General features: G+C 41.2%; 1 protein-coding gene across 7 annotated transcripts; it reads left to right on the forward strand.

The window, feature by feature from the left end:
• Nucleotides 1–3,144: 3,144 nt before the first annotated feature.
• SNX10 (sorting nexin 10) lies at nucleotides 3,145–38,631 on the forward strand. Of its 7 annotated transcripts, none has more exons than XM_053969710.1 (10): nucleotides 3,145–3,229; nucleotides 9,299–9,330; nucleotides 15,092–15,217; nucleotides 16,012–16,158; nucleotides 19,123–19,177; nucleotides 24,382–24,468; nucleotides 27,082–27,182; nucleotides 27,759–27,857; nucleotides 35,763–35,978; nucleotides 36,419–38,631. In XM_053969710.1, the coding sequence occupies exons 5-10, from the start codon at nucleotides 19,154–19,156 to the stop codon at nucleotides 36,495–36,497; spliced, it is 606 nt and encodes a 201-aa protein (XP_053825685.1). In that variant the 5' UTR covers nucleotides 3,145–3,229; nucleotides 9,299–9,330; nucleotides 15,092–15,217; nucleotides 16,012–16,158; nucleotides 19,123–19,153; the 3' UTR covers nucleotides 36,498–38,631. The 7 variants fall into 7 exon arrangements, with proteins under 7 accessions (XP_053825685.1, XP_053825712.1, XP_053825675.1 ...); XM_053969700.1 differs by lacking the exon at nucleotides 3,145–3,229 and adding an exon at nucleotides 8,747–8,924; XM_053969743.1 differs by lacking the exons at nucleotides 3,145–3,229; nucleotides 27,082–27,182 and adding an exon at nucleotides 8,747–8,924.
• Nucleotides 38,632–72,089: the final 33,458 nt, after the last annotated feature.

Raw genomic sequence — 72,089 nt, forward strand, 5'->3', positions numbered from 1 at the left:
ATGGTCATACCTGTGGCAGATTTAATCTGAAATAAACCAAACTGATGGAAAGATAGCAGAATAAAATCTTTTTACTGTAGAAATTTTAAGAAAGAGCTGTTGTGGAATAAAGTTCCCTCTTCTTTTTGTTGTTGAAACATGGAAAAAATACTTTACAGAGATTTGATAATTCCCTGAAGCTCAATTAGTTTATCATAGCACTGAGAGACAAGTTCTTGGTGTAGGGAAATAAGGCCCCTGAGACCAGCAGGTCTCAGCCAATGCCAGCAGCAGGCCCCATCACCCATCCCAGCAGTACAACTGCACTCTGAGAAACACTTGGCCATCATGTCAGGACACAATGCCACTGGCAGAAGAAAACTAGACAAAAAAACCATGAGGACTTCACAGAAAATGCACAGGAATTTCCTTTATGCAAATTTTCATCTGTCAACAGAACTAAATTGGCAGCACCAGTTTTCTAAACCTCGCCCTTGCTCTGATTTCTATCCCTTTCCTTGGGCAATCAATCTCCTTTTTCCAGTCCTTTTGTCTTTTTCTCCTTCATCTTTCCTGTTTTTTTTTTTTTTTCCTAGCATGTTATACTTTTTATTTATTGACCAGCTGTAATAATCTTGAAGTTTGCTGTTGAGCTGAAAGCGGTTTCCACTTCAGTAGGTCTGGTGGTAGATGCTCTGAGCAGTAACCAACTGGTCCTTCTGAATCTTTCACCAGACAGTTTTGTATAGATCAAGGCAAACTGAGAGCCTGTTTCCTGGCAAAAACAAGGAGGAAGAGCAGTTGGGAGTATACAGCCCTCATCATACATTAATAAATGGAGAGAAAAACATAAAATAAGAAACATCATGAAAGTCACTTAGATTAGGAAAATTTTGACCATGGTAACAACACCTGCGTACATTGACCAAACTAGGTTATGGAAAGAGAAGCCCACCCTCGTGAGGAAATACATCAAGAACGGCTTGGACAGATCTTCCACTTCAGAACCAGAAAATATGAATATTATGATGACTGGCATCTGGTCCTCCTGATGCAAGCTTTCCTATAAAAATAGGAAGGAAGAAAAATTCTGTAGGGGCATCATTCAGATCTGCTGCTTGTCACAGTCATCTTAGTAACGTCTTTCATTTTCCATTCTTTCCTGGAGCATATCTGCACACCATAGCCTCACAAAAGGTGATTATTCAGTACAGCAATGAAGTGGGACAGAAAAAAAAAATCTGGAAAATGAATGAAGGATTGAAATCCTACAAATAAGCAGTTTGAAAGTTTGAACAGGCTTTCTCCAAAAGAAAAAACTATTCCCTGTCATAATTGTTCTTTATTCCATTAAGAACACTTGCCTGTATAGTCCCTTTTTGCTAAATTTAACTATAGTTAATTATGATTTTTCTTGGGGGGTGGCAAAATTGTGTGGCTGACAGGTAGCACTATTTCACATATATGCACAGATAACCAAGGTTTAAAAATCTCACTGATATTAATTTTTGAATGCTAGAATGTAAGAAAAAAATTTTCCCATAAAAAATTTCTGAAAATAAGTTTATACTGGCAATCACACAAAGAACTATTTAATTATGTTAGTCTTATTCTTTCCTTTAATTTCAGCCTTTTCCTATTCTGGCCATCCTTTGTGAATCCTTTCTTGGACAGGGTGATTGTTCAGAGCAACATCTGACAGCAATGGCAAAAAAGGCGATGTTCAGCCTTCAGGTGCTTTCACCATCCTACCACAAAATTTGCCACTACAGGATAAGTGACACTTGGAGCCCTGTTTACACCCACATGGAGTGGAAAAGATTGATGAAGACACTTCATGTAACATCCCTGTAATTCTCTGTTCCAGTAGTTGTTCATCTTGATCTCTACCTGTCTCTGCAGTGTTTTGCTTAAGAGCTCTCATCGGATAAAAGTTCTGGAGTACTCCAGACAAATTAATAATTATTTTCTTTGAGAATTTTTATCCCAGAACTTGCTTCGTATTTTGAAGTATTATGGGAAAAATTAGTCCACAGTTAACAGAAAAAAAGCTAAGAAAAGAAATTATAGCCTTTTCAGTATTTAGAAATTGAGTAAATATGTGTAATTGTACTAAAATTATTTCTCTTTTTCAAAATAGGAGAGGTTCCTCAGATCCTCTGAGGATTCTTATCAGCACTGAGATAAGTAAAGATCATTCAAGCTATTCAGAAGCAGAAACCCTTACCCCTTTTTTTTGCATTTAATTAACTCTTTTCCTTCCACTCTCATCTGCGGATATTTTCCAAGGTGCTTTCATTTATTACTCTTAAACAAATTTCAGCACAAAAGAAAAGCCTCAACAGCAAGAGACAAGCACTGTCACAGATAAATTATTTCCCCCAGCTTGCAAAGCTCTTTTTCAGAAGACAGATTCCAAAACCCAGGAATCCAAGGTTTCAGAGTTGTGGCATAAACACTATTACGAAGAAAATCTCCAAGTGATGGCACACAACATTAATCACGTATTTCAAATTCCTCTTGGAATTTTAACACCTAGCCAGTGAAGAAACAAAATTACTAGAACATTGATTTCTTGAGAAACCAAGTAAAGCCAAAAATAAACCTTCAGGAGATATTTAATTCATTAAAAAATAGTTCATTTGACTTATCATTCACAGAACAACAGAATCATTTAGGTGGGAAAATACCACCAAGATAATCAAATTCAGCCTTTGACCTATCACCACCTTGTCAACTAGACCATAGCGTTAACCTGTTTGTCCAGTCATTTCTTGTAAAATCCAGAGATAATTTTAATTTCTTTATTTTTTCCCCCTTCTTAATTAAAAGGCTTCTATAAAACTCCCAGTAAACCTGTACTTTTTCAATCTGAGCGAGATGCCTACATAGGGTGCAATCTCACAAAGCACATGGGGTGCGTACAACTGAGGTGTTACAAGTCGTAAACACCAAAGAGCCCAGCTCAATCAAGGTGACTCGATCACGGGACGCAGATCTGATCAGGATGCAGGTCACAGGACACCTCCATGCCCGCTCAGCTCCACAGGCGCGGCCCCAGGGCTCAGCCTCCTCCCCGTCCCAGGTGGCTGGGACAGACAAACCAACACTCCGCTGGGGGAAAGCCCCCCTGCACCCCGGGCTCTCCGGGGCCCGGGCGGGGCGGGGAGCGCGGCTCCGCCCGCTGTCGGTGACGCGCCGGCTGCTCCCGGCTCTGGGCGGCAGCGGGCGGGAGCGGCGGCGGCAGTGGGTGAGCCGTGCGGGACCGGGATCGGGATCGGGATCGGGATCGGGATCGGGATCGGGGGGTGTCAGACCCTCCGGACAACTGGGGGCCACCGGAGCGGCCGCGGCGGGGCGGGTGGCTGGGGCTGTGGTGTGGGGCTGGGAGCGCCGGGGCTCGGGGTGCGGGCCGTGTCCCGGGCTGTGGGTGACGGCGGGCGCTGCCGGGCTCGGTGGCACCGGCCGCGCTTTAGGGGCGGCTCGCCAAGCCCTGGCCCGGCAGCCAGCCCTGTGGCCCGGCTGCCCCGGCGGCGGCGCTCGGCTCCTCCCGGCCCTTTGGAGTGTGTTTCCCCCCCCGATCTCTGATAGAGGGCTCCGCCGCGGCTTACGGCGCGGTAAATGACTGCCCTTGGCAATGATTAACGCCGGGCAGCGAGAAGATTTGGTTTAAGCAACTGTAATCTTGTTTTGGTCCACTCCTCTTTGTTTTGCTTTAGCAAATCCATCGCCTTTGGCAACTGTGATCTAAAGATCACAGAGATGTGCAAAAGCTTTGTGTGTATATATACATATTGTTATTGTTGTGTATATACATTATATAACATGCAATATACGTATACAAATATATATCATAGCATGCTTTTGTATTAAGTGCAGTATATTCGATGTACTATTCTGTTAGTCAGGAGACTGCCTTATGTTATTTTTAAATTCTGTGTTATCTAAGTTAAGCAGCATGAGAAATTTTTAGGTACATATGAGGACAACCTATGAAAACACAGTAAGCAATTAAAACAAACTGATTTTATAAAGCAAAGGAAGTTCCAGTGACTGAGGGTTGCTGGGTTAGCCTTGGGTCATGTTCTGGAGCTGGGCACAAAGGCACGGGGGCAGCTGCCAGTGCTTTTCCTTGAGGCACCTGTGTTTGCTGCTCGTCTCACACTTGGGGTCACACTGCTGGAGACACAGTCGCCATCAGATCAGGACAACTGGCTGGGTGTTCTCACAGCCCCTTCAAGGATGTGGCAGCTCTGAGTATAAATATTGCCTAATTCTGCTAGCAGTGTCCAGGGAATAAAGGCAGGCGGAAATGTGGATCCAAGCTCTTGAGGATCAGAGTCTGGCCCACTCAGGTGTGTTTGAGGCACCCTCCTGGCATGTGCCCATGTCACCCATGACCCAAGGGAAACTGCAGCTGGGGTTTTCATTGCCCACTCTGCTTCTCACATTGATGGAAACAGCTTAAGTGAAGGGAGAGGTTTTCCTGTTTGTGCTAGGGACAACTGAAACTGAAAGTAATGCAAGGCAGGGCTTTCCTGAATGGCACAATACTGGACTTTCTTTAGAAAAGTGGAAATACTAACTTTTTTTTTTTTGTGTGTAGAAGATGCAAATAATAATTATGCCTGACTCAGCCTAGGATATTATTTATGATGCTTGACTTGAAATCCAGAAACCTCTTGTTTATAATATATATTTTGTGTTTAATCTAAGGAGTATTTGCTATGGTTGTATTCATAGAAATACTTGTACCTTTATTATAGATTATGATTATTATTGTTTTAAATTTTATTAGGAAAATAATTATACTTAATTTTTTTTTAAGGAGGGAAATATTTTGAAAATATTACTACTAAGGATTTGTGCTCTTCTACCATTGCAAAACAGCTGTAGTTTTCCACATTTAATCCTGAAGAACAGCTGTTCTGGAGGTTAGCCAGCCCTGGTGTAGCTGCTTGAGCTAATTCTGTGATCTCTGCATGCCCACAGTGATGAGATGCTTTTAGCATAGGTGCAGCGTACAGGTCGCACATGAGCGGTGCTCTGCTGTGCCGAGGCTCCAGGTGTCCTGAGAATTCCCTTCCCAAGCACTAATCCATACTGAGCAAAAACTACTGAGGATTTGGGTCAAACTGAGCAATTCTCAGGCGTAAGAATAAGTGGAGCATTGAATCAAACCATCAGTTGGCAAACATGGGGTGACCTCTTGGTGGATTGTCACCATTGAGCCAGAACTGGTGATGTGACTGATGCAAGGCAGTTGAGTGCTACCACTGAACAGATGAGGAGCAGAACATAATGAGGGTGAAGGCTCTGTTCACAGAAATTTTAGATCCATTGTGCTGCAGCACAGGCCATGGCAGTCATGAGTTTGAACATAGCTAGCTAAGAAACCCTAGAGCACCTTTCCTTGATGCTTCCCTCCTTCCTTCCCCTGGCAGCTTATTGCCTCTGCCACAGAGCAGCGTTACCTTTGGCCTGCTGGGCTGAGCCTGCAGATCAGGCACTTGCTTCAGTGTGGTGTTCCCCTCCACCCACCCTTCTCCTGGGGAATGAGAGATACTGTCAAGGGTACCAATGCAGAAGTTGGGGCCTTTCTGACCATAAAGGGCTGAATCAGTCTTGTGGCCTCATTTTAGTCAATTTTTGCTCAATTTCCTAATTGCCATCATTTCAGGCAACTGCAGCCTTCTCTGCTTTTATCACACAATTTTGTAACTTCTGCCTGTGCAAGAAGGAAGCACTCCTCTGGCAGATTGATTTTAAAAGAAAATGAAAACAAAAAAAATCCAAAAAACCAAAAAACCCCAAAGAACAAAACCCACACTATGATAAATCACAAAGCAAAAAAGTTGCGAACATTTACTCAGGACTGCTGGGGCTGTTTCTTGCTTCCTGGAAGTAGGTAGGTAGCATGAGACAGGTGACAACTTTGGTGTATCAGATCTCTGCAATGTGTCACACGGATCTTGTTTCAATGCATGTGGTGTCTAGTATGCATAAGGTTTTGGCTTTTATAAACAGAGGAGTAAAAGAGATCTCGATAATTTTAGGGTATTGTCATTTATCTTTCTTCTCATTAAACATTTCGCATATTTTTATTGTCTAAAAAAACCAAACCCTCAGCAACTTTTTTGTTCTTCTGATAAAAATACAAAGAGAAAAGCACAGCTATGTGTCCTACAGGAATTTCCAACTTCTTGGCAAGCTAAGTCTTGGAAAAGAGAAGCAAATCATGCTTCATGTCTACAGGGAGCTACATGCACGAGTTTGCTGCTTAGTGTTTGGCTCTAGATCTTCGTATCATTGCTTGCTAAATCTCTACACAGAAATTAAGAGTAGAAACATCTTTCGTAAGCATTCTTTTTCTCCAGCTTGGAGGGGAAAAAAAGAAAGCCAGAAGAATCCTTGATTAATATATTTACAAAACATTAATGTTTTGTATATAGACATTGAAAGACAGGAAGGCAAAAATAAAAAGCTTGTCATGCCACTTCATTGGTGGCTGCAGGTGTGACCTCTCCACCCACAGAAAGTGGACTGCCATCACGATTTCCTGGTTGGCAGAAGCTCCAACTGAATCACTGAGAGCTTGGTCAACAGCTGTCTGTGCTGTTAAGATCAAGCATCTGTGGGAGGGAAGGAAGAAGCAGAGAGACTGCAAAGGCAGCTTGGAGCTGAAACCACTTGCAGCAGTCCTGGCACACACAAGCTCTCATGGTGGGAGATGCTGCAGAAGGAGCAGGGTCTCCTGAGGGATCCACCTACACTGCACATAGCGCCAAAGTGCTGCCTGTGCAGCACCTGGAGGTTTGGGCATGGGTCAATGGCCTGATGTGTGTGACTGGTGCCTTTCAAGGTGACTGTCCAGAGGGATCCAAAACACTTGTTTGAGGCTGGCATATGACTTGCAGTTGGTTAACTCTCTTCTTGAGCAGCAGCTGAAGAGTAAGTAGGACAGCTTATGAGCATTCACAAAGACACAAGCATCACAAAGACAGTTTAGCTGTCTGAATCCTACTTGTCCAGATTTCTGTAGGCCAGGCGGAACAGTGGAAGTTCTAATGGAACATAATCCAGTGATGAAATCACAAATGGTTCTGCAATTCCCACAGTGTTCCTCCAGGGATCCTCTTTCAACTTGGAGAAATTCAAACCAGTATTTTTCTTCTTGAGGCCTAATTAGTGAAATGTCTTCACAGAATCCTTAAATATCCTCAGGGCTCCTGTTTTCAGTTTCCTTTCTGATTTTGTTGGGCCTGTTCTCCACAGAGAAAGGAGCCCACACTGTCTGCTAGCCTTTGTGCTGGCCCTTGACTTGCTCTCTGGTGTGCTTACTCCTTTAGTACTTAGGGGATAGACATAAATAACATACATGCTATGTATGTTTCTTGCTTGTTCTCTTCTGCTTTGCTGAAAGTCTGCAGTTAATCAGGGTATGTCTCTGGATTGATGCTGTGCAGGTGTTGCTCAAAGTGCCCACAGTACACCAGCACTGCACGTTGTCCCATTGGAACCTCAGCGTGACTTACGTCAAACTGTGTCCCAGTATGGCAGGTGAATTCATCAATAGATATGAATCTTGAAAAAATTATTACAAAAAGCATCATGCTGTGGGCCTGGCCCAAAAGGAAGTTCTTGAAGGATTGAAGGGAGTTTCTCTTTGCTCCAGCATTTTTGTGTGCCTGGTGTTACAGACTGTCACAGAGCTGAGGGGCAGGATGCACACCAGCAAGTTCCATTTGTTTGAGAACAAATAAACCAGCAATGATTTCATTATAGATCTTCTCTCTTGTGCATAAAAAGAGGAAGCAATTTACCCTCCATGCCTGCTTTTTTGTGGTGTGAAGGAATTCCTGTTTCCTGATATTGAAAGGCTTAAGAAAATTACTTCTTCCTTTCCCACTCTTCTCTACCAGAGATGTCTAGGAAGATGCACTCACTTACAGCTAAAACTATGTTTCAAAGCCAAATATTCTACTCCTGTAATAAAGCATCTATTTTACTGTAGAATTGACAATGAGTAATTTACTCTGACCTCTGTTTGTGTGCTGCCCACACATCCTTCAAGTTCCTGCTCCTCCTTTCCCTCAGGGAGGCCCTAGCTGCTCACCTACCTTGCTTGTGTACAGCAGCAGTCACCAGGTTATAAGTTTTGCCTTCTATTAGTCTCATTGTTTTAATTGTGTAATGGTGATGTGTGCTTTTAAATTAGTCATAACTTTAGCTTCTGTTTTAATGAGATCTTCAGTTGTCTTCCCAGAGGGGAAGTCTTCGTTTTCTCGAGAGTGCGTCTTTTCCCAGAAGAAATTAATTTCTACTATGACCTATGAAAAGGTGAGGTGGCAGTGGAGGTGTTGGGGAGTGATTATGGGGAGAAGGGACATATCTGCAAGTCTCAGGCACTCAGACTTGAAGAACATCTTGATAATGCCAGAGCCTATGACATGCCAGGCACTCATGTATAAATAGTCACGTTGGCACGTAGTGTCATTGCAATCATGCTTTGAGAACAGCTGAGTCTAACAGCCTTGTCTCTCATGCACAGCCCAAAGACACCCTCACATGTCTTCAGACATGTGAAATAATAAAACTGATGTTTAATGGCTGAGACGCGAGTTGTTGTGCTCCCCAAGGATTTAGGACTACGTGGCATTTGTTAGATCTGTCTGGCCACTGGTTGCAGGTATGACTGTTTGGACTTGTGTTAGATCTGTCTGGCCACTGGTTGCAGGTATGACTGTTTGGACTTGTGTTAGATCTGTCTGGCCACTGGTTGCAGGTATGACTGTTTGGAGTTGGGGAGGCAGGAAGGCAAATGACTCATTCCAGATGAGAGAAAGCCCCTTGTCTCCCCCTCTCTGCGTGGATGAAGGTGAATCACAGAATCTGCCGAGTTGGAAGATCTGTTTGACGTGCTGGCTGGGAAAAAGTTGTCAACAGTATGTATGTAATCCAGTGCTAAACCTAAGAGTAGAAATGCAAGATCCTCTCCCAGCTGAGATCTTTCTTTTTTTTTTTGTGAGTTTTCCACAGCTGAATTGCGGGGGTTTAATGCAAACCGTGGTAGGTTGGTGTTAATAATCCAGGTCAGCTTGCAAAGAAAGCATCTTGATTTTCTCAGGAAAACTATCCATCAGTATTTGCACCAAACCTCGTAACTAATGCAAGATAACCCTAAAGATAATTTGAAGTCCTGTGGGCTGTCTTTAAGAAAACATAAGGTAATCTTTAGGCTTCAGTCAGACTGGGAAAATAATATCCTGTACTATGGCATGTGTGCATAAGCAATTATTTTCTCTTTCATTTTCTCTAGGGTTTCCAGAATCACAGATCCTTTGGACCAAGGTGAGTTGTACATATTAAATATATTTTCTTAGAGTAATAGGTTTGCTTGAAAAAATAAGGCTTTGGGACTTAGAGCATCTGAATAACACTGTGTAAACACTGGTCGACACTCCAGAATTATTTTGACCACCTGAGGATCACTAGAGCTTCTGTCATTCCAACCTTGGGTTGTAACTGAGTTGTCCTAGACCATCTGAAATAGAAGTTTGTTAGCCATATGGAAAAATCATGTGGGTTCATGTGTATGATTGCCCTTTCACTGGATTTCTAGCAAAGCTTAATTCTAAGAAATGCTGCCTTTTCTCCATAGGCTTGGGTAAGCTAGATAACTTTCCAACCTTTAATAGCTTTATTCTCTCTTTAATGTAGATGAAATTCTGGATTTCAGTGGTCAGTTAATAAGGAGCTTTTATAATTACAAAAGTTGTATTGTTTTTAGTCTAGATGACTAAAACCTCTAACCTTTCTCCTTCCTGTTCTCCTGCTAGAACAGTAATACAGACCCTGTCAAGGACAGTACTATCTTTACAGAGTGCTTTCCAAGTATGTAGAACATTTGCTGTGCATAATGTGGTGCAGGATTTGAAACTCACCTATAAAGGGGAAATGCATCCTCAGTAATGGTTGTTTACATCTCCAGTGGCACCGAGTGACCTATTTGTGTCAGTTCTGCAGAAAATTTACAGGCAGTGAGGCATAGGCTGGATACCTGCAGTAGGGCTTTTCTCTATGGGCTTCCAGCTGCAGGGGGTGTGTGGTAGCTGGTACCTTCTGCTCCTGCTTGGTCTGGGCCTTTGGTTTCATTGAGGTGCCGTGACTGTGGTTTTGTTCTGAGATCTGCGCGTAGCCCCAGGCCAGAAAGCCATTGTGCCTGCAACATCACTGTGTTTCTACAAACTAGTAGGACTGGAGAGGATCTCTTGATGGTTATCAGATCCCACCAGCCATGTGATGGACATTTGGTGTGGGTTTAACTGTAGTACCACAAAGTAGTACTTCTAATACGTTCACTCATCGTGTATAGGTTTCAGCTGGTTTAGTTAAAGGTGCCGTTATATGAATTGATACTTGTTTGGCTTTAAGACTGGATTGTGCTTTTTTTGGCCTGAAGTAAATTAAACCTAACAGGTATTTTCCTACCAAAAAGAATGGAACTGGGCCTGTTGCAAAAGAAAAGGACTTCTGGGACATTGTTTATGACTATAAATTATTTCAACTGGTGACTTTGTATGCATTTTCTCATAGTATTTGCCTCTGAAGTGCTTACAAGCAGAAAACAGTCTGGGACTTCCAAAACTTTAGTGTATATATTGTATGTTTAAAGACAGTGACTAATAAATGAACTTGGAATAAGTGTTATTTAACACAAACCAGTTTCCTCTCAATCCACTGTTTTCCCATAGGTTTGCCATACAGATCTGTGCATTCTGCTCATTTCAGCAGCACCTGCTCTATGAGTGTGAAATCTTTCTCCTACTGAAGGCAGAAGTTATTGTTCAGACTACTTAGTGGTATACTTGAATTCATTGTTGGAAAAATATCACATGGGTTTGGGCACTGTGAAAGCAAGCTGTGAGCCTTACTTGTCCTGCAAGCACTGTCTTCTGTGTTTACTTATTTTATCACTTTATCCTGAACAGTGTTTGTTCTAGTCTGACCAGCAACTTCTTTGACTTCGTTGGGATGGCAGAGCAGTCAAACCCAAGTGCTGCTTTTCTTCTCTCCCTCCCACTTTTGTGTATTTGCTATGCCTCCTGCTCTTCTCTCACAACTTCATAAAGAAGTTTGCCACATCACAGGTGAGCCTCTTGTGCCGGGAGCTGGCCAAGAGCTGATACCAATCTTATAAAGTCAGGCTGCAGCGGTGGGGTGAAAGCAACAAAAATCACATCTTAATGTTTAGTAGGCACAAAATAAATGAGAAGGAGAAAATCCAGGTATAAGGATGAATCACTGATTTTTGGCTTGTTTTTCTTACTGGTCAGTCTCAATGAAAAGTTTCTCCTGACAAATGATGTTTTCTCAGAATTGCCCCCTTAAGTAATAAGTAATACTATTTAGAAGCTCTTTGTTTCCAAAATACTGTTTTCATGCCAGTGGCACAGTCTAGCATCTAGAAAGGTAACAAAGCCTGTTGAACAAGTGAACTGCCAGTCAAATTCACTGTTAATACATTCTTTAATGATTAATTCGATGGCTGATAGATTCAGCCCACAAACTAGTGCAATATGTGGATGCAGCTACACAGATCTGTTGTCACAGATGTGACAACAGTAAGGTTTTGTGTCAATGATGGGCTGTCTGATGCTTTCTTCAGGGGAAGGGAGCCTGAAGAGTAAATCGTCATAGTGTGAAAGACTGGATGTGTGATCCAGCTGCGCTGTTGTAATGATCTGTCATGGGCTTGGTCAACTTAAAAGACACAAGAGACACAAGTTTGAAGAGAGTTGATTAGAATGTTTTGTGGGCACACTGTATTGACCGCAGTATTTCCTGTCTTACTCACTGTTTTGAGCTGCAGTTATAGACTACTTAGGATCAGTCTATCTCAGGATGTTACTGCTTAGCTGTTAATTTCATTTTTTGCTATATCTGTGCTGGGTCTTTCCCAGCTATCTCCCCAGACCCATGTCATGAGACTGGGACTTCTAATTCTGTGGTTGTGGCCAAAACTATAACTTTTGCTTTACTTTCCTCTCTGGGCATAAGACCAAACACTAACACTTCCTGGATTGGAGCAGGTAACACATCACGAAAATAGATGCTTTGATAGCATAAGAAAATCCACAGCAGGAAAAAAGCCAAGCTAAAACATGTAGTGCTAAGTAACAGCAATTCAAGCAGCAGACAAAAATTGTACTGTAAATTAAAAGAGTTTGAAATAAGCAAAAAATGAGGACTTTTTGGCACATGAGATTCAAAGGGTTGCAGCGGGTAAGTCAGGAAGGAAAGGGTCAGGTGATGGCAGCCTGTGTATATGAGAGACAGAGAAGGAAATGTAGTGATAAGACTGCATAGTATTTGCTGACTTTTGCTCTGCTTACTCAGCTGCAAAGATACAGCTTCCATCAGCCCTTCTTCTGTGATAAGTAAAAATTAATTATTACACAGACATCTTGAGAAAGATACTATTTTTAAGGCAACTTAATTTGATTTAATGCAATGAAATACTTAATTTATGAGAAAAACATGATTTTCCAAAGAAAGTCATATACATTCTCTGAACCTTCCTTCAGAAGCAGCATTTAATATTGTTCTTAGGAATTTAATCTGTGTTCTGAAATGCTGATACATTAGTCTCTTTACAACCCCCACCTTGTTGATTTCTAAAAGTAACAGCTGTCTGATGTGTTGTTTGTGACTTGAATCATGTAAAAAATCCCTAAGGGTGGCTTATCTGTCTGTGTTGGTGTACCTCATAAGATCTGTGTCTGGTTTATGAGTGCACAATGTGTACGTCCTCACTCATCACTTCTGCAACTGAACAGAACTGTCGCTTGCAAAGTACACAGTGCTATTCAGCAAGTGGTTTAGTCTGGAAATTACTTGTTTCTTTCTCTTCTCAGAGGTAGTTTCAGTGCCAGTGGTATGCCTGTTCTGTGTAAGTATCAGTAAGAAGCCTTGATCCAGTGTTTTCCATGTTGAGTACAGCTGAAAAGATGGTTGAATTTGCCAGCTTGCCAACGTTGCTGTTTCTTCTGAAATTGATTTCTCCTAGCTCAAGGAATCTCAAAAGCTCCCTGGAGCAAGCACACTTCCTGAAACTTTACCTTGAAGGTCACCAATGCTTCCTTCAAAGACTGCCTTATCTCTTTGTCAGCCTTCTGAAAATGTCCTAGCAACAAAACCTGTGATTATGTATGCCACAAAAATAATTTTGCGTTGTTTATTCTACTTCTTATGCACCGTTAGAATTGGAAAGAGTAGCAAAGGCAGGCTCACATGGCAGACCAGCTTGACAAGCTGCCTGGAAAGCACAGGAGTTGGAGCTGCAGGAAAGTTCTGAGTGATCCCCTGGTTGTCTGCAGAAGCAGTGGCAAGCATTAGCCGTGAGGAATAAATAATTACTATGACCAGCCCTGGCATGTACTGTTCTTTCAGTGTCTTGACCTACAATTACTGTTCTGTAGTTGTTATCTAAAATCCCAAGATGCCAGTGTTAACCTTATCAGTAATTTCTATTAAGAGAAAACCAAAGCAATAGTTTCTCTGAGATCAGCAACCCACTGAAATTGCAGAATATCCTTGAAGTCCTTTGGTGGTGTGTATGTCTGCAATTTGAGCCTGAAAAACAAAAAAAACCAAAACAAACAAAACCCCCTTCCCCCCAGAAACCAAACCAACCCAGCAACAAAAACAAAAAGAGGAGAATGGGGAAACATCTGAACAGCTCTCTCCTACTGTGAACAGATTTCTTAGTACTTCTTCTTGTTTGTCTTCAGGCTTTTAGAGGTTTCAGAAAGGCTTGGCATGTAAGTCATGCTGCTGTCCAGTAGTATGGTATTAATTTGAAGCAATTCAAAGCATGGTATAATACCACTGCAATTGGAAATCTGTGACCCACACCTGACACTGTAATCCTTGTGATGTATTTATTTTGGAGGGCAGAAGGAAATTAGTATTTTTCATTAGCTCTTTGATTCTCAAGTTCCTCTGAAACAAATGAAAATTTCTTGTATATTGTCTTTTTTTTTTTTTTTTTCTTTTTTAATGATCCAGATTCATTCTTCTGGTAAAACATGTCTTAATAGCCAGGAAGATTGCAGGCCAAGGGAATGGCTGACTTGGGAGAAATGCTAATGTAATGGTTAAGGAAAAGCTTTCTTATACCTTGTGGCCATAAAAAAATGTTTAGAAACCAAATGGAGTGAAATTCCATAGGAAGGAGTAGTTAACTAAGTATCTTGGCAACAGTGCCTGGGAATTTCAAGTGCAGCCACAAAGGCATGATATTTGGCATTGCCTTTCTACATTACATTGTGGTGGGAAGGAAGGTGTATGAATTGTGTCAGCGGTTTGGAAAGCTCTCGTTCTTTTAAAAGCAGTTTAGACAGTGTGCTTGTTTTTTTCTCAGCAGTGAAGTGATTGTGCTCCTACTGTGATACAACACTGATGAAACTGGTACCTTGATCCTGGGAAGTTAGAATTTGCTCAAGAGTTACTTTGTTTTGTTGCCTTCACTAAGCAGGCTGCAGACCCCTGACTGTTCATGTCTTTCATACTCTTTTCACTTTTGACCAACACGTCCTTACAGTAATTTGCTGAGGGCAAAGCAAATAACCATCAGGATAGATGAAAGGAGGAAACGTGCTCTGTGACCTGCACAGTCTGGAGTTTCAGTCCTCACCATCTGGTTCATGGACAATGAGGAACAGAAGTGAACTCATGAATCTGATCAATGCAGTAGGGTTGACCCCAGGTGTTAAGTGGAACAGGTGAAGTAGAAAGCATTAGCTTATGCTGAGTTTGAGTTATTCTGGATTGACTGAAAGTCCCTGCTTGAGGAACAGCATTTGAATAAGATTTTTCCCATCAACAAGAGCAGTAGTTCTGTGATAGCAATGTACCCGATTGCTGTAAATGCCAAGCTGTGTTAGGATGTGGTCAATTTGGCAACACAGAATGGTGTTTTTTATAGGTTTAGGGGTTTTTTGAGCTCTCCAGAGCTTCTCTTATTTATTCTTCCTGATCCTCCCCCTTCCATCATCACCCCTGCATGTGTATTTGCCTTACAAATCCACACAGATCACTTGCCTTTCAGGAACATAGCGTGGCCACGTGCACGTGAGCATGTTCTTTGACATGAACTTGAACTCCATGTACGGACGCAGCTGAACTTTCTACAGGACGCAAATGAAAATTATTTTGACTTTGTTTGAGCCTTAAGGTGAGCAAAACACAAAATGCAGGAAAGACTTGTAAGCATTTAGAGATTCAATTTTTTTCTCTCTCTCAGTCATATTGAAGCCTTCAGTGAAAGTTTCATTTGATGAAACTGTTGGTGGGAACAACCTTGAAAGCACAGCTGAGGAGGTCTAAAGACCAAGGTCTAAAACTAAATCACACTTCCCCATTCAATCCTGAAGGTGGTCATTTAGTTGTATGATTAGAAATAACCAAAGATGGATGGATGGATGGATGGATGGATGGATGGATGGATGGATGGATGGATGGATGGATGGATGAGCTGACTACCAGCATTTATCCTTGAGAGGAAACACTGACCACGTGGAATGCATAGGCACTCCCAGAGCAGATAATACTGCCCAGTAATGAGTGAAATAATAAAATTTCAGTGCAGCTAAATACAGCTACTGGTGAGGCAGCCAGGAGGGCTTGCATTTGTTCATGCTGTTCTTAGAGCAAGTTGATGTGGTTTTTGTCTACACTACTGCTTGAGTTTTCATCATTCAGTATGAGAACACTGGGGAGAAATTACTTCCTCCTTTAGGAGCAGTCCATCTACATGATAAAAGGATATATCCCTAGTAATGTTAGATTATCTGTTTTAATTTAGATTTTAAAATAGAAACTAATCTCTAAAATATGAAATAAAATCTAATACTTGATAGTATTTATCTATTACCCTTAAGAAGAGCAGTGCAGTTTATCAGTTTTCCCTAAGAAAAGTACTGCAGTACTTGTGTTTTTTCCTCCCTCTTCTTCCTGGTTCTTTTTCAGGCACAGGAAGTATGGCAGTTCATCCTACGTAATCTTTTTCCTTTTGAGTGGTTGTTGTTAGCAGCTGTGGAGCTGTTCCCTGTCAGTTTTGTTGGTTATGCAATTAAGAACCATAAAAAATACGTACTGCAAGAAGCAGTTGATATAGTAAGTATATGAAAATAAATAATAATAAAGGAAAAAAGAAGTCTTCAGACTGATAATGGATCAGAAGCAGAACAAAAACTTACTCAAAGCAATGTCGGGGGGTTTTCCCAGTTTCAACAGAAAGTGTTTAATCAAAACTACAGCCTGACCACTGGCTTTTTTGATTCTGTTTCCCAGCACTTGTTCATTTCCGTGTCAGAGGAAATTTTGTTTAGAGTAAAAAGACCAAAAGCCTTCTGTTTGTCTTCTGATGGCTGCTTTTCTCCATCACTGGTATTTTGGGTAATTTTTTCTCAAGATAAAAAGATAACTTCTTAAGCAGAAGTTTCATTAGCTTCACTGTGCGTTCTGCTTCACTGGCTTCTCTACGTGTTACAGAAGTCCCCAAATACATATCTTGCTACCAGACAGAATACTGCATTCAGTATATTTGCAAGTGGCTGCAGCATGACTGGGCAATCTCACTGAAATCAGTGAAAAAAGGCAGCCTTGGAGGACTTGCATTTCCATTAATTGATTTTTTTTTCTGAATTACTTGATGAAAAACTGATGTATTTTAAATATTTTAGGAAGCTTTTTGGTGTTGAAATATTAATTTTTTTGCCATGAAATATGTAAAATTGTGGTGGCTGTTTGGAGTTTAAGCTGTTCTTGCTAACCTGCACCAACACATAACTCTGTCATTAGAAAGATGACAAAACGAAACATGCTATTTCAGCCTTGTTCGTTAACAGTGTTAGGAATGAGATATTTTGAGCTTGCATAATTTCTCATTTAAATCAGTTTAGAGACAGGAGAGAAACACACTGCAGGATTTGATAGAATAAAGATACATAACTGGAAAAAAATTTTTGAATTGCCATTTTAAAAATAACACAGGACATTCAACCTGATCAGAAAGGGGAGAAAATAACATCAAACTATATAGGTTTACAGCTATACTCAGTGGGGAGAGATAGCAGAACGAGTCTTCTTCAAACTACCCGAGCCCAACATAGTGTTTTTTTGTCTGTATTCAGCACTTGTGAGGCTGCACCTCAAGTCCTGTGTCCAGTTCTGTGTCCCTCCCTTGTGAAGGGCATTGAGGTGCTGGAGCCAGTCCAGAGAAGGGCAGTGGAGCTAGGGAAGGGTCTGGAGATTGAGTCCTATGAGGGGCAGCTCAGGAAGCTGTGGGTGTTCAGCCTGGAGAAAAGGAGGCTCAGGGGAGGCCTTATTGCCCTCTACAACTACCTGAAAGGAGGCTGTAGCTGGCTGGGGATCATCCTGTTCTCCAGGCAGCCAGTGACAGGGGAAGAGGACATGGCCTCAAGCTGCTCCAAGGGAGGTTCAGGTTGGACCTCAGGAAGAATTTCTTCACAGAAAGGCTTGTTAAGAATTGGAATGGACTTCCCAGGGTGGCGGTGGAGTCAGTTGTTCAGGAAACAACTATACATGGGCCATGGTCTAGTGGACAAGGTGCTGGTCAGCCAAAGGTTGGACTTGATGATCATTTACGATTGGCTACGTAAATGATTATGCAATTCCATGAAAGGTCTGTGATGTGTGCTGGTGCCCTCCTGTGAGGTAAAAAGCCAATTATCTCCCTAAAAGGAAAGTTTCTAATACACTTTTGCATTAACAGCAGTTAGCATCAGTGAGCCAAATTTTTACCCCCACCTTGCAGAGATGCTTGACACTGCTGAGCCTGTGCAGCAAGAAGTGTTTGAGTGCTCTTCTCTAACTTCAACTCAGAACATACATGTTAGTTAAGCATATGTAAATGGAGTTTTTAAAAAAAAATTTAGTGTGTTTTTTATATTCCTACTTTATCAGTACCATTCTAGCTATAGAAGTGAAATGATGCCCTTGTCTTTATGCAGATGGGAACCATGCAATGGCACCCTTTAGGATGAAGTCTTATGTATGGTCATTTTTATTTGGAAACAGAGTATCCTATTTTGGTATGACTGACCCTATAGAAATTTAACAACAAAGCATTTGTTCCAGAATAATTTCCAGGTCAAAGAAATGTATGTGTGCTTATCTTTGTGCCTGGTTTTATTAAAATGGGTGGTGTTTGTAATTTGAAAGTGTTCATAAGAGGCATTGGGCAGGGGTGGGGTGTTCAGCACTCCTTGGCTGGGCTTGACAAAAATATGTAGTTGTATAATAACAAGATCAGCTTCAAACTCTGTATCACTAAACAGGAGGTGGTGTCTATATAACCTGGCAAGTAAATAAAGCTGTCCTGCTCTTCCCATGTGGGTACCTGTCCTGAGCAAACTTTCCAGTTTATTGGACTGCAGACACAGTTAAAAATTTATTGGGATTTTCATTGAGAGAGTAGATTTAAAATGTAAGTTAATGACAGGATGTTTTGATTTGGTCTAATTATACCCTTCCCCTATGTGGAGGTTTGAAAACACCAATGCTGTGAAATTTAGCCTGAGTTTTAGCTCTCCTGAAGGATCCAAGCAGTTTGTGTCTCCAGTTCTCTGAGTTGGGAGGAAGATGGTTGAGACGGGCATTTGATTCTTTTGACTCAGATGTTTTAGAGTCTCTGGACCTCAGTTGCAGTCACACAAACCTGTTCTTGGGCACCTGGGAGTGAGGCACAGGCAGCACTGCCTTGGCTGTGTTTTGCTCTGGGAATGCTGGCTGAGCAGAGCTATTGGGAGGTGGGTGCAAGGATGATCCCTGAGATGGCTCTTGGAGCAGAGAAGAAAAGCACTGGCTTCCAGAGTTGAACTGGACTGTCAAGTATGACAAATATATAGAGAAGGGGACAAGCCCAATGCTTCTAAAAAGGCATTTTTTCTAAAATGAATAAATTCTGAGATACAGACATGCAAACATGTTTTCTGCCATATATGGCACTAAGCCTGGCTTTTTCCACTGTCTACTAATAAAGAGCAAAAGTGATAATGACCTTTAAATATCTACTAAATAACAATCTGATGTCTGTTCTGTTTTTTTTTTTTTCAGGTTGATTTTTTTTTACTGCAAACCAGTGAAGATGACGCCAAAACATGAAAAACAGGTAAGTGGTATCTAAGCTGTAATAAAAAAGGATTTAAGTCGTGGATTGAATTTCATTAAGATTCGCATGGATCAGGGAAGATTGGTTGTATTCTTCATACTTCTAGTTGCCAGGATACAGAATATTCTGGAATGATGCAGTGCCAGTTCCTTCTGTTAAAGTCTGATAGAAGAATCAGATATTCATTCAGAGTGACTGTGCATAAAGGGCTCAGACACTGAGAAAGGAGAGAAGGATTGGGATGGAGTCTTCTTTTTATCACTTTTAGATATTTTATAGGACTAATGGTTGGATCTGGGTCTGAACTCTGATTACCAGCTGCATGGACCACAAGAATCCCACTTGTGTGTTCTCTTCTGCTCAGTCCAATGAACATTAAAAGTTTCAACAAATTATTTTGTCTCAGCTCTTAGTCTCTTACCAGCCTTACTACACAGCATGCGTGGAGTGAAGATGCCAATACCCACAGCATGAAAAGTCCCATGTCTTTTGTGGCTGATCCTTTTACTAACAGGCAACCTGATGGGATATGCTATTTTTCTTGGAAGCTTTGTGGAAAATTACTCTTCAGGGGTTATTGACTAATCACATGTGTAATTGGAGCACAAGCTCATCACCTGATACAGTCCTGAGCACAGACATTTGAATTAAAATGCAGCTGAAATGATTAATACAACCAATCAACCAATGTGAGGTTGTTTTTATTCCTCCTTCTTGTGGTAGATTTTTCCCTCATATTAAAAATAGATATTTCCATGTCAGATTTCCTATTTTCCTAGTAGGAAAATGTTAAGAGATTTCTGAGAAAGGCACATTTTTTGTGGTCAAATTCTATATAGGAAGGCTTCTGCCTTATCCTTTTCTCTGAAGAATGCATTGCATTATGCAGAAATATATCCAACAAACGAAAAGAGAAAAGGGGAAGAAAAAAAGAAACAAAAAAATTAAAAGAGAAAGATTTGTTGTGTTTGCTTCAGCTGCCTTTATGGGTTGTTTTTCTTTTTGAGGCAGATCCAAATGGAACATTTTGTTTTTCCATGCTTGTGTCTATGTGACCTCAGTGCTGTCATTGTAGTCTCCTGTCAACACTCATGTTCTTTGCATAGATCTATAACCACGAGGGAGTAGGTGTAATCCAGTTTTGGGTGTCACTTTGGCCATTTTGTCATTTATGTGTGACCCTATGTACTTGGACTGCTCCTGGCCTTGAGAACAGGGTAGCAAAATACCACCAGTGCCATGCTTAAACTGGCTGGTTTAGCCAGGAATTAAAAATCACATCCAGTCAGAGAAACTGTTCTGCAATTTCTGCTTGTTAAGTAGTTATGGCTACTTTTGGGGTAGATTTGATGATTCTGAATATTCACAAGGATGTTTAGGCCAGTGTGGCTGCTGGGGTCCCTATCAAAGCTATAGCTTTAGCAGTTTGAGCAGAAAATGGTTTGCCTCTGATTTTAGCAGTTTCCAGAGAGAAGGAATAAATGGAGATGTCACATCTTCCCGTTCCTTTCTGTTGAGTATATACTGTTTCCAGTGCAAGAGGCCTCCCTGCCCAAGCCTGGACACTTTTAACTATCAGCAGCAAATTTTGGTTTTGAGAGAATTGTTGCTCTAAAGTGTTACAGGACACATATTCTTGAATGCATTGATATATTAATCATGTATTGTGCCACTCAGTTAAAAAAAAAAACAAAACCCAACAACACAACCAAGAAAAAAAAAAAAAACAACAACAAAAAGCCAAAAATGAAAATATGTGTAGTGTGATGTAATAGCTAGATAGATCAGCAGTTCTGGAAAAACCAAGCAGCACTGGGCAGGGAAGACACCTTGTACAGGATTGCAGCTGGCAAAAGTAAAAAGTCCCTGAAACCTTGGCTGTCTTTGTACTGAGTCTCCCACATTGTACAGCTGGACTGCAATACAGTTTTGTGACAGATGATTAAGTTAGTCTTCAAGTGGTCTGTGGGAGGGAGAGGTCAGCGTCACCTCTGCCAGGTGGACAGTGCATTACTTGAGAATAGATCTGTTTACTGAGAGTATGCCCAGTTTTATAGCAAAATGGGAAGGGAGTGGAATACGCAGAGAGAAGAAAGGCAGTTGTTACTCAGTATTGCTGTAATCTCCTGATTGTTTGTGACCAGTGAATGCAGGATGGACTGAGCATATAACAGCAATCTTGCAATGGTGTGAGTATTCTGCCACCTAACTCTGCTTGGACCATAACATAGCTTGTATGTGAATATTGAGCTTTACTCTAGGAATGCAAAAGCATAGGCACCTTTTCTGGCAGTGGATCGTCACTTTTCTTGGGTGGTTAGATCTGCTTTGATTAGAGCAATGCTGTTTTCCCAGTGGGATCTTGTATTCTGGAGAAGACTTAAAGGTCAAGAGAAGGAACAAGTCTACATGTGCAATGCCACTGTTTCAGAGCAGCAAAATCTGTAATGGGAATGAACACTTCCTGGATTCAAGAGATGAATGGGGAAGTAACCCTAAATCTTGAGAAAGGCTGTACATTTTTATTTTTAATTTCTAGTTGCTTACTGTTTATCTTGCTTCATTCTAAACTTGGTATTGTCTTTTTTTTTTTTTTGGTAAATAAGGGGGGGGGGAAAAGGAACACCCAGTCTTCTGTTGAAATCCTAGTGTTTCAAATCAAAGCTGACAGTAGCTGTGTGTAAGGGCTGCATTTTGCTGAGGTGCTTTACTGTTCTGCACATCATTTTTCCTCTTGGCTCAGTTCTTTACTGCTGCCACGGCATATACAGCAGGTCTCATTTCTTTGGTAGGTATAGTCTGAACGGTTTTAACCTCCTCCTTGTTGAAACTCAGTGATTAGTTAATTGCAAGTTAAAAGTATACAGAAGTTTTCCAGTGTAAATCTTGCGGTCTGGAATGATTTGCAAGGTAAGCCATAGCTAACTGATAGCATATCCCAATAGCAACTTTTAGTCACAATACTTTGGTACTATAAAAGTTTGAAAGAAGTATTTTACTTGGAAGACTGTTTTGATTCTCTACAAAGGAGAGGGTTATGAAAGGTTATTTGGAAATGGGGTCATTTGTGGAACTTGGACGAAAGGAAAGTCAACAAGAAGCTGATACCGCAGTAGATGAGAGGAAGGAGACTGAGGTCAGGTTATAAGCAGGCTGCCTGAGGTTGTCACTCCTGTGCTACAGCAGTTGAAGGGAAGATGAGTGCAGTGTCCTGTTTGAAGCTTCTTGGCATAATTTCTCTTCTGCTTGCAGGACTGATGCATTTAGTGCTCAGCAAAGGAAAGTATGTTGAGAAGTGGTTGCTACTTTGAAGACTGGGACACAGGGAAATAGGAATTTGGGGAAGACAAAAACTTGCGACGTAAAAAGATGGTACAGTAGGTCTGAAAGTCTGCTCTATCTATCTACCTACCTGTGTATGGTAAATATTATAGACAGTGAGGCAGGTGGAGAAAAACAACCCAAAAAATGGTGTCCTCTCCTGTGTTCAGCACATTGCTGAATATCTTCTCTGGAGCAGAAATAACTTCCTCATATCACTATTGTTTTTGTAAAAGTAAAGGCATGACCTTCAGTTGGTAGAAATGATTAAAGCTCTGATCACTTGTTCCTCTTGTGTCATGCTGGCATGGGGTTAAAAAGCTGCAGGGGAGAATTGACCCTCTGGTGCTCTTCAGTGATGAAAGAAGTGGCAGAGGTGGCAGGAGCCTTTCAAATGTGCTTTATTTGGCAAGGTGTACATGACACTCACCAGAAGGGTAACCACTAATTATACAGAAAACTCCCCTGGGACCGGGAGCTGGGCTAAGTGACCTAAAACCAAAAGCTGTGTCCAGCCATTGAGCCACAGGCTACCCATCTCTGAAGCAGTAACACCAGGAAATCAGGGAGGAAAATTATTTAATCCAGACCTTGAATGTCTTCCTGCTATGTACAGAGTGCAATGGCTGTCCAGGAAAAAGCGTATCTTCGCCCTTCAAGATTGTTATTGTTCTATCAGTCCACTGAAGGTTTGCAGTGGTGGTACATGCAAGTATATGTTAGGGGAGAATATGTGGCTGAAGAGTAAAGCTTTAATTTCTGATGTCTTTGGTTTGGACATAGGAAGACATGCTTTGAGAGTTTTCTAGTTCAAGATTTCTTGATTTATGCAAATATGTACTAAAAAAAGCATGTTTTTTTTACCAGAGACACTGTCATTCCTCCCACAGTGGATTCCTGTACCTGAAGATCTTGCGCAGTGCCTTCCTCTCAGGGAATGTATTTACAGCTTAAAATGATATACTTTTCTTTAAGTCTTTGCTACGTGGTTGGCTTAGCTTTTGGGGTGAATAGCTTATTTAAGCAATTGGAATATGGCAGCCTCTACATGTGCTCCAGAAGTAGCAGGTATTTAAGCACACTTTTGACCTTTGTATTTTAAAGGAATATTTTCCATCCTAGCATGAATATACAGATTTATCAGGATTTTGGGGTTTGGTTTGGTTTTGTTTTTTCTACAACAAAAATTTTGATCATTAGCTGAGAGTATTGAGAAACATGTAATTCTTCAGTCTCTTCAATTCCCATTAGCGTTACATTACAGTAACATCCACAGGCCCTCTCTCTCTCTCTTTTAGGATCTCTCTAAATTATTATATAAATGTAGAAATCACAAGGAAGTAAGCTAGATATGACAACTTCTACAACAAATACTGCATATGATTGTCCCTTCAAAATGGGGAATTTTGCTCTGCATTGTACCTATGTTGCTTCCTTGGGCAGGTTGATGGAACAGAAATGCCCCGGTGCCACATCTTCAGTTGTGCTCTTTGGTAGTGTTGATTACAAATGTGGGAAAAGCCTGAAATACCTGCCTCCTTTTCCTTTACATGGGTGACTTCAAATGTTAGGTTTTCAGTTTGTCACTACCAAGATCTTGTCTCCCATGCATGAAACATGTATGACTTTTCACAGTGTTACTTAATCTGAAATATTCCTTTTCAGCTAGCAGTTTGGCAGGGACTTTCCCAGACATGTGGTGTAGCTCAGATGATTCATTGCTTTATGCTTCTCCATTTATAGGGTTGCAAAATTCAGTAAAACAGCACTTCAGCTTTTAATCTGACTCAGTATTTTGTGGAACAGCAGAGCAATCAAGAGAGTCTTTAAGGCTGCCTTTGTCTTCTGAAATTAATTGCTTGATTTTTATTATGCATTTACAGGAATTTGTAACTGTCTTGGTGCGAGACCCCAGGATACAGAAAGAAGACTCATGGCATTCTTACATAGACTATGAGATATTTATTCATGTAAGTATAAAAATATGAGAACAGATTCTTAGGGCTCTTATTGCTGTTTCTGTCCAAGCCAGGTTTGTCTTTGGGATATAAAAGGAATTTCTGCTTCTGGGATGCTGGAGGCTATTATTCTCTTTTTAACAACTGGGATGCCGTGGAACAGGTAAAGTGGGTTTGCCAATGGCCATGTAATAGGTCTGGCAGAGCTGGGGTTGAACCTAATGTGTTCACATGTGCATTCCACAATGTCTTGCAACAGAAAATTTTTAGCTTTATTTATTAGCTAGAAGACTGTTACAGTCAATGATATCTTACCATTGTAAAATAATGTTGATGTTCAGGTATTCATGGGAAAACAACTTTATTTTCAAGTAATTATCTGGTTATTTGTACTTTAAATTCTCCTCAGTTCTTTTTGCCAAGTTATTGGTTGCTGCAATGTGGTTGTTTTCAGTGTACCTTGACATTCATATGCTAATTTAGTGGTGCTTGGATGTGTGAAGTACTTGCATTTGCTTTTGTGATTGTAGTCCACCATATGTTAATGAGAGTGCACTTGGCATTATGGTGCTTTTGCGCCATAAATCTATCCTATACATAATTTTGTTTTCTTGATTGTTCTTTGGTGGATGACATATGGAAGGCCTATCCTAATTTGCCAAATCTAGATCCAAGGATTTTAATTGCAGTGTAAAATGAAGGTATTTGAGAGCACCAAGTTACATGGTTAATGCTTGGCACAAGACCAAAAGCATTTCTTTATTGTGTGGAAGAGTTAAGCAGTTAGTGTATGAGAGCAAGCAGTCAAATGATGACTTATTAAATGTCCGTGTGATAAATACGTATCTCCTGTGTGGCAATCAGAGTTGTGAAACTTTTAAATTTGCAATGTGCTTCAAGTACCGCTTCCAAAGCAATTATATTTTTCATTTCTGGTAAATAGAAATTCTGTAGATTTGGCAGGGTGAGTGCTGTATTACTGTTTCACAGACATCAGTGCCTCTGAATAAAAGTGTATTAAGGCTTTCTCAAGGACTGCTGAGTTGGGGAGATGTTGTTTAGACCCAATGTGTCTTCATTCAACTCCAGACAGCAACTAAGCACACACAGTTGCTTGCTCACATCCCCTCTGCCTCACCAGCAAGATGGAGGAAGGAGAATTGGGGGGGTGAAAGAGAGAAAACTCATGGGTTGAGATAAGAACAGTTTAATAATCAAGGTGTAGTAATAACATTAATAATAATATTAAATAATAATAATACTAAATAGTAATAATAACAATACTAATAAAAATTTAAAAAAGAAAAATAGATAAAACTTCAGAAAGACAAGTGATGCAAATGAAAACATATGCTCAGCCCCAAGTAGTCAATGCCCAGCCAGTCTTCCAGTGGCTATCCCCAGCCAACCTCCACCCTAGCATGATGCCATATAGTATGGAATATCCCTTTGGTGAGTTGGGATCAGCTGTCCCAGCTGTGTTTCCTCTCAGTTTCCCATGCGCCCCCAGCCTGCTTGCTGGTGGGCTGCGGTGAGGAGCAGAAAAGGCCTGGCTCTGTGCAAGCAGTGCTCAGCAGTAACTAAAACATCCCTGTGTTACCAGTACTGTTTTCAGCACAGATCCAAAACACAGCCCCAGCTACTATGAAGGAAATTAACTCTCCCCCATCCAAACCCAGCATACAGTGATATATCATCCATCACTTGGCATCTCTGAAGCTATTAAGCATCAACTCAGCTTCCTGCCACCACAATGCCAGGGCTTTTGGAGACCAAATCCCTAGGTCAGTCCTACCATCCAGACTTCTTACTGGACTCCAAGTATTGTGTCTGCCACGCTTTTAGGCCAGCTGAGTTCCCCTTCTACCCAGCTGTTAGGGCATTTATCTTCTTAAACTGTGCGGTATCCTGGGTGTGCTCCTCTGTTCCAGGAGGCTGACATCTTTGTGCTCTCTACAGTCTGCATCTTGGGGCTGGCTGGAGTTACGGCTCCTGGCAGGCAGGGAGGGTGGGCTGGACTGCAGGCAGTTTACTAATGCAGTCCTGTCTAGTATGTGGGATTTCATCTAAATGTATGCTTCATGGGAAAATTTTGGCAAAAGTATTTAATTTCCACAAATTGTTTCTCTTTTGATGAATTGGCGTTTTCTTAATGAACTAGTTGTGTTCTGTGGGAAAACTTCCAAATGCTGCTACTTGCAGAGAGCAGTCGCATTGGTTTCTTTGGTTTGATTTAAGTTGTGACTGTACACTGGAAGAACTCTGTGTACCTGTTTGCAGGATTGTAACTAGAATAGCTAAAGATCTTTTTCCCCTGCAAAGATTGACATTATCTACTGAAACGTTTTTCTGAGGTCTGTTTTTCTTGTTACTGTAAGTTGTCCTGTAATCCAAATCCCTTGCTTTTAAAAATAAAGCAATGAAAAATATTTCCCTGAGAAGCAGTAGAAACTGTCACCAGTCCTGCCTGAGGTAAAGCACAGTCCTTAAGAGAAACTGCATTGATGTCAAGCTTTCCATTGGTGTCTCGGGCATTAGTATAACATCTTGGATGTGTTGTTAATACCATGCCTGCACTTTAGCTTAAGCTGATTTGCAAGGTAAATGTTTTTTATTTCCCAACAGACAAACAGTATATGCTTTACAAGGAAAACATCCTGTGTTAGACGACGCTATCGAGAATTTGTTTGGCTCCGGCAGAGGCTTCAGAGCAATGCAGTGCTTATGTGAGCAACTTTATATATGGCTATTTAATAATCTGTCAGTCATGGAGGGAAGGATTGTTTCATCCTAATTCAGAGAACTACAGAAATCAGATCTGGAAAGTATCCTGTGTTTCTTACTAGCACAAGTTTATTCTGTAGAATGCATTTTATGTGCTTTAAACCCAGAAGAATGTGGTTTGTATTTTTGGTGAGCCCTCCTCTAATTTGTGAGAGACTTGATCTGTATTTTCTTTAGCTATACACAGGTAGCAGAAATAACAATCTATTGTAGGTATTTGTACCTCCTCTGTGTTCTTCTTCAATGTGATTAGGTCTTCCAAGCACGGTAAGAGACCCAGTCAGACATGGATGCAGGCTTAACAACTGGACCAGAAAAATCAGATTCATTTATTTTTCCCCTTTGAGGTGTGTGAGAAGCCCTTCAGTTTCTCAACCTTGTGTTCCCAAATGGATTTCAGGAGCTTCTGGAACATAACCCATGATTTTCACGTGCTTGGGGTTGGCATTTGCTTTCTGCATTTTTCTCTGATGTTTCACATGTGGTTTTACCTGTGTATTTTTTTCCTGTTTATAAAGACAGCTACCTGAACTGCCATCCAGAACTCCCTTTTTCAATATGAACAATCCTAATCATGTGGACCATCGCCGTCAGGGTCTGCAAGAATTCCTGGAAAAGTGAGTAGAGCCTATCCAGAGGTGTTGGAATTTTTATGAGGTCATCAATTTCTGGTTTAAAATAGCTCATCTCTGGTACTTGAGAGCCACCATGTGGTCATCTGTACATGCTACACGTTTAGTTACATTTTTTTACTTGCACTGTCATAATTCATACACGTGACTTCAGCTCTATTGGTTGGTTGTAAGGAGACTTCAGCTGGCGCTTTTCCATTTTGTTTCATTGCACTGATTATAGATAATAGGTTTAAATTTAAATCACTTTGCAATTGCATACTAAGTTTGGGAGATCTTTCACTGTGATGTCTATTTCTAGCTTTCAATAAGGAGCTGGATATTCTTGTACAAAGAAGAAAGCCCACCCCCCTTTATGTTCATGGAGAATCAGTGTCTTTATGGGTTAAACCCCTGTGAGCCTGGGAAAATTCTCTAGTGAAATCTCCTAACACAGAGTTTTCTATAATGCAAATTACTTTGTTTACCAGTCCCGCTAACATAAGCAAGCTCTAGCAGTTGTGACCATTTTCAGTGCAGCTGCAATCTGTATAAAATCATGCATCAGGTTTAGCTAGACCCTGGCCTGCATTACAGGGGAGTAGTGTATGAGTTTCAGTACTGCATCCCTCAGTCCCACTGCTATGACCGCTTCACCTTCTGCAGTGGCTGAGCCCCTGTTGGTATAATTTTCTGCTTTTTCTCTGCCATTCTTGTCGTGCCCTGGCACTGCTGGTGTGAGAGCAGGCTGCTCACGGCTCCTGGGGCAGGAGCTGTGTGTACCTCTGCCGGCTGCCTTTAGCTGCTGCTCGGGGTAAGGGCATGGTGAAACACTGCAAGTAGAGACTATTCATCTTCTTTCCAGTCAGTGTATTATAAGCCTCCCTAACAGACAACAAATCATTGGTCCCAAGGTATATTTGTTAGGCTTAGCAGCTGAAGGCAGGGACAGCTAACTGCTGCAGGAATAATATTCTGCATGCAGTTATATAGGATCTGTGGCCAAAAGGTCACCCAATAAATACTGGCTGAAGGCGTGTGAGACAGGGAAGAGAAAGCAGAAATGGATTAGAGGATATTTTTACACCTCAGGAAAGAAAAGCAGTGAAATGGAAGGGCTGTGCTCCTAGAAGCATGTCAGTGATAATATGAAGAGTGTGGTAGCTCAGGTTCCAGGGTCTGAGCAGTTCTGTCTTAGCTGTGCTGCCCCATGGAGTAGTACATTTCAAAAAACATACTCATTTTGAAAGAGGCCAGTCTAGTAACAAGGTTTATCACCATCAGAAATGTTTACAGCTGCTGTCTGCACTTCAAAAGGCAGAACAGAAAGGTAGATTATCTTAAAAGACATCCTCATGCTCCAATTTTGTGGATGACTGTAGCTTAAATGAGTACTGACAGTAAAAAATGACAGCATGTGGAACACTTCATCATGCTGCTATTAGTCCAGGAGTGGGAAAAGAGGCAACTCAATTCTAAGGTAATGATTTAAATGTTTGAACTTGAGTGCAAGGAGTGTGTCAGCTTTCTCTCAGCCCCGGGGAGCAGTTGGAAGGAATTTTCAGAGGTTGTGTTGAGGTACACTGGCCTGGCGCTGGATGTGCTGTACCATTGCCCTCTGCTGGCTGGCTCCGCTGTGCTGCTGCGGCTCACAGAAGGCATCTTCCTATTGGCTCAGCTGCTGTGATGCTTTCCTCCCACCCCCATTTATGACGCTGAACCAAAGGTTATGATTCTTTTTCTGAAATTGAATTTTGTGGAACTCCCTAACGAGAGTTAGTATAAAATATATATATATACCTGTGTATAATATATGTATGTATGTGAAATACACACATATATTCTGTATATATGTATGTTCTATGTGTACCATATGCATAGATATACAATATACATATGTTACATAGATATTACATATAATATACACACTTGAATGTACTGAAGCTCTGGGTCTGGATGCTGCATGTTCTGTGGGGTGGCAATGCCAGGTGAAGCAGAACCTTTCTGATACATTAGAAAGGGGGGACCCTAACCCAAAACTGCTAAACTGAGAGTTCCATTCACCCCAGCAAGGACAGAAGTCACTGTGCACAAGCTCACAATCCTGCTGGCATTTCTTTGTGGCAGTGGGAAGAAATTAGATTTGAGCCTATGTGGACCTGTCTGGGGAGAGGTTCACAGGTAACATTTTTAAATGCCTGCCTGTGATGCAGGAATCCCATGTGTTACCAGGATCCAAGACATCTCTGAAGAGGGGGTTTAGATGTTTCAAAGTCTCGGTTTGTGCTCTGTGCCTGTATGACCAGGTTTGTGCCCTGTGCTCTATGACCAGATTGCTATAGTGCCTGCCTGTGCAGGAGCTACGTGCCTGCGGAGCCAGGATTGAGCAGCTGGAGGCTCTCTAGTGCTCAGCTTCTGGCCCTGGGAACACTTCCATATTGCCTATATGTGGATGGCTACACATATAGGCTGTTGTCCTTCCTCACTTCCCACTCCAGGGCAAGTTAGCACAGGGCACAGTGTGCACTTAAGAGCCTTTGAGAAGCCTCTCTGTGCTGAGCACAGTAGCATAAGGATTAGGCCAACAGCTGGGAAGTTAAGCACTAGACTTTGGTGAAATCTGGGAACAGGTGTCCCATTTTGATTTGGTTTTACTGCACAAATGCAGGGTAAGATCTACTTGTCGTACAGGTTATTATCTCTTGAGTGATGAAGAGCTGTAAAGCTCACTTCTTGTCTGGGCATAATTTAATATTTCAAGAGGCCATTTGCATTAACGGAAGTCAGCTAGCCCCTTTTCAATTATGAATTACTTTGTAAGAATAAGGAAAATTATGTGTTTTTCCTGCTAAGTATCCTCGTCCTTTGAGGATGCCTGTGAATTCACAGAAAAGTTTATTCTTAAACTAGAGGTCAGAATTAAAACACTATCTTAAATTTTAACTTCTGCAAATCCTCTTTGCTTTCATCCATTTGGAGCTGTGCAGGTCTAACTTGGGGATTTAGATTACTCTCAGAGAAGATCAGTTGGGTTTGCTCATAAGAAAATGAATTAACAAAGCCATTTTGAATGAAGTTGAGTTCAATTGATGACTTTTTTTTATTGAATATAGTCGAATCCCAAAAACTTAAATGATTTAGGGAGAAGGATTACTCTTCAATTACTTTTCAGACATGCAGTTTATGATGGGGTGGAAGACACTGAGAGTTTTGAGAAATGAAATGCATGGATCCACAGGGAACAGAGGGCATCCTGCTGCAGAGGGCTGTACATTGGGCTTGCTGGGTGCCAGAGTGAGGGAGCCACCCAAAATTCATCTGCCTAAGGCAGAGCCATTTTCTAAAGCTGTCTGGTGTCAAAGCACCTCCTTGCCTTTTCTACTGCAGTCCCACAAGCTGCAGCTGGTGCTGGGTCAGGGGTCTTTTCTGGAGGTGTCTCCAATGGGTGCTGTCTCAGGGATGTGGAAAGCGGGAGACTGGCTTCTAAAGGGATGGATGCCAGCTTGCCCTTGCCAGGGGCTCAGGCAGCAGCATTGGCAGTTGTGGGGCAGGTGGAACCACCTTGGGCAAGTTGCCTCTCTCCAGTGGAGCCTTGCTGGTATTTCCTCTCTGGTGAGGGAAAAATGTGTAGCAGGCACATGTGGCTCAATCTTCTCCTAACCGCATGCATTGTCACATACCCAACAGTTGCTTCACAGTTGCTTGATATCAGTAACATTTCCTCCCTTATAAAAAGTGAAGGAGGAAACACAGCTTTTTAAAAGAGGAAACTGGGGCTTTGTTTGGTGTGGGCTGGAGCTGAGGGGCTGGATGCTCAGTAGAGGGCACCACAGCACAGGCTGTCATCCATCTCTCAGCTCCTTGGGTTTTTCCCTTGCTCTTGTGGGCTGATGTAAATGGGCAGAGTAAATTTGTTGAAAACAAAATCGGAGTGTTAACCTTCCACACACATTCAAGTATGCATCTGTCATTGTATTAGGTTACAGTAGATACAGGAAATCTTTAGTTAGGATTAAGTTGTACTGTTCAGCCATATGTTGTTTTTCTCCAGCAGAACAGTGTATAATATACATAATAAAATCATGGTGAAGAAAACCAGATTTTGGACCTTGTCCAAATAAGAAAAAACACATGCTTTTGTTCTTTTGTAAATATTTTTGCCATAACACAGGAAAAGAGAAATATTCCTCATACAGTATCCAGCATTTCCTCAAAAATGACATTATTTCTTCTGCCTATGATGTTTTTCAGTCTTTCTTCTTTAAAGGTCTAGAGATCACGAGCATTTACTGAAAGCTTACAAAGATTCACGTGGCTGTGAATAAAAAATTACTTTATTATCTCTAATTCTAATGTAGAGCCTTATCTTAGCCCCCTTAATCACATAAGTAGTCATTATGCATGTGAGCAATCTGGCCAAGAGGAGTGAAATCTCTGACAAGTAATGACTACTGATGGGATCAAGACTTGCAGGGTTTAGCCTTTTGTTCTTCTTGCAGGCGTGCATAGAAGGTCTGTTGTTCTCCTCAATGTGCTCAGTCAGTTTATAGGAATTATTACCGTGAGCCGTGACTCTTCCAGTAGCGCTGATTTCCATCACTGTAAGCACAGCCCTGCCTGGCCCTGGCTGCAGTGAAAGTGTAGAAGCAGCGCTGGGAGCGCTGCCTGCTGTGTTGAGACTGCGCACGCATCCAGCCTCCGTGAAGACATCCAAGTATTAATGTTGTGACGCTCCTCCCTTCCCCTTGCCTTTTTAATTTGTTAGGTGGTGGTTTGTAATTTTCATTTTTTAAGTCTTTGAAGCCAAGTCTACTTTTTAAATGTCAAGCCCTTCGCACAATGAGGCCCCAGGACAGCAAAAGCCCCCAGAGAGCAACTGCTATACCAGCACTTAATACTACTAGTACCATCTGGTGAAAAATGTTTGGGTATTTCCTTGAAGAAAGAGTGTTTTGAACAGGAAAGCATAACACTTATGGGTAGTGCAGAATTTATTTTACATTTTGATTGCTTGAAGCTTGTAATTAAAAAGTAGTCTAACCTGTTGGTTCAGAGGGGGTGGGAAAAGTAGCAGTTATTTTTTAAGAGAAAAATTCTTCAAGGGTACAGTCAGGAAAAAGGTATTTGTGTATCTGCTTTCAGGATGGTTTTAAATGACTTGCAAAATGCATTGAGTGTTTGGTCTCCATGTGAACACATAGTGAACACATACATATACATACATGAGTGAGGGTGTGATTAGCTTTATGAACATCTTTCCATTTCTGCACCTTGGTTTCTCTTCACTCCCTTCACCTCCAGATGGCACTATGAAGCAGAAAAGAAAATTACTGTGAAATAATGAGTCCAATGTAAAGTAAAATTGGAAATTGAATTATAGCTGCAGAAAAAGGACAGTAGCCTTGAGGTCCTGATCAGTCTGTACTCTTATCACTTTTGTTTGCTGTTCCATGTGTTAGGTTACTGCCGAGTTAATAACAGTGCTTTAGCAGTTCAAGGCTTAGCAGAATTGTACTGGACATGAAATAAAGCTAAAATGAATTTGTGTCCAATATCATTGACATTAGTGCTCATTACTTCTCTGGTGTAATGCCTCAAACCATCTAAAATCAATTTTAAAGATTACCCGTTATTTTATAAAGAAAATAAAATACATTTCAAACAGCAACAGAGCTGTAAGTGTAGTGTAATCTCATGAACAGTTAGTTACTCATGTTTTCACTGGTTGGCAGGAAACTTTTGAAGGTACAGCAAGAGGAAAATCTGTGAAACTAAATGCCATTCACAGAATTTAATGACTTGGCGTTTTACTGTGTTATTTGGCATTAGACACGCAAATGTTAGAATTGCAGAAATGTACATCTCCTCACTGTGCCTGGGAAAAACAGTAACTGTAGTTACGCTACAGGAAACTCAGGCACATTATTTTTCTTTTGTTTTTCTTCTTCTTTTTTTTTTTTTTTTTTTTAAGAGAAGTAGAATATTTACTCTCCCGATTGCATAAACTGTAAAAGTGGATTTATTGTTTGGAATGATACCTCTACTTTTTGTTGCGATATTTGTCTTTGTTTGGAATGTGGGTTTATCAAGAGTCAAGGCTGAAATCCTCTTTTAGTGGCTGCTGAATGATGGCTTTTCAAACTGTAATCATGAAGCTGTTGCTGTCAAGGTGTGTGGACCTGTAAATTCTGTTTTGAATCATTTTTACACAGCCTTTGCTGGATTTTAGACTACAAAGAAGTTTTTCTATGTATTAATACATTACCCACATTGATTTTACAGACGTCTATTTGCTATTAAAATTGTGAGAATTCGGATTGGATTAAAAAGGCTTTTCTCTGTGTGTGAAAAGTGTGCTAATTTTGAACTTCAACAAAATTTGGTCTTTCTGAGACTCAATTTCACCCGCACCTGGTAGATCATTAGGGTTGTTGGAGACATTTCCCCATTGGAAGGTGTCAGAATTGGAGTTGTTTGGTTGAGACTGTGTGTTCATAGAGGCAAGTGAAATGTGCATGCACGCAAGTATCTCGTGGTTTCATGTAGATATCTCTTACTACTTATTTTAATTTGACAGATTTTTATGGGCTTGAATGAAGCCAGAAATCCTTTTGTGTGTTTATTAAATGTTATTGTAATCTTGGCCGCTTTAGAGAACAGTTTTCAGAACGTATTTATGTTTAAAACATTACAGTCCAAACACACCATTAATCTTATTCAAGAGAAGGAACTAATCAGTTACACTTTTCATTTTAGTCAGAGTACCTTTAAAATGCAATATTTCTTTCTGCTCTTACTAGTTCGTACATTAATGTCATCTCTTGTTTCCTGTTGCACAGCAATGACTTTCTTTGGTAAAAAGTGTAGCCTAAATGGGTATAAATAGCTAAGTATTGACTCTGAGTAGCTTTGAGATGTTTAAAAATATTTTAATAATATTCTGTAGAGCATTCTTTGGCGTGGTCATACTCTCTGATGTCTCTATTACATGAATAAAACAATACACACAAACTGAAGAAGTTTCTTGTTAATCATTCTAGGATTTGTATAGTAAAGAATTCCTTCTTTACAGAAATGTTGAAGAAACGTTGCGTATCTTTTCCTTAAAAATATTGATGATGATCCTCAATTCTCAGGCCTTGAAAAGGTCTCTCTACAACTTTCTGTGTTACTGGAATGTATTGTATTTTGTTTCCTTTCATGTGTTCTAAGTAAATACTCTATGCTAAGTTTATTTGGAGGCTTAATTTAAAATATATATCAACCAAATTTTAAAACCGATTTTTGAAAATAATAGCTGGAATGAAATAAAATTTAAGAGTACCTGAAAACTATCTGCAGGTAAATTAAAACCAGAGTAACAGTGTAAATAATTTTGGCTATTGTTGGCTCAGTTGTTGACAGGTATTCCAAAGTCCTGATGTTGCACACGTATGAAGTTCTGTCTACACACTGTCTCTCTACACATTTCTTTACTCCACCAAACAAATCAGTGACTGTAATTTTTATAAAAGCTTGGTTATTAAAAAAAAAGAGAGACACCAAATTTTTGTAAGAGTATATGCCTCCGACTGCCTAAAAATCATTAATTGATCCATGTGGTAATAGCAGATGGTTAAATGGAAGAAATGTCCTTGAAGTTATTCTAATAGCAGATGTGCCTAACTATTAGCTTCATGTTTTTACTCACCTAAAATTCCAAATAATGCAATAAGAAAGTAACACGCACCTAATCATTTTAATATGTTCATTGCCTTCTGTTACTGATTTAGGATCCATTTGAAAACTTTAAAAGCAGAACATCATTTAATATTTGTTCTGGGAAAACACTTTAGAATATGTATGTGTGTGTGTGTGTGTGCGTGTTTGTGCAGGTTATGTATAAACATTTGCCTTTTTTTCCTTTTCCAGGATCCTACAAGATGCATTACTGCTCTCAGATAGTAGGCTTCACCTCTTCCTACAGACTCAGCTAAGCCCAGAAGATATGGAGGCCTGTGTTTCCGGGCAGACCAAATACTCTGTTGCTGATGCGATTCTCAGTTTCGCCTCTCTGAACAGACGTTTTCCTATAGAAGATGAAGAGGAAAAAAAAGGAAAAAACGATGCAGACTCTGATTCAGAGAGGTGATTTCTGTATATCCTTACTTTCTGAGATTATATATCCATACATACACACGCACATGCTTCACTTTTTGTTGATGTAATACTAAGATAATGAAAAAATTAATTGACTGAGATTTTATTGAGCTGTGACAGCTCATCATAGAAGTCTTCACACACACCTCCACACTGAATTAATGAATGCAGTAGAAATTCAATTATCTGCATTCTGATTATGTGAATTTCATTTAGTCAGACTTGAATTATTCGCGTTTAAATTATCTTGCTAAAAAAATATCCAACTGCACTCCAAATGGCTAATTAAAAGTCCAAATTTCCTGTCTCTCTTTGTGACTGGAGATAATTAAAGTTCTCCTCTGTTACTCAGGCTTTGAGTGTGTTGTGAAAACCAATTTCCTCCTTTTATTTTTTTTTTTCCTCCCCCCCTCTACCCTTTTCTGCAGTTCATCCTCCGGGCTCGGACCTAGTGATGACAGCATTTCATGTGGATGTAAAGCAAGCCCAGCTTCTGAAGAATCATGAAAAATCATTCCTGTTTTGCTACCTTAAGGACAGTACAGAGCAGTTTCTGCTTTGTTTACTGGTTATGTGTACCACATAAACAGAGCTGTCTGGTGACATGTACCTAAAAGACCCATTGTTAATGCAACCATATGTCCTTACAAAATACTCAAAACAGACCTTAATACTATCTTTTTGGTGATTTTTTTTTATTGTATCTTGGTGAAGGTCTATTTATTTTTTTGTGACTATTAAAATCTCAGTATTGGGTAAGTCACGTTCTTCTGACGTATGTGGCTGTTAAAATAATTCCTTCAGTGAGTCGTGTCTCAGATTTGAAAAATAAAGATAACTCAATTCCTCATCTTAAATGTTGGTATATCATATCAAACATATTCAAAGCATCTTTTAGTCATTTGCATCAGAGAAGTTTCATCTTTAGAAGTCATTTGACATTGGTGATGAAATTACACACCCCACCAAGGTACTCACTTTTTAAAGTAGCTCAGCAACATCAGCAAAACAACATTCGTACAAACTATATGCTGCTGACAATTTGAGATATAAATACATCTTCCTCTGGTCCTCCTGTAATGTTTATGGAAAGACTGGTTTTATCATGCATAAGTACTGAAGGCAAAAATTCTTGAGCATGGTTGCTTAGAAGTTTAGAAATATAAATAAAAATTACATCATTTCTAGGCTTGCTGGAGATTCTCAGCTCCCAAGGAATTATGGATACTCATTCCCAGTGAAAATCCTGGATGAGGTCCATTGAAACCAATGGCTGAATTTTGCATTGACCTTGCTAGAGCCAGGATTTCACCCACCACATTTAACTTTAGGCATCTATATTTGATGGTGCTGGTAGAGGTGTTTTAGTTCAGCAGATGAAGTGGGGAGTATCTCCCTCTGTGAGATGATGATAATCACATATTTGTAACACCCTGCATGGATGTGGCCCTCTCCACTCTCTGCGAGTAACAGGAGCTGCTGATTTCATTGTGGCTGTAGTTACCACGTTGGAATATTGACTTTTTTCACAAACAAAAGGCAGGCTTGAACACAACTTCTTAACCACCAACACTTATTTTGATTAAACATCAGTTTTGCTCTTTATTGTTCACAGCAGCTGCATAGTGTCTTGTCCCAGATTCTATCAAAGGAATGTTTCACTGTGGTGTTGTATTTATATTTGACATTTAACTGCTATTAAAAAGAGCTAGGGGGTCTGATCACCCTAGCAAAGCTCCCATTAACTTCAGTGCAGTAGTTACCGGCCTAGAAATGGATGTATATACATGCCCTTGTATTTTTTCTCTTTTTCTTTTTTTTCTCTTTAAAGAAATCTGTGGTTACTTTCAAAGAAGGGACATTTTAAACCTGTGAATTACAGAAACAATAGATTATTAAATAGACAGCTAGACAGGGGTAGCATAAACATGTGTGGGCATGTTTGTTTTTTTGTTTTTTTTTTTTTTTTTTTCTTTTAAAGCATCCAGCTGGGAATCTGTGTAATTTTAGAAACAGGTTTTAGTAGCTTGAGAATAACATCTCTTAGGTAACTACTTTAAGCCACTGTATTTTGTTGATGGTAGCACTTTGTAAGATAAATATCCATGTTTCTTTTTGCTCAGTTTTACTGAATTGCACAAATGTATCTATTCACACTCTCAGCTTCTATGTGAGTTAGCAGCAATGCTATTTTTAATGTAAAAGTGGTAGCTTTAATTAAAGCAACAAGTTCCCACTAAAAGTAGCTTAAAAATAGCTGTTACTGCCAGTCAGAGATTTTGATTACTTGACCTTTTAATATATTATTTTTAAGATGGAACATTACAAAAAATTGTTTAGCAAATTTATTTTAAAGGTGGGAAGGATTTAAAAACAAAAACAGTGTTGAGAAGAATATTACCATTTTTATTTAAGACAATGTAAGTTTTTCTTTTGTTTTAAAAGATTGAGCTAAACTCTTGAAGCACTTTACAGTTCTGGCTTACTAACACATCCTCAGTACCTGACAAAAATTACAGAAACACAAGGTTTGGAGAGCCTTTGTGGCTAATTGTATTTTTTAATTCTAGGAGCTTATCAATACGCCAGTGAATGTTTTCCAAATTAAGATGTTTCTGAAATAAATATTTGTTTTCTAATAGCTCTGTTGTTATTCTCTCATTTTGTCGTTCTGTTAAAAAATCTAAGACTACTATAACTTTTTTCTCAGCTTATACAGAAATTTGTTCAAATATTTATCTTTTGAATGTTGTTTGTGTAGGTAGTGTTACAAGAATTTTTCTTTGTAATGGGGAAGGGAAAGTACTCCATGCTGTCTAGTATATCTCCTTTGTGTATCAGCTGTATATAATCACTTATAAAGGCTTTAAGCATTTTATTTCATTGGAACATTAAATGTAACTTTTACCAATGTAAATGTTAAACAAAAATAATTGTAATGTCTTTTATTTTACTTTAATTATTTGTTAATTTTTCAACACTATGACATACAGTTTGATCAGTTGTCACTGGTACTTTGATTCTCATTTTTTAGTTTTGAGCAATGCTAACATTTCCTGCTAGCTTTTTTTTAAAAACAGGATAATACCTAATTTATAAAATAGTAGTAGTAATCAGATTACATTATATCTAATTGCAGTAATTCTGCATTCAAAAGCTTTTTTTCTCTTTTGATTATAGCTTTACATCCTCATTTTTATGATGATTTCTTAAAAGCTTTTAAGTAATTAAATAAAACAAGTTACTACTTTCTAGCTCATGTTTAAACCTGACAGTGAGGTTTCCTTTATTTCAATATCAATATCCTAATCACTTTATGACTTACCATGTGGAATTTACTCTTCAGTTATTTTTGTAATATGTGTATATATACATATATATAGTGTATATATACGTGGATATATATACACACTGTGTATACACACACAATCTGTTGTGTTTGGGTTTCCACTTCTTTACATTTTCTACAAAAAGAACAGCAAAGAAACTCCACAAAGATGGTGTATTTGGAGTGAAAATTGTTGTTTACATCACAATGTATTTCTATAAGCACGGAGGGAAATATATACTCTAAATCCCACACTGCAGAACAGTGCAATCTTCAGTGTCCACGTATTTTTTTGACAGGTGACATACTTATTTTGTTTTCCAGATGAATATTTAAATTTTATATAATTACCATGAATTATTAAAACAAGAAAATGTTTGTGACTTGCTCTGTTATAAACGGTATGGATAAGAAGAAGAATGAATGGTCCTGTGTCATTTCCCTATAATTGCAGGACTAGGCTCAGGGCTAAGGACCGGGAGCTTTACTTTTCTTCCCTAGCTTTTACAAGGTGGCAAAAATGTAAATAATAATTTCCAGTCTCAGGCTGATTCTTTCCACGAAAGGCCTAAACGCTTTAGGAAATTATTACACAATTATTCTCTACTTCGGTGTTAAAATGCACCATAACGGGTTAAGTCGCTTCTTTGCCTTCTGGAACAAAACCTCCTTAGAAATTAATTCAAGTGGCTTTGTAAAACAGAAATCGAACTGTGGCCTTCGGGCTCGCTTTTGGCTAGCGGGGCGCCCGTGGATGCTCCGCAGCCGCGGCTGAGGGTGCGTGTGCGCCCGCCGGAGCGGCCCGGCAGCGCCGGCTGCCCGCGGGGCTCCGCCGCCGCTACGAGCGGCCAGCCGGCGGGAGGACTTGAAAAAGGGGGAAGAGGGGAAAAAAGAACAATCAACGCGGGGAAAAAAGGAAAAGGACGGCAGCATCCCAGATCGCGCTCCCCGCTGCGCCCCGGCCCGGCCCTTCCTCGCGCCCTGCCCTGCCTTGCCCCGGGGCCGCGGAGCGGGGCGAGAGCCTTACCTGGCGCCGCCGCGCTCTCCGCCCCGCTCCGCCCCGCGCCCGCTACTCAGGGAGCGGGGCCGCCCAGCCTTCATCCGGTAACTCGTGGCAACCGCAGCCCATGGCAACGGCGGAGGGGGAGCCGGGGCGGGGGCGGCCGCCCGCGCTGCCGCAGCGCTCCCTGCCTCCCTCCTTCCCTCCCTGCCTCCCTCCTTCCCTCCCTGCCTCCCTCCTTCCTTCCCTCCCTGCTGCCCCCGCGGAAGGAGGGGCCGCGCCCGCGCCGCTCAGCGCCCGCCGCCGGGCGCCAGGGGGCGCTGTGCGCCAGCGGGAGGCGCCGCCGGGCGGGGCCAGGGCGGAGAGGGCGCGGCCCCGCGTCGGGAGTGCGCGCCGCGTGCGCGGCTCTCCGCGGGGGCGGCCGAGCGTTTTGGGGTCATTTCTGGGTTTTCCTGCTCCCCACCGACTCCCCCCATCCCCGAGCTCCTCCCGCAGCCGCGCAGCTCCTCAGCCGGGAGAAACAGGGAGGCGCCCACCGCGCTGGGGATGGGCGCAGCCGGCGTAGCGAGGGCATCACCTGCCGCCCCACGGGAAAGCCCCCGCCACCCTCCAAGCACCGACACCCACAGCTCCGCCGTATTTTGAAAGCACGTGTTACTATTAATTAATTAATTCATTAATTAATATTTTTATACGAAGGCAATTAGGGCCCAGCGCAGTGTCCAGGTATGACATTTGCCGGCCTCGGTGGCAGGCAGACTGCTCTTAAATGGAGGCCTTTCTGCAGAACAGCAAGAGCCGAAAGGCCTTGTGTCACCCAGTTATGTAAGACACAATCTCGCCTGAAAATGCACAATGAATCGGGAAGGATTTATGTAATTAATTGACCAGTCTTAACCTGTTATCGTGATGTAAGGAATTTGGAACTCATTAATTTGGGCCCTGACAGATTTCATATTAGAGCTGGCAAATATGGATTGAGCCTCTTATTCTTGTAGCAGCTGGAATTTCCATGACAGTGAGGATTAGTGAAGAAGACCTATTGCTCAAGTCAAACTGCCTCTTTTGTAATCAGCAGCCCTGCTCTGCATTAAAGGGGTAATGGGAAAGAGAAAAAAAAAATACAGAGAGAAAAAAAGGGAGAAATGTATTCATGGTTGGAGCAGAGCAAGGGAGGGAGAAGAGGGTTGTATCCTGGACAGCACAGGCACCAGAGTGGGCTTTTCCCAGCTCCGTGGCAATGAAAATGCCACAAACACAGCCCTGGGGTGCTGGAAAGTGCCTGGAGGACAGCTCTGTGCTGTCACCACAAGCTTTGCTGCTTCTCGGGCCAACCTTCAGATGGACCCTCCCAGGAGCCACTGAGCACTTGAGGCCGCAGTGTCAGAGGTTCTGGGAACAGGGTCTGGGCTGCCAAGAGCTGGAGGGACTTAGGAAAGAAGGGTTTGGGTCATGATCCTGGGGAAAGCAGGACTGGGCGGTACCTGTAAAGACAGGTACTGACACACCCTCACAGCTGTGGACTGTGACGCTCTCCCTCATGGGGAAAAGGATGCTTACAGTAGGTGAGAGATCCACGGACAAGGACAGGCCTCCATGCAGCCATGGCAAGGGTGACTTATTATATGCCTCAAGTTCCCCAGTACAAAGACAAGAAAAAGGAAAGTCCCTTTGTCTGCTGCTTTGTGACAACCTTTCCATTCAGTTTTTCATGGTGCCTGGTTGGGGAGTGCCCTCATCCCATTATCATTTCTTGGCATTGATATGGTAGTAATAACATTGAGTGCAGTCTGTATGGAAACAGTCTAGGGGCTTATATTTTCCCTCCTGGCAACCAGTTAATGACTGCCCTGGTAGTGAATACAGTTGTTAGCAATGACATTAAAAGGTTTTCATGAGGTCTCATCATATTTCAACATGCTAAGTGTTTACCTACTCTTGTGATAATTGCCATGCAGAAATGGAGGAGTGTTTTTCCTTTTCTCATTTTTTCCTTGCTTTATGCCATTTGGCACTTGAACATTTCCTCTTCACAATTGCTTAGATCCACCGTTTGCTGATGTGAGGAGAAGGGAAAAGTCATAAAATGTGTATGGACAGTAAAAGCACAACTGTTTGCAAAGACTGTAAAGTCAAATGCAGATTCAAAAACCTCCCACAGCTAATGAGGCGTATGGCTCTTATTCTCTGGACATCTTTGACCATATTCATGTTTGCCTTGATGTCCATCATTGTGTAGGGATAATTTAGGAAACCTGGCACTAAAATGCATGCAATCCTAAATTTGGGCCAATAATTTGTGTCATAGCTTTGATCTTCTTGATGTAAAAACAAAACAAAACAAAAAAAAAAATCAGACCGATAGATTGCAATTGGATTGTTCTTCGAAGAATGTATTTTGTCTTACTGTCTTCTGATACAATAAAAAATCTTGACACATGTCAACTATCTCATATTTTCCAAAAGTTAAGGAATAATTTATTATTTATGACAGTACACCCAACTCAACCATTGTCTCCCTCAGTTTATCTTTGCTTTTCTGATGATCAGGAGCAGCAAACCACCCAGGTACTGCTGCAGTTATAGGTTTTGTCCAAATGTTCCTCTTGTTAAAATGTTGATCAGGCTCATCTAATTTCCATGTTAAATGTGCCGGCCTATGTCTAAGTTTAGAATTATTTCAAACAGCAATAAAAAACTTTTACAAGTTTAAATGGATACAGTAATTACAAGTATTTGCATGTCCTCTGATATCTTCCCATGGGTATATTTAAAATATGTGTAAGTGGTAGAACTTTCCTGTGATACCCATGATTTTGAGTGCTTGCAACGTTACTTCTAGTATCTGCTCCTTTTATTTTTTTTTTTTTGCTTTTTTTTTTTTTTTTGCTTGTAGAAAATAAAACAGTCATAAGATGAGATGAATATTTTGTCAGATTCTTGCACTGTTTTTATTCTTTGATGGTTATTCAGAAAGCAAGGAAAAATTTATACAGAAAAAAAGCCCCACAGTTAGGCCTTCTGAACAAACATGAATTTGCTTCAGATATTTTGTTACTTAGAACAATACTAGAGGACTGATTTAGTTTTTGTACAAATACTAAATGCAAATTTCACAGTAAAAGTGGTTAAGACGTATCAAGCACTGATTCCGTTGAAGTCAATGGTAAAAACCTTGTGCTGCTTGTGTGGGGGTTAAAAAATTCTGGTTTCTGAATGATGCTGAGATTAAAAATTCTTGTTGGAACCAATAGGTGGCCTTTTTGAATATGCTATAGTAATTTTTTTCCTGAAAACAGAAAAATGTTTGCTTTGAAATAGAGAACATCTTAAAACAGTAATTTTCAAATAAAGTGATTTTTCGTTTGTTTGTTTCTGAAAGACAATATATAGGCATACTTCTGGATTTATTCCCTATTTTTGCTGTATTATGTTAAGTCATGGGTCTTCATAGGCTCATAGAATGGGTTGGGTTGGGTTGGAAGGGCCATTAAACCAAACCCCCAACAATGGGCAGGGACACCTCCCACTAGACCAGACTGCTTAGAGCCACTTCCAACCTGGCCTTGAAAACTCCCACAGATGGGTTGTCAACAACTTCTCTGGGCAACCTGTTCCAGTGTTTCACCAACCTCACAGTGAAGAATATCTCCCTGATATCTAATTTTAACCCACCTTCTTTTAGTTTAAAGCCATTTCCTTTGTCCTACGGGATCAATAATAGTGATGATAAAGTGGACTACGAAGTCTATTCTTTCCTTTTTCATGTTCATGCTTTCAAAATGCCATATATTTCCAGTTTCTAAGACCTCTCATAAGTTCTTATTTCCTGTTATTTCACAGTTAATGAAAACGGTTTCAAAAGAGCAGTATCTCGTGCTTCAGAAAGAGAGTACTTGTGATTTTTCTGAAGTTGCTCTTCTGAGCCAAGTGTCAGAAATCTTGATTCTGTTTTATTTCCTATATAAGCAATACATTCTTAAAAGGTTTCTGCAAGGAAAAGGCAGTCAGCAGCCATAGGTAGCCAAGACTTTTAAAAGCCTGAGTCAGATGAGGGTGTTAAAAACTTGAAATTGCAGCCCTGAGTTTTTCATAACACTCCCCACTTATGCCTGGATGAGGTATTTTAGCAGCTTTGCATTTCTGGACATGATTATTTTTTGGAGTTGGTTGGTTTTTGATAAATTTTGGGCTTGTGTTTTTATCCCTGTGTGTGGATAGAACAGCCAGTGTAGGGCTGAAAGCTGGGAGGTCTCCTAGGAGAGAGGCAGCACCCTATTTCTGTCTTGCCCCTGCAGTCTACTTTCAGCATTTGCTGGCAGCCCCTATTCAAGAGCAGATTCAGAGTCCCAGGACCTGCTGGTTTGACCCAGTTCTTAGTTTTCTTGAAGGCAATGGCTGTCGTAGGCAATGTAAGGTAGAACTTGGTCTGGACCAGCACTCATCTTATGAAATTGGGCCTTAATTAGGTCCTCAGTGTGGGCCAGGAGTTCACCCACAATGTTCAGCATTACTGTGTTCCCATTTGTGTCTGCACAACACTTTTTACTTTTGATGGTCATTTGAGAGCTTTGTGTGTTGAACTGTGAGACTGAGGTACTAAAAGTGCAGGGACAGCTTTTCTTAGAAGCTAATACTAACCTAGTTGGTTCATAAACAAATTTAGTTCCTCTGGCTCATTCCCTGAAGAAGCCCATCACTCCCCTGATGTGCAAGAGCCTTGGGAGACCTGGTCCTAGGACAGAAAAGTAACCATATGAATGTCCACCTTGGGAATTCTTGTAGCCCCAAGAAATAACTTTGTTGGAAGAGTAACCTCTTTATATAAGATAGCTTCTTAATTTTTGGCAAGAAATGCCCTCTAAGTGCTGTTTATATGTATCTATTTTATTACTATTTCCTGCTCTCGAAAAGGCTCAAGAATGTTGCTGCTTCTAATGATCCAAGGCACTGGGAGATGAGGTGGGATATGAGTGTCTGTCCATAAAAATGCTGCCAATTTGGTCACACAAAAAGAAGTCTGAAAGCAAGTTTGGCTCCTGAATGGTTTGAGTTTTGCTGGGAAATCAACATCTACCTTGGCACCAGAGTCCACACATCATGGGCTGGATATAGGAAGTTAATAATTTGTCTGTGTTTATGATAAAGCTTTCCTGTCCAGAGTCTCAGAGTCTTTTGTGATGAGGAATTAATTCAGCCTTACAATAAACAGGATCTACTTTTTTACAGCTGAGGAAACTGAGGAACAGTAAGGTGACCACGATGATGTACAGGACATCTCTCAGATGAGGGAGGAACAGTGTTCCTCCTGCTGCTGGGCTCCACTGCGTTACCTGCTGGGAGGGATGAAGTGCCACGCTCCTTCTGAAAATCTCACCCCCAGCTGTCAGCACAAAGCACTCTGAAGAGGTAGCAGAGGGGTCCCAGTTTTTGATGTTTGACTTGCGAAACATCAAGACACGTGAAAGGGATTTGCTTTTGCTTCCCAGCACTGTGCACTCTGGCACTCGGAAACCAAACTCCCTCTGGCATCTATTGCATTTGTAAATTTTGGGCTAATTATCTTTTGGGTTGCAGCATTCATAACAGAGATTCATGTCTATTTTGGAAAAAGAGAGTTACTCTTCTCACTAATTAAAAAAACAGGAAGTGAGAAGAGAGAGGTAATTAGGGTACCTTGTTTAGCTTGGTTAAATAAGCAGGACTGACAGGATTTTCTCTGAGGGACACTTGCAGAAGTGCTGCAGTCTTCTTGATGTTAGATGGTGTTATCACTGAAACTGGACTGCAGGAGGCAGATGTGATGTTGACTAAAAAGTATAGGAAAGATTGATTTTGGCCAGATCTTTCAGTCTTTACTCATCCATCCATGACACTAGTTATTAAAACAATTTGGAACTGCTAGTATAAGTAAAGACCATTGGTGTAAGTAAGCACTACAACCTTCCTTTTCCAAAGCTGTGTTGCCTGTTCATCTGATTTCAGCAGACCTCCTCTCCTTGTGAGTTTATTTTGCTGGTGGGATGTATGACCTGGCCTTTCATAAGTAAAAACAATTCTCAAAAATTGACATGACATGCGAGCACTATGGGTAAATATAATTTTCTAGATTACAACAACCCATTTGATTAAATCCAAGCAGAATCTTTTAAGGTTCATATTTTGCTTTCTGACCAGATTTTTTTCTTGGAGTAGTGACAGAGACTTCACCTGAAGGCTCTGCAAGCTTATCCTTAATTTTGTATTGTTTGTAGAAAGTGATGATGACTTTTGAGCAGGAGATGAAGACTGTGCCAAGGACAGGGCATTGTGCTGTTCCTGGAGCTTGACTGGCTCTTCCCTCCCACTTTGTTCCTTACTAATCACAGTGGCTTCCTACAACACATTTATCAGGGCAAGCCACTGCCTGTAAATAAGAGAGGTTTCTGTCCTTTCCAAAAGCCAGAAGTACAATGTTATCTTTCCTCTTTCCCACAGAGGAGAGCCATTAGGAAATTCCTTGGTTTAGTTTGTCCCTCCTTGTTCCTGGATGATGTTGGAGCCATTGTAAAAAGATGAGGCTTATGTTTCCTTCTGAAGATGGCCAACTCATTGATGCTTTGGATTGATGAGCTGAATGTTCCCTGATGCATTGCATCCTGTAAGAAGAGTATTCTGGGCTACTTCAGGGCTTAGAAGTCCAAAAGGAATTGTGCTGGTCTGAGAACTGAGTACTTGGTATTTTTCTGGGTGCAACACAAGGAAGCAGAGATCTGAATGTTAGATTTAGTGAAACATGATTTGGGGAGACAGATGATGGCAGTGGTGGTGATGTGCTTGCACTAATTCCTAACCATCAACCTCAACACCCCCTGAAATTTCTTACAAGACAGGACCCAAATTTCCCTGTGGCAACAGCTCAAGAAGGAAACCTTAAATATTTGCCTTTGTAAAATGAATTGCTGTTCCTACAGAAGGTTCCTCTGGCAGTTCTCAGTTTCTCTGTCTGCCGTAACAGGGAGGATAGGAAGGAGATCCTGGCTAAAGCTCTCCTGACCCAACAAGGGCTGTGGATAGTGTCAGGGATGTCAGCAGCAGGAGAGTCACCTCTCTTGCTCATTCCCTGTTTTTTATGTATTTTTTCCCTGCCTAAATCTTCTCCCCAAAAATGGTGCTTTGGAGCCTGCTGAGAAATGTATGTTGAACTCTGCCACTTGAATGCATGATGGTTTGCAGCTCCCCTGAGAAGTTCAAGCTTCCCTCTCAGTTATGCAGGTATTAATACTGTGCACATGCAGAAACTCTACAGCCAGATAAAAGATGTTACTTCTCACCAGTCACAGATTAAAAACCATACCATCCTCACTTACAGAAGTCATCCCCTGGGGTCAGAAGAACCATTTGTGTTAGCAAGAGAGGTGAGACCTCCCAAGATGTGCCAAAATGATCCTGAGATGAAATTGCTCTGCTCTTCCCAGGAGGGCCCACTGCGTCTCGCAGGGTCAGCTCCATAAATTGTATGTTCTTAAGGGCAAGGACCTTGCCCTCCGATTTGTCTGGGAAGAATGTGTTTGGTGTGCCATACCACAAATAATAAATAACTGCTTTGGCCGCTGGCTGGGCTTGGGATTATGAGTCAATTCTCCCTCCTGATTCATTTCTTCTTCTGAGATACCAGCAAGGCAATTTTACTGGAGTATGTCAGTGCTGGTGTTAGTCCCCTGCTCTTCCCTTGCTCGTGGTAAGGCAACTGTCATCTCCTGTCTGCAGCATACTTCACAGCACTGAGGAAGAATATTAATAAGATTTCCAAAAGGCTTGCTGCCACTTTGGGTGGAAAGGTTTCCTGCAAAGAATGTGCAGCAAAACTCCCAGGAGACAGACAGTGAAAACCCTCCCACTGAGAAGAGCTGGTGTCATCCAATTTCATTGTCTCTGTGTCACTGCAACACCCCTGTGACTCTGACACACTGCGCTGTGCTGCCCTAGCTTGTGCAGCTCAATGTAATTTCCTTGGTTGAACATCTTTATTTTAAAATTGTAACAAGGTATTAACTAGTTTCCCTATGCCTAACTCTTGGCTGTTTACTGTTTAAATAACAGCAAACATTCCTGTCTCTTTCCTGTTCAGATCAGCTAGATTTTTGCTTTTACCATTTGATTTTGCATCACATTAAAAAAAAAAAAAAAAAAAAAAAAAACCAAAAAAAAAAAAAAAAAAAAAAAAAACCCACAAAAAAACCCAAACAAACATTATATGACATATTTCCATGCAGGTTAAGGGTTCAGGATCTCAAGAGTTCATGTGACAAGGAGACCAGAAATACCCCTCATCAGTGAGTAACAAACACATATAGCCCAGCAGTCAAGAGAAGAAGGACATAGACATAGAGAGCCAAATATTAGCTGATGAGGCCTGAGGTTTACTATAAGTCTTTCTTCTGGGGGAGCTGGCAGAAGTTAGTGTTATGATGAAATTTCTATGAGTGCCCTCTGAAAAGCAGTGGTCAGCCCTGTTGTTTCTTAGCTGTGTCTCACTTGCTGCCATTGCACCTAAGCTGGTGCTGGGAGGTCCTGAGTGTGGCTGCCCCTGCCCTGGTCCAGTGGGACACTCTGTGGTCCCACTGCCCTTTGCCAGGGGACACCTTCCTCTCCATGAGCAGCTCCAGCAGGGTGCAGCTCTGCCAGAGGCACCTCCTCAGGGTGTGCCTGCAGTCAGGGGACACGCTGCCTTTCCCAGGTCTGCTCCTGAGAACACCCCTTAAATGCAGCCTAGGTATCTTCAGTAAGTCTGTGGACATAAGCAGGGCTGCTTTCTAAATTAAAGGGTTAAAGTGCAAAGAAAGAAGGCATTTAATGTAGGAAACCCCATAATGTTAGTCTTTGAAGAGCTCCCGTTAGATGCTGGCAACCTCAAGCCAATCCAGCAGCTGCACTTGCAGGTCTTGACCTTTGTTATTTTTATCTTCTATGGATTCAGGGAGACGACTCTTAAATGGAATTAGGAGTCTTAGAGCTGGCTCTGTTCATTGGTTTGACCAACAGATTGCCATACTTTGTATTGCTCATTTATGCATCATGTAGATATAGTTATATAGTTGAAAAAGTGTAATACTTTAAAAAGTTTGACTAAAGTTTGCATCATTCAGACATAAATTTTAACACGGAGCAGTGATATTGCTTTGTGTATTCAAATAATATATCCCTATCTACTGCGTAAGGCACAGTGAGGTTTTGTTTCATTTTGTTTTCAGATTGAAACCAGGAAGCTAATGTACATGAGTTGGCCTATTCTGAATCTTTGTCATCTTAGACAGCCCTTCTTATTGCCAGCTCATTTCACAGAGATCTATTTCAAATCAACTCATAAATTATTAATAGTACATGTGTAGGTCAGAGAGATGCTAACCCTGACAATCACACCCTAATATTCTCTCTTTAGCATCAGAAATAAGAAAGGAGATGTGAATAATCAATATTCAACAACCATGGTACATCTCATACAGATATAGTATATGCACTTAGAAAAAAAAAAACACATCTTTGCAAAACCTGTCAGGCTGGCATTAATCTTGCATGATGAATAATGTGGCAATCTATGAATTTTTAACACCTTTAAAATGATAAAATTGTGGAATGTGATATCCAAAAGTAAATTTGCTCAAATTGGAGAATATTTTTGATCAAATGGAGATATTGAATAATGTGTAGAGAAATATTTAAACATCAATTTAAATTGCACAGCAGGCAAGACAGTTTGTACGGGTTTGTGACTAGGAGCAGCTTTCCGTCACAAATAATTCGCCTGCAGATTTAATTATAACTCAGAGCTTAAGCAGTAACTCTTCTGAGAAGAACCCTAACTCTGGAGGCCCTGAGCAGTTTCTGGGGCTGTCTGACATTGTAGGAAAGGCCACATAGTTCCTTGCCTTGACTGGTTCTGGCTGTGCAATGCCCTCTACAGAAAATTCCACCAAACCTGGAGTGGGATGCTTCTAGAGAAGATGTAACACAGCAGCAGAAAGGGACAGGAGCAGAATTTCACCTTTTATTTGCAGCATGGCTCTTCAGTGAGCAGGATCAGGCCCTTGTTCAGCTGATCGTGCTTGATGGGAGAGGGCAAGCTCAGATTTTCAGTCTGGAAAAAATGAACCACATTTCCTAATATGCAGGAAATAATGGGATGGATGCTGTCCTGCTTGGAGTTCAGTACAAATTTGTTGTTGACATTCATGGGAACAGGATCAGACTTTACATTTGAAGTCACCTCCCTCTGACAAACTGCCTGACAAACACTAAACCAAAATGCTTCATTTAGAAACTGTCAAAAGGGAATTACTAACCTTTTATACTTGTTAAAATTGCTGTATGTGTTCCTGTAAAGGGACTAGAGAGCAGCTGGACATTTTAATTTTCACTCTATGCAAAATAAAAATGACACTCAAGAACTTTACCTATTTTTTTTAATCCTTCTAATGAAATAATTTTATTTTATTCCATTTTTTATTGAACAGAAAATAAAATGTGTTTGTTTCCCCAGATTTGAGGAGAATTAACATGTATCTGATTGTTAATATTTGATCCTTCTTTAATTATTTATGGTATCAAGGAATGAATCTGTCAAGTAAATAATGAAATGCGTACATGCAGCATATGTAATTAGGTTAGGTGCATAAATCCAAAGTGTTCACTTTATAGTTGTCAGTGCAAAATTTATTAATAATGAGAAATGCTAAGTGAAGAAAATTCCTAACAGTCTACTCATTAGTGTAGGTTAGAGCAGTTGCTGAAAAGGAAAGTTCTCATTCCTCTCCTACTGTATTTCATCAGTTCGGAATGTTAGTAAATCGTTATATATTTTCCTCATCTCTGTTTTAAATGTGTAAGAAGAGCAGTCTTTAACTTGTGCTGGGAAGGTGCACTTCATCATCTCTGCAGACAGACAGCTATCAAAGTAGAGAGCAGCAGCTTTGTGTAGTTTAAAGCCAATGTTATACCCCACTTTTGCTTTCCATAGGACAGAGGAGTTCCCAAGTGTTTAAAAGGGATGAACTGCACTGTATTTATCCCCTGGCATTTTAGGACTGAAGGTGATGAATGAATGCTTACACACAAGCACAAATATGACTGAACATTGGTGGGTGAAAATGGTGGTGAAAAATGACTGAAAATGGTGGGTCATGCAGTCTGTGTTTGCTCGTGTTACATGTCATGTCTTGCCTTAGCAGAAGTCACACAGGCACCATCTTCACACAATGCATGTCTGCCTAGGGCATATATGTGTTAGAAAGGCTCAGCTTTTAGTGGTCCAAGTTTATAGCCAGGTGTAACAACCATAAGACACCTATTTTGAGTGGAGAAGTGCATCTGAGTACTTCTTGGGCCACGGGTGAGTTGGTCCACACAAATACAAACCTTAATGTATTGCCAAGGGCGGTGGCCTGAGCGAGGAGTTGTGTGGCTGTGCCTGGACCCGGACCAGGAGTATATGAGCCAGACTAAAAGGCTTTAAAAGTGGGGCTATGTCCCATGTCACTCTTACCACTCCTTTACCTTAGCTTGCTATCAAGTTGTTTCTGCTTTTTGCAAATTAAGGGGAAAATGGTTCTAGTTAATAAAAAACAAAACAAAATTACTCTGTGAGTTTATGCCTTCTGGGGTCTGAGAAGAATGTGTGAGACAGATGAAACACCTGTTTGAGACAGAGAAGTGTTGTTGTGGGACTACAAAAAATCTTTCTCAATCCCAAACGGTATTTTTCAAAGCTCCCTCTCTGAAAGAAGATTTGATTGCTAAAAGCATATTTAAAACAATATTTCAATATAATTTTGAAGCTTATCATTATCACAAGCACTTCATGGGCTAATTCTCTATATCCAAGGATAGGCATTCACCCCAGCTCACTTTTGCTGTGGAAAATTAGATATCTAGTTTGAATTAGTCATTTGGGTTCCATTCACAGTCATTGAGATTCATCCCAGCCTGAAACTGGTGCTCAAGGCTAAGCCTAAGTTACAGGAGGTGAATCACTCTCTGGAGATGCTGGCTCACTTTTTGGGATGCAAGAAGCTGATACTGGAAGCCTAACTTTTAGTCTGCTAAATTAGATGAGCTGAATCCCACACTATACATCTGGATCTGACTTCTGCTGAGGATCTCTAAGGGAAGGTCATCAAAAGATGACCCTACGGCAGCTGAAGCTCTGGGAGACTGAGCACACAACCATAGCAAAGTGCTTATGCTGGCTGTGCCTTATTTTCCCAAAATATTAAAATAAAGAGGACTGGATTTGCTGATCAGCAGAGGCTGACCTAAGCTTGGGCTGTCACCGAGAGCCCCAACCTGAAGCTGCATAGCTATATCCGTATCCCTCACTTCTGCTGGCCTCAGCATCCACACAGCACAGCAGGCAGCTGCTTTGAGAGCTGATTTGGCTGAGCACAAGTCTTTGGGGGGTGTCACAGTATAACTTTTCATTTTTAGAGATCTAGCTGACCATGCAGCCCCACAGTCACTAGTGCTGGCACAAGGGAGAAAGATGGGAAAGCAGTGATTGCCGATGTTGTGAGTGTCAGGGTTGCTGCTGCTGGTGGCGGTGCAAAATTAAACAGATTGTGAAATTGAACCCGGAGCAAAAGGATGCTGACACCCATTCAATAAATTTTGCATCCTGCTGTTAGATTTGAATCACAACATTTTGGATCAGAATGACAAATCCTCTTATTTGCCATAAGAACTTCTTTCAAGCTTAACATTTTTATGCTTCATATAGGATGAAACAATATTCATCTCTGCTAGCCAAGCTTAGAAATGCATTAAACCGTCCAACCAGAAAATCAGGAACAGGCATTTAGTGATGCAAAATGGTCATTCTGCAAGCTAATGCCTAAGGGACAGATCAGTCATCACAGACTCCCACTTCTGCCTGAAAAGACCAATTAGGTGACTCTGTCTATTCAACTATCGATACAGGATTGTTCCCAACAGTATATTCCCCTGTGCTTTACCCACTCTAATTTTAAATTACTCAAGTGCCAAGACTTCTATCACTTCCCTGGGGTGACCATTGCACAGTTGAAAGCCTCACTGTGAGAAAGTGTTTCCTGATACTCTGCCACAATTTTCCTATGCTTAGACTCATGCCTTTTTACATAGTTGCATGTTCTTGAACAGTTCTATCTTCTTTTATAGACACATCATTGCAAAACATAATGACAGTTATCACCCCCCCGTCGCTTTTTTTTGTATAATGATTCCTAGGCAGTAAACACATAAAGGAAAAGTCAATTATTTCAGCCACTGGTTATCATTATTGGTGGTGTGCCAGTGCTGATGTGCCCTGATCATTCTGCATTGAATGAAGTTACTCCAAGGGGAAAAGTTTTCTGTGCACATCCTTTGAGAAAGGATGCTAAAGGCTGACCAAAGAAAGTCTAGGAAAAAATCCCCACCAACTTTTCAGGTGTTATGTTCTATGTGGAAAGAGGAGTTTGCTACTCACACATGAGAGTCTCCTAAAAAGAAATAATTAGGATAAAGCTCCTTACAAGAAGAGCTTAAGGCTTACTCTGTATTTCCAGGTTTTGGTAGGTAGGTAAATACTAGAGCCCAGTAGGTTGTGACTGGTTCAGGCAAGAGGCAGCAGAACTGTGCCACAGCCCAGTGCTCTCAGGCACTCTCAGGTGCCCTTGCTTCAGGAAATATTGCTTGGATGCATCTTATACAGCAGGAAAAGACTTATCTCCAAATATCTTGGGCAAATGAATGGCTCCTCCTAAATAGTCTCTTCACGCTCAATAAAGGGGCGATAATGTTATGTTCCTGCTCCTTCCATCTGAACCAACACCACCCTGAATTTTGGGTCAGGCGCATTTAGAATGAGCTTTCCCAAAGTCATTGCAAGATCTTTCAGCCTGCTTTAGGTAGGATTTCTTTTTGAATTTTTCCCCCACACAGTGAGTGTTGTATAGTCAAACCGTTCATCTGTTTTATCAGACAAGCAGAACTGAGAGTCTGATATCTTTTAAAAAAAGATACAGTTCTCTGATTAACTGAAGAGTAATAGCATGAAATTCTAGTCTCCAATAAGTAACATATTGATGCTTATGTCTAATTTAATCAGCATCAGGGGGGACGGGGGTGCCCATTCCTTCACCATCAGTTATACAGCAGTTCAAGGTGATAAATCCTATCTGCAGAATGATACTCCGTCGACATTTCTATAATATTAATTAGATCACCGTGTCAGGCTGTAGGAAATTTGCTTAACATTCATTAGAAATTTCTTATAGATAGATAGGCATCCCTCCCTCCTTCTCCCCTCGCTTTCTTTCTTCTGTGATTGACAGATGAGGTCAAGCCGGAGACAGCCCCCCTTCTCTCCGTGCCTGAAGAGCCAGGTCACCGGACTCCATAATGCATGGGGAGAGGGAGGGGAGGATTATGCCTTGAAGAGATATCCTATTAAATTGGACAAAAGCTCGTCTGCCTCCAGGCTCCATTGCCAGGTCTTTTCAGCCTGCAGCCAGCATGGAGAGCGCAGGCGAGTGTACAACGCAAAAGCCATTTGCATTACCCTGCAGTCATTTTTATATGTGGAGGTAATGAAGTTGTCAGCGGAGCCTCGAGTGTGGCAGAGCCTGATATTCAAATAGACCTGCCAGCTCTCCCCTCTCCTCACCACCGCCCCTCTGCTCCCCGCTCTCCCCCATCCCCACAGCTGATCTACTGACTTCTTGGATTACTGCTTGGCTGGTTCCCTGGCTCTGACTGTGCTTGCACTCTTGCCCCTGTCAAGTGCTTTTGTTTCCAAGTCAGGGAGCAGGCAGCCCCAGCCCGGCTGCACACCGCTGCCCACCCTCCCACACTGCCCACGCTGCACATGGCATGTCATGGGCTCACTGAAGTGCCTGGACAGTCACGCCATGACCCTGCCTGCAGCAGCAATCCTGACAAGCTTGCAAGGAAAGCTCCCAAGACACCACATTAATCCCAGGCTGAACGTTTGGGGCACTTTGTTGTGGTCAAACAGAAGAGAAAGGTTTCATATTTCTGTCGATTTTCGAAGTGAGGTGGCATGTTCGTGCTTGCTGTGCCCACCGTGCCCTTTTGCTGTGGAGCAGCAGAACGTGGTGCAAATTGTGCATGCAGCTGGGAGAGAGGCAGCAACCAAGTGGTACCAAGCACTCGTGTTCACCAATATCCAGGGGATGCTGGCAAAGGGCATTGCAGAAATACCTTGTCCTCATAAAGGGAACCACAGGATCATAAATAACAAGGCAGTTAGAACTGGCCTTTGGTAAATTTTACATCCATTTTAGGAGGAAAAGAATTTTAAAAATTCCCTGTGGCAAAGCTGCCTGGTAAGCAAAAGGTCTGAATCAACCCCATTAGCCTTGGAAACTAGCTTTTACTAAATATGGGGCTAGGCTGTCAGCTGGTGTTAATTGGTGCAAACCTACTGAAGTCAATGGAATGACAGTGATTTATACCAGGATGAAGACTTGGGGGATGGATACTTAACAGGAAGGCTGTCTTTTCTCTGTTTTCAGTAAGTGGACCCACTTGTGGTCACAAATCATAGCTTCTAGGCTTGATGGGCAGATGTCATTAGGTAGATAGGAATCTGCATGTTGTCAAATGCACATTGCAAAATGGAAAACCATTTAAAAAAATTCATCACCCTGGTAAATATTTAGCTGCCTCAATAGTCTAATTTTTGAATCAGCAACTCATTCATTACTTGCAGAAAAGGATACTTTCGGTGGTCTTATGAAAATGATCAATGATTCTTTAGCACAGAAGGCCCCTGGGATTAATTTGTTTTGTAAGCAGCGTGCTACAAAGACTGGTTCAAGCATTTTTTGAAACTTACAGGAGGGTCAAACCCACAAAGGTTTCAGCAGCAGCATTTTTTGGCCTTTGCTCTTACACTGAGATTTTGAAAGATTCCCTAGAACCCCAGCAAGCTACAAATTTTCATGGCATGATACATCATTGGAATTCATATGCTTCAGGAGCTCCTTTTGGAGAACCCAAGATTTATTTAAGAAAGTGAACTTTATGTTTACAGTACAACAGTTAGCCTACAAGAATTTCAAGTATACAGGGCTACTCTAAATGCACCAACCTGCAGATTAAAGGCTCCCTGAGTATAAATTGGCATGATGCACTGTAAATGATTCACAAATGGAGGAGTCCCAAGGTGTGCATTGACTCGCTACACCATAACGTCTCCTACAGAGATTTTACAGCATCATATGCCAGTGATCCATGGATTAAGGGCTCCCTAAGTGCACATTGACACGATAGACTGGAGCTGTTGTGGTCTATCGTGTCAATGATCCAGTGATAATGACAGTGTCTTGTGCAGATCCACTGAGACCAGAGTTGTTGTGATTCCTAAAGGAAAAGCTAAAATTGTTCCACTTAAGTAATATTGACTATTTTGGGTGCTAGAGGAACATGGACAAAGTTTTCACAATGTTCTCCTCCTTCATATCAGTTGAGGAGTGTCTTCAGTGGTGCAGTTTTGTAGTCTGGGTGGCTTCTGCTTGTGTATGTACATACATATGCAGGTTCATATAAAAGAAGTGAACAAGTGCACTCTTACACATTTTATATGCATAAATCGTTCTTCATAGAGAGGCAGACTGTCCCATTAATGTTTTGTCACTGTCATTGAGGGTACCAAGACTCAAACTGAGGGAGAGTCATTCTAGATACAGACTGACTTCAATGCAAAAGAGCATAGTTCTCCCTACTATACAGCAGGATAGGGAGGGGAAATGAGAGCCCAAACCATAATAATACTTAGTTATTCTGTTTACTTGCATCTCAGAAAATGCCTCTCCAACAGTTGCAAACCTCCCCTTGCACAAATGGGAATATTGGTAAGTAACAAATTTAATGTGGTAAACCTGTGACTACAGTGCAACTATGAGCAAAATACAGCCTTTCCTAATATGCCTCAAAACCAACAGCAGTGGCTTAACACGTTGAAAATAGTATTGTCTAGTCCTTGTACTGTTTCTGTGGAGACAGGAGAGAAGAAGTCAGGAAGACAGAGACATGTAAGGAGAGAGTGTTAGCAAGTGTTTGTCATCCAAAAATTGTCTGGCATTTGCAGCATCCTGGGTCAGCATTTTCACCTTCAGCTACTCAAGCTTTAGAATTGCTATGGTGGAGGAAAAGTTAAAATGTCAAAAAATCAGGTTGCAAATGAAACAGCAGGAGAGGCAGAGTCAAAAACACAAAAACCCCCAATTTTGGAGGATTGAAACAAAAATATAAAATTTTAAACATACAATTAAAACTGGAGTACCATCAACCTCCACAGAGCTATCTCAGAAGAAACTCATAATACTCTGAATGCATTTAATTGAAAAAAGGGAGAAGGTCTTTGGCTGTGAATACAATGTAAACAAATACATTATACATTGACAACTGGATTCTTTGATGAAATGCTGCTTATAGATGCATTATATTGGCTTTTCAGGTCCACTGACATTCATTATAAAAATTTCCATTATAATATACCATCTTCTGAAATGTTTAAATTCCTTGACTCCTGACAGTCAGGAAAAAAGGTACATATTAAGAATTTTAAAAGTGTCTCCATCTTCTGCATTTCTTCACAGAAAGTGAAGTCTGACCTCCATTTTATTTTCAGAGGTAAATTATGTGCTACTGAGAAAACACGGAGAAAAGTCCAGGGATCATTACTGATGTTTGGTAGTTTAAATTCCAAATCACTTTCACTGTTTATATTCCTGAAATTACAAATTTCATTAAGTTTACCATTTAATGGATGATATCACTTTATTTATAGCATACAAACAACTACTTTAATCATGTTTAAGAGGATGAATTGCTTTATTTCATAATGCATGAGGTAAAAATTTCCTTTCCCTTCACATTACTAGCTGATTTTCAGAAGTAAACTACTCCAGTCTCCCCATTCCTAGAAGTTCCCTTTCTATGAAGTCTGACAATTTTTGATGACAAGTGTGGATATTTTGAGAAACAGAAATTATTGCAAACATTCAGCTTGCTAATGGTTCATTTGAAGAAATACAAAACAGAAAAGGTTATAAGCAGTTGTTCAACCAACCTCTCTCTCTGCCACAGAAAGTCAACTGATATATGTTATTTAGTGCTAAGGGACAACTGGGACCCCATCTTGGACAGCAAAGTAAAGCAGTAGGAAATTGGAGTATTGGCTGATCTGTTTTGGGCTGCAGGCTGGCACTCCACACAGTTTGCAGAAGTCAGAAGTAAAGGGGAGACTTCCTGAAGAAGTACTGGGAATACAGAGGAATCATATAGTCTTCAAAAATGGAAATAGATCTTTGGAAATGCTCTTCATAACACCTGTCTTTGACTTCTTCACAATCTACCTCCACACAGAGGCTTAAGAAACCCATCTCAGCTGACAGCTGATGATTATGCTGATGTTCAGAGATCCCAAATACTGGGGTGCTATCTTGTTGCATTTAGGGAGAAACCATGGGACTTGATTCCAGGTTAGACAAACTATGTCTTTCTTTATTACCGGCAAACATCCCTAGCACACTCTGGATGTATATATACTGTGGATTCATCCATTTTGATAATTATAAATACTTTTTCTTCTCAAGAACATTATTTCCATGAATCTTGCTCCATTTTTAGCCAATCTTCCTCTATACTCCTTTGCTTGTAAATATGGGCATTGTGAAACTGCAGTATCAAAAAGAAAAAAAATATACTGCCCACAGTATTTACTACTTAAAAAATAATTGTGTCATTGTTTTGATAAGCTAACCAGAATGAGCCTTTTACATATCTTGCTCTGAGGCACTTTTGCCAGTCCTTGGTGTATGTAGAAATGAACTAAAAGTTTCACCCAAGCTGACTAAACTACAAGGCATCATTATAGTTCAGTGGGGCTGGGGTAAAGCACAACAAAGGTACCTTTTTCTGTTAAGAAAGATGAAGAGTGAAGGCAGAAGGAAGACGTGGGGCATCTCTAGTACCTGCTTGCTTTCCACACTGATCTGCCATGGCCCTAACCTTCTGCCATAGTCCAGAGAGTTTATTCCCAGTAAAAGATCTATGAATAGACACCCGCACAATTTTACAGCAAATTCCTATTTTTCTGAAACTGTTCTGTGCAGAGATGCTTGGTATGCTTTCAGTAGCACCATATAATGTCTGAACAGGGCTGAATCTGTCCTCATCAGTAGCAGCAGGATACCCTGGGGACAGCCACTATGTATCTCCTGCTGAGGTTGCTCCTAGGCATACTGCACACTTCAGCCAATTTCAGAGAGAATACTGCTTTTCTTTGCAATATTAATGGGAAATGATGCAAAAGTGTAAAACCTAACATGGATCTGATGCATCAAAAGGCTGGAATAATAATTATATTATCTCTCTTTCTTGAGAAACCTAACCAATGCCAGTTACTACTGTGCCCAAAATCATGCTGCAAATTAGACCCCCAATTCTCAAGTTGTTAAAGAATAAAAGTATGTGGCCACAGTCCTGATATATGTGGAGGAATGAAAAGTCCAAGTAGGAAATAGATGGAGAAATGGAGGGAAAAGGAAAAGTTCTTGGTTAATTTCAGGTTGGTAATCAGGATGTAAGTGGATCTGAAAGAGTCATGTCAGGGAAGGATCTGAGGCTCATTTTTCCACAGAAGTGAGGAAGAAGAAAGAGAAAAGATTTGGCCCTAAGGAAAGAATGCAAGAAATCCATCTGTGTCTCAGAAGTGTTTTGTTTCGGTTTTTTTTTTTTTTTTTTTTTTTTTTCTCAGATGGTAAGACCCACATTTCAGTGGGTATCTTGAAAGAAGGGCTTCCCGGGGTCTGGGGACACCTCCTGATACCCTCTGGTACAAAGGTGCATGAGATTTGTGTGAAAATGAATGGGGTGAATCTCAGTTATCTGTACATGGTTGCCTCGTCCCATTGGAAATGTCCTTAGCCACTTCAGGAGTCTGTTCAGGCTGGGTGGGGTGACACAGGATCTGTGGGAGACCTGAGCTCATCTATAGTGGCAGCTGAAGTCTATCCCAGCTGTCCAAGGGCATCTCAGGTAACATCAGCCCCCTTGTCTAGGTAACAGATTCAGTCCTATAAAAAATGCAGGTCTTGTTGCAAAACTGGTGCTTTGAACCATTGTTGCAAAACTGGTGCTTTGCAATTTATAGCTGTCCTGAGAACCTTTAAGTCCTGTGCGGATGCCTGAGATAAATATACCCTGAAAAATACTCTTCTTTTTTTTTAAAAAAAAAGCTTACAGATTTTGACATTTGTACCCTTAGCATTTAATTTTGAGATGAAAGGAACCTGGCTTCTTTATACAGATGAAAAGTACACTAAACTTTTCCTTATGAAAGGTCTTTCAAACATTAGCTGAATAATATTTGCCCATTTGACCATCTGAGTAATTACTTTAGAATGTCCTCTCCTGTACTGCTTCGCTAGCAGTCAGGCTTCTGTAATAAAATATTATGTTCAAAATATATTTTAGAAGAAAGGTATATAATCCTATTAATGGATTTCTTTAAATTCTCTATATGTGTTTTGCAATGAAATAAGCATATCTGTAGCAATATCTAAAGTTCTGCTTCAGGATTTATGCACTCTTAATGGATGGAGATTATTTCTTTGGATAATATAAATATCCCAAAGATTTAATGAAGCCATAAAGACATTCATTAGACTTCTGTAATTAGAATTATAGCTACAAAGCCTTCAGAGTGCTAAATATACATGCAATATTTACTTGTTTCAAGCTTTCAGTAAACAGCTTTCAGCCAGGGGAAGAACTCAGAGCTGTGGAGAAGGAATTCACCTCCAAACTGGTGAGAGGGCTCTGAGTGTCAAACAGGGCAAATAACCCACAAAACTACATTTTTGGAGACTAGCTCCGCTAGACTCCCTGCAACCTTCCAGGGTCCTGTCTTTGCTGTGGAGCATGCCTCAACTAAATGTCACCTCCAGCTTGCAACAAAGGTTCAGAGAGATCCCTAATTTCTCAGCCTGATGTTTTCTTCATGTCAGATGAGGATCACAGGTATGCTTTGGAAATTGCTTGGAGGCCTTGCAGAACCATGGGTGTGAATGTTGGGGCTGAATCTGGCCCTGACTTCTTACTGTAAGTGGAGCAAGGTAACACTTTTTAATGTCACAAATCCAGTAATTTCTCCAAATCTGTGGTTTGCTCAGGCCACTTCACTCTCATGCTAACGTTTTCTCTGTTTTCTATGCAAAGAACAGCAAGACACAGAGCCCAGTGATGATGTCTCAGAATCCAATCAGAAAACCTGCATAAAGATGAAAGGTCTTACCAATGAGAAGTGAGCTTGCTAAACTACACCTTTCAATGAATTCAGACAAAACTGAAAAATGTTGTTGATATCAGATCCTTAGGCTGATTACTGAAGCGTTCGATTTTTCAGCATGTCAATTCATCACTGTCTACCTGGTTATATTTAACACTTTCTCCTGTTTCCATCCTGCCTGCTGAGATAGGCAATCTATGTCACACGGTATCTGCTTCACCAGAAGGTCAATAGACCATTGTGGAGGCTCATGAGTCCTGTTCCCAAGTCACCTTGATTGCCTTCACGATATTGCTGACAGCAGGTGGAGCTTCCATGTCTTGTGCCATCTAAAATATTAATGAGATTAGAGCTTGCATCCTTCAAAGAGTTCAGTGCTTCCTTTTTGGTGCTTTGCAATTATGCATCCAGTCCATGGAATGCAAAACCTCTGCACTGACGGTTGCTGGCCTGTGCTGGTATTGCCAAAATTGGTTACACCAATGTTCATTTCCTTTGAGAAAGTGCCAGTTTGCATTATAAGCTAGCCATAAGTTCAAAATCTTTGTGGAGGATAGTAACCTTTGGGTAACTCAGCCTGGAGATGAGAGGTTTGAATGTACATACAGAGGTTATGGTCGATTACATCTTATTAGTCCTGGCCAAATTATGCAAAATATACATAAGGAAATGGTGGCTCACAATCCCATGTGCATCAGTCTGCTTTTGGGGTTATCCAGGAGGGGTTCTTAGGCCTCCGCAGCTCAAGCCTGATAGAGGCTACCTGTGGTACCAGAACTGTGGTGTGAGGCTGGGGAGGATTAAACAACATTCTCTTCTGCTATTTCCTTGTCAAGGAGGGGACAGAGCAGCTGCACAACCTATTAGGTTGCCTCCCTGTTCCTGTCAGACTATCCCTTATTATATACCTGGATCCTGGATGCATATATAATGTATATACAGTATGTATAAGAAATACACAATTTTTAAGATAATCTTATAAATCAATTGTTGTCTGATTAAAAGGCATTTATTGTTAGAACTTGCTGATAGTTTAGCACAAAGTGGCTTTTCTGGTTTCTTGAACAGGGATTGCTTTTCCAGGGTGAGTCCTAAACCAAACTCTGGATCTGGAACATTTTGGATGTTAGGGAAATCACTTTTTGATATTTGGCTTCTCCTCTTTGTAAAATGATAAGCACACAACTTGCATGGCTTTTTAAAGAGCTTTGAGATCTATGGGTGAGACACAGTATAGGCGTTCTAAGCATGATTTATTTCCTTGCTGGGCCTATCCCTAAGTGGCTCATTGAAGAAACAACATTTATAAATATGCATAGCTTCCTGGTATAGAATTTTTCCTATTCTTTTCAGAATATACAGGCTAAGCTGTTATTATTCACTTTTCCATTTTTAGAATCAACAATTAAATTGCACCACACTGCTGTGTTGTAGCAATTAAAATAACTACTGTCTATTTGGCAGTCCTTTAATGGGAAATGAAATTCACTTTTAGGCATATATCATGGTAATACATATATCATATGGTATACAATTTAGATCATTTTTGAGCACAGTAGCAGGATTAGTTCTTATTCCTTACCTAACCATCGTTACAAGCATCAATTTTGTTAATTAAGAATTTTAAGCCCTGTGAATTTATAGTACAATTATGTTTTACTTCATAAGTAGGTCTTTACCCCTCTACAACTATTACAAAAATGTCCACTTATATTATTTACTGGTGGTTTCAAAGGCTTATGAAATTTCTTATGAAGATTTACCCTTTTGTCTAAGCTTTACTCCCTGTGTGTCAGCTGTTTGTCAGCAAAACATAACAGTGAAGACTTTTGACTCAAATCCTTTTTTTTTTTTTAAAGAAAAGCCAATTCATCAGGTAAGAAAGACTGCTGCTCACACTCTCAAGTCCTGCCAAAGACAAATGGCTGTAAAAATTTAAAATCAATCATTAACAGATTAGCTGTTGGTCCAAAGTAAATAGCAATCAGCTTATTAGGCATCAGGCAGAGTGAGATAAAGGGGAAGAGTTATTGAAAATGAGGATGTTTGCTGGGGCTGTGCTGATGGAGCAGAACAGGGAAAGGCTGTTTCTTTGTTGCTCTAATTACAAATGGAAAATAACCTACAGTGCTGAACAAGTTGAGCTCCCTCGCCGAATTGAATGGAGCATAGTGCTTATGTTCTACGTCATGGCTTGATTTATCTTGATTATCAGTAGTTTGCACTACTTCTTCCCTCCCCAAAAGGCTCTCTTTGGCATTCTCTCATATCAAAGTAAATCAGTTTTTGGCTCTGCAAATAATGGGATGTTGTGGGGAGAGTTGCCACAAGAGAAATGCCCTTCTCATCCAAAAATATAATTTCCATACAGGAAATTCCTCTCATATGATGGAATTTTGTTTGTGACAGGGTTTCATTATGGTTGAGTGACAGATTGCTGGTGACTAAATCACAGCAGGCTTTGTGCCATGGTTGTATTTGGACACCGTGAAATTCTGCAGGGCAGATAAATTCAGAAAAAGGCGGATGTTGTAAGAGGAAACGGAGAGAGAGAAGGAATGGAGGGTCAAAAAGGCTGGGAAAACAGAAACAATAGAAGGTGGGTAGGAAGCAAAGCTGAGGGGAAAGAAGATAAACAATAGTTGAGAGTAAAATGACATGAGGAAGCAGACAACTTTAAGCGGGAAGGAGAAGGAAATGGCTACAAGTTAAAGTCAATTACAAAAGCTCCCTTTCATCATATAAACACTGAAGTGTTTACATAGAGAGAAACTGACCATTAGAATGATTTACCGGGAGTGGGGGCCATTTCCCCATGGCTGAGCATGTGAAATCCAGACTATGATGTTTTTCTAACAAAATAGGATACCTGAGAATTGTTGCATTCAATGTTTTGAGCACAGTGAATTGAAAGGTCTGTTTGTGAAAAAATCTGGAAATGGCGCCTTTCTATTAATGATGTGATTCCACGTGTTATACTTGTGAACCCTCAGACAGTAGGTAACCTCAGACAAATTGCTGCTCACCAGCCTGGTGTGAGCTGTAGTCCCTTGTACCTTGGGCATGAGGTTACACACTGCTGCCTCCTGGCTGGCACCAGTGTGACTGTGTGACTGACCTCTGCCTCTTGACTGCGTGGATGCAATGCATTGCCAGTGACAGCTTCAGTCCCTGTCAGCTAAACTGGCAGCTCAGCCAGCTTCATTTCAGCAGCTGCCCCTTCATCCAAGCCCCAGTACAGTTTTACCCTTCCCAGCATGTCTGGGGCCACTGCTCAGCCCTGAAAGAAGAGGGAGGCTCTGCTAAACCGTGCTGGCAGTGGGATGGTTTCTCCCTAGAGCAGGGCTGTAGTAGCTCAACCAGAGCTCCTCTACCATGTGCAGTACAGAGACCAGACACAAAAAAAGTGGGGATCTTTTTTGCAGAAAAAGAAAATAAGACCAAGTGAGTAAGCTTCCATATGATCTTAGTTCTTTTTCCTTAGGAAAATATATGTACGGCCTGACAGAAGGAAAACTATTCTGGTATTCTTTAAAATTTTCCTTTAAATTGTGGTGGAAAACAGGAGAGGAGGTATTTCTTTTCCACCTTTTTTTTTTTTTAAATTATTTTTACCCTACTTCTCAGGTATCAAAACCCAAAAGGTCGACCTTCTGTACATTTTCTGCTGCTTTTGCTTTAATTTACTGTCAAGAATACCCACGCAAAATTCATAAAATTACATAAATGTGACTTCAACAGAAAGAAAAAAAGTGAAAAGTCTTAGGAAAACACATCCTAACAATTATTTACCATTGTTTCTACAGAGAAGACCAGTCAGCTGGCAAAGCAGCAGAGGCCTCTTTTTCACCTGCTGAACTGGCTGAGTAAGTTACACAGAACAACAAATTACTTTTCTGCCTGCAATCATGGAGTCCTGGGACACCAGCCTGCACCTGGGGGTGACAGAGCTGTGACAGTCTGTCATCCTTGAGCTGTTTTTCCATGCACCAAGGAGCAGAGGGGTGGTGCTGCTTTCTGTCTACAGCAGGAATTTTTTTTAACTATTTGCAATGGACAGAAGGCCAGCATGGCGAGAGTATGGGGACACTGGTGTGATGCTATAGACATTGATCCTGCCAGAAAGAAGAGCAAAGTGACTTGCAATATGAATCGTGGTGTTGCAAATATAGAGGAAGGGGCATTTTCCATCTTCGGCCTAAAAGAGGGCTCCGTGCATATTACTCAAGTGAAAGGAGATTGTAGGTTGCATATGTCAAGATAGATCCTTGTCTTCTTCCTTTTCCTAAGTACTGGTGTCCTGCAGTCTGCTGGAAGCTGTGAAGTGAATTTTGTGTGTTTGCAAAATTTATCTCCCTGAAGAAAATTGCCCGGTTTTCGCTCAATTGCTTGTAAGAACAGATCAAAAGCAGAAGAAGAGTGGAAGGCTGACAGCTAGCCAGTCGCTGGGATGCCCTACAGAAAATTGAAGAAGGCAGCTGCAGGACTGGCTCTTAATAACACAGAAAGACTAGAAGTAGTTGACATTAAGACTGTAAAGAAACAGTTACGCTGCTGACACATATACAAGGACTGCCTTACTTATTTTTCCACCCACATACTCCTTTTACACAATTTTTGCTTATTTTAATTAAGTGTTTCAAGAGAAAATAATGGGATCTTAAAGTCTCCTGTATTTTGGAAAAGGTAGTAGTAAATTGTGCAGTTTTGACCTTTTCAGCTTTTTGTAATTTGATTGGCTGTCTGTTCCTCTCCCTCCACTATTTACAGCTGCAGTGAACTGTGCAGAAGGGGTAGAGATGGCTAGCCAGCTGAAATACAGAATATTTAAAAGGTTAAAATGCTGCAACATACTGGTGCCTTCCACACAGTATATGGGCATTATAAATTTTGCTGCGTTGATCACATAAAGGATTGAGAAATTAAATGACTTCATGAATCATTTTTTGTGGGACAACAAATGTGACCAAAATGAGGAAAAATTGTACCACTGTGAACCCAGATCTGGGAAGCGTTTTTTTTGCGTTTATTATTTTTGCTGCAGTAATAGATGAAGACTCCTTCTGAAGAACAGGATCATTTTTGCAGGTGTTGCGTATCAATGAGTGACACAAAGAAAATCTGCCCCAGAAAGCCTGCAATCAAAGCATCTTGAATCCATTCAACAGGTGACTAAATAGAGGTGGTGACCTTCTTAGGAATAAATATTTCTTTTTTAGAATACCAGAGGGAGATCTTCAGGAAAACACGGTATACTTTGAAAGCAATTCCTTAGCAGATGGAGACAGTAATACAGGAAACACTGTTAGCCATGTAATGAGTCCAGAGGGCATCTGAGGGGCAATGCCAAATAATCTGGTACCCAGGCACTGTGCTGAGGAGATTGACAGGAATGTAGCAGGGCAACAGGAGATCAAAAGAATCCCAGACCAGGATGACAGCTAAGACATTAATAACTAGAAGAAAAAAAAATCTTCAGTATTTGGTACTTCCCTTTGTCATTGATAATGAGTCTGGTAAACAGCATTTAGTTCTATGAAAGATTTTCTCAGTGGAAAAGGCTGCTAAAGACAAATCTGAAGAAAAGCTTCTCAGGGAAAAAAAAAAAAAAGGGAAGAAAAAAAGGTAGCAAATCTTGGCTTTGCTGAAAAGAAAAAGCTGCAAAAAATGTGTAATTTTTTGTGCAAGACAAATCTTAAAAGTGATACCAAAGAGATGTGGGGTCTCATAAATTCCAGCAATGAAATTTCTGGCACCATGAGCACTGTTAAGGCAAATCAGCAGTAGCTGGACCTCTGCCCTGAGGAGGATTAAGGCTGAGTCTCATTTCCCTGCCCTGACCCCACACATGTCCACACGTGGCTGAGCAGAGCAGAGCAGGTGGAGACACCACAGGAGCACCACAGGTGATCGAGTGGAACCAGATACAGGCAGAGAGAAGCGATGAATCAACTGGGGTTGCAAACACAGTTCAGAATTGTGAAAATTTTGCTCTAGCTCCTCAGTGGTCTTGGAAGTCAAAAGTTTCATCTCATTCAAGTTGTAGCTCTGGATTAAAGTCAGAAGCGTGGGGAGAAAGACTGCTACCACACTGAGATACTGGGAAAATATCTTCAGAAGGAAATGGCAGTATTGCTTTTGATGCATCATTTGAAACACACTCATCAGGGATTTATTTTCTGTGGTCATTAAAACTGAATGTTTTCATTGATTCAGACAGCTTCTTTCTGGAGGAACTGCAGCTGCCGGGACAAACAAGCCTCCATTCTGCTGTGCTGATCCCCCTGGGAGCCAGGAGTGATTGACAAGGGGCTCTGGTTAGGGCAGACTCTTACCCCAAGGTACAGGAATTGGTGCATGCCTTTCAGCGAGAGCAGCCTTTGCAGCTCTGAGCCAGGGGAATTTTCCTTCTTTCCACGAGCATCAAGACGTAGAGAAAAGTGTTTCCAGCCTGCTTGTGACGACAGGACATGCAGAGACAGCCTGTGAAGCTAATCCCACTCTTCTCCTGCTGTCCAAGGTGGCATCTATGCCACCCTCCTTAGGCTATCCTCGGAAGCAGCGGGAGGAAATCCATGTGGGAAATGGGGGATCTCTGGAGGTACCTGGTGCGTACGTTGCTTGAGGGACAGGAGGTCTAGAACAAACTGCATCACCTCCAAAATCGCTCAGGAGTGGAGATGGGTTGGACATGATGTGGGACTTGTGCTCAGGCATTCTTGCATGTATCTGAGTGCCGTCTCCTGATGCCTCACCCACCCCTCCCACTGCAGAAGAGGGCGTCCATCCCAAACATTACAGCTGACTCAGAGGCTCGGGGACTTCACCAGCCAAGGGACCCAGCTGCTTGCCTTCTCCTCCCCCATCCACACCACAGCTGCTCTGGGAGAGCCTGATGCATTTACCCTGCTCTTCAGGGAAGACAGAGCAGAGGCAGACTGAGAGGCTTTGAAGGTGCTGAGCTCTGAGGTCAGCTGCTGGGCGTGGTGGTGCCTTGGTTTGCCGCGATCGCTGAGGGAAGGCAACGTCCACTCCTGCTAAGTGGCTGAAGCTGGGGAGCCCTCAGCTCTTCCCCCTCTTGGATCTACAATCAGACCACCCACAGAAAACATACCAACATTAGAATATACATATAGTACCTGGTTAGATGGAGATATAATTTATTGAAGCCATTGTTTAGGCCCCTTGGGTGGCACTACAAGTACCTGGCCATGACACAGGCTGTCGTGAGCTTGTGAGGGGGGAGAATCTCTCCTGGAGGTTATGGTGGCCTCTGGCATCCTGGGGACCCAGACAGAGACCATCCATGGGTGAAAGAGGGAAGCCTCTCCATGAGGCAGAGCTGGAGGTGGGCAAAGGCAGCTACCGAGTCTGGGAGGGCACAGCCCCACGCCCAGAGGGCACTGACAGCCCCCACCCACAGTGCTGGGCTGTTTCATTTTCATCCACTGATCAGATATATTTACTTCTCGGGTATTTCCCTAACCAGAATTGACTGCACTATAATTGCCTATTTCTTTGGTCCATTGGCTGTTAACCTTGAAGCGCATCGGGCGGAGGCAGGGAGGCCCTCCCTGTCAGGCCTGACCCCGGCCCGCGCCGCGGGCTGCCATGACAACCGCGACAGATGTCACCCATGCCGCCCGCGCCCCCCGGATGGGGAAAATCGATCTTGCGACGGCGCCGCCGCGCACAGCCACCGACCTGCCAAGTGCTCCTGGCTCAATCATTTGTTTCATCTAGCGAGGAGAGGAAAACATAAAAGAAATGAAATGAATTTGACCTCTGTCTTTCGAGTGACTCCAGCGCTGCGCTGAATCCTAGCAAGCGCCTCCTATGAATTTGAAAAAATTACATTAGGAATAACATTTTGAAGTGAAATGACTCTTGTAATGTCAACCCTCCAGAAACATGTTATTTCAAATGTCAGATACCTAGCAATCGTTTGCTATTTTCCGGATGTGTCCGGAGGTTATCTTCACCTCGGATACATTTCAGATAAATTATTTTAAAGAAACTACCTGTGAAGTATACAAAAAAGTATTGCCTGTTTTTTTGCACTACCTCAGTGAGAAAACTTTCTTTGTGGCTGCACAGAGCCTCTCCATGATGAGAAGATGGTAAACAATGCTCTGAATTGACAATGTCTCTCCTTTATTAAAACTGTGCCAGAGGGTAAAGGATTTTCCCAGTCTGGAGCAGGGTTTCCTGAAATGGTGGCAGGTACACCAATAAAGGCAGAAGATCCCAGGGGCACAGGAAAGCCACCCCAACACACACACACCCCTCTGAGGGTTTGCTTGCTGCATATGCAAGTCATTTAATGATGCAACTCTACAACTCTGTGCTAACATTTGCCAATGCATCAATGTCATCCTAACAATGTTGCACATGTGTCCAACAAATAGGAAAAAACCCAAACCCCACGAGGCTTGGTTCATGCCTACCACTGGATGGACCTGCTGGCAAATTTAAGAGGCAGCCTGTCACAAATCTGTAGAGATGGAGAAATTTCTAAGATAACCTTGTCCTTAAAAAAAAAAAGAGGAAAACAGCAAGCCACTGAAGGTGATTATACTAAAAAAGATGTCTTAAGATTTTGAATGTGATATGTCTGTCTCTCTGATGTGGGATATTTTATTGCCTTTTTGCCCTCAAGTGAAGCTGACGGGAGCCAAGCTTGCAATTTAAATCAATAAGAACCCTTTACCATGGCCATAAAATACTTGGTTAAACCTTTGAAGTGGCCACAGTTGAATGCGCAGTGAACACAGCATAAATGCTCCTTGAGATGTATTGTGTTAGACCACTGCTAAAGTGGTGTTCCAAGGAAGCAGTGCCTGAGCACCTTCTGGGGGCAGGGCAGAGCAGTCTGTCTTCTCTGGGGCACTGGGGTGTTGCTCTTAAGTCAGTGCTCATAACTGGTATGCTGCCCTACACCACAGACATCCAGAGCTGGCTCTCCCAGCTCAATGGGTTTCCTGGTGTGGGGACTCATCCTGAAAATCCCATAATGTGTTATTCTACCTCTCAGCAATGGCTGGGGAAACAGGAGGCAACCATGGCTGGATTAGCAGTGTTTTCAGGACCAGATCCTTGATTATGTAAATCAGCATTGTTGCAGGGAGAAGCAGGTCTGAATGACCCCAGCTGAGGCGTAGTCTGTGCAGGATGAACAGTGACTGCATGAATATATGTCTGTCTAGCTTTTGGCATATGCATGCATGAATGCATCTCATAGATACCCAGGTAAAAGCTTGTGTAATAGCAGAACTGAATATCATGAAGATTTCACCATTTAATGTTTCATACTTAATACTTAAAATAAGGATTCCCAAAATAAAGGTTGACACTTCACCATTCCTGCAAATAAAGCAGTAGGAAAACAAGTAAAGTTTAAATCTGCGCTCCAACTTTGCAGTTTATTACAAGCCCTTCAGATTCTTTAAGGACAAATCTGTAGTTTCTCCATTCATAAATAAGCTTTTCATTTAAAGAAAACAAGGACCAAGCACTACTTTATTACTGGATAAGTCATACTGGTAAAGTCTCTAGCCCAGTGGCAGGGGAAAAGTGCATGGGGTATATGTATTTTAAGGTCACAAAAGACTGGTTCTTCCAGACACATGGGGAATATGTTCAGAAGCAGCATTAAGTGCACATACTAGTTACAGCACTGTATACTCTCTGTGTGCAGGTCCCTGTTTGTAGAGAGGATGCTGCCCTGAGGGTGCACCCTCAGGCTGAGAAAACTTGCTCTGTTTGGGACAAACAGTCCATCTGGTTGTGCTGTCTTTTCTCTTTCAGTTCTGTTTCTGTTCTGATCCACTCCAGGGAGGTTCAGCTCTTCAGCAAATATGCTAGGGTGGCAAAGACAGTCTTCCTTTCTGTCCTGTACATTGAAAGTTTGGCCTTAAGCTACTCCCAGTGTGCCTTAGTATTACAGTGGTAGTAGCAGCAGGTGTAGAATATTATGTGCTCAGCAGATTGTAAGAACGAGGGCTTAAAAAAAAATCAGTATGTGTTATCTACAGCAAACATTATTTGTAATAGATCCTATGTCTATTTAATGGTTTCTTTTTAAAAATATATAAATTAGGCTCACCACATTTACAGCTGCCTGATTAGGTTTGGAACTTGACTCTGTGACATTTTTTCTTTTTTATAACCCATTTTACTGGAACATAGGTGTTTCTGCAACCCCAGGAGCATGTCAGAATTTTCAAAGGTGTATTCACTGCCAAACATGACCTTCTGTGTCAGTTTGTGTAAGAACTGCTCCATACACCCACATGGTAAAACACAGATTATTCACATTCCTTTGTTCATATAGATGCCATGTGTTTCTTTTGCACTGAGAAACATTGTATATTGTTGTTCCACAGTATTTTGATGTAAAAATAGCTAAAATAAGTGGTTGCTGTTATGCTTCAGTCAGAAGTTTTCCTCAGATATGAG

This window comes from Vidua macroura, chromosome 1 (assembly GCF_024509145.1).
Source record: "Vidua macroura isolate BioBank_ID:100142 chromosome 1, ASM2450914v1, whole genome shotgun sequence".
Lineage (NCBI taxonomy): Eukaryota > Metazoa > Chordata > Aves > Passeriformes > Viduidae > Vidua > Vidua macroura.

What these genes read in the sequence shown, in the direction of transcription:
- SNX10 (XM_053969710.1), top strand. Translation starts at nt 19,154, where the DNA reads ATGACGCCAAAACATGAAAAACAG. An exon ending in CGCCAAAACATGAAAAACAG is followed by an intron (nt 19,178 to 24,381) that starts GTAAGTGGTATC and finishes ATGCATTTACAG; the next exon opens with GAATTTGTAACTGTCTTGGT. An exon ending in ACTATGAGATATTTATTCAT is followed by an intron (nt 24,469 to 27,081) that starts GTAAGTATAAAA and finishes ATTTCCCAACAG; the next exon opens with ACAAACAGTATATGCTTTAC.